Source organism: Triturus cristatus, chromosome 4_2, assembly GCF_964204655.1.
Source record: "Triturus cristatus chromosome 4_2, aTriCri1.1, whole genome shotgun sequence".
Taxonomy (NCBI): Eukaryota; Metazoa; Chordata; class Amphibia; order Caudata; family Salamandridae; genus Triturus; species Triturus cristatus.
This window is the reverse complement of record NC_140586.1, coordinates 893,168,887-893,240,975: the sequence shown is the minus strand read 5'-3', so window position 1 is coordinate 893,240,975 and position 72,089 is coordinate 893,168,887.

The following is a 72,089-nucleotide window of genomic DNA, read 5'->3' as shown; positions in this document are numbered from 1 at the left end:
AGACTGGTGACGTTTTGTACCTTGGCTCAGCTGGACTCTAATGTGGCACAATATGCCCTTCAAATGCTTGGAGGTTGTGGGGAGCTTATTGGGGCCCTTTCCTCCTTTTGGGGTTCTTTTTGTGGTATATGTTAGGGCGACAGGCACACTGCGAGTTGGGGGGGCTGTTGGCGCTCAAGCAGGGGTGCAGGGAGGGGGGAGTTGTGGTTAAGGGACTGTGGGGGAGGGGGGGTGTTGGGGATTGTTTGTTTGTTTCGCAAGGCAATGTGAAGTTCTCTGCTGACTTGTCCGGGTTGTGCTCTCCGGGATGTGGGTATCATGCACGGGAGTGGGGTGGGGGGTAGGGGATTGAGAATCCTTTTGTGGAATGTGAATGGATTGGGGGACAGGATCAAGCGCGGGGTGGTGTTGCAGTTTTTGAAACGGATCTCGCCCGACATTGTTTTCCTGCAAGAGACACATTTGATTGGGAACTCCTTCCATGCCCTGAATAGGCGGGGCTATCGTCTTGCCGCTCACTCTGGTTTCACTTCTGGCTCAAGGGGAGTGGGCATTTTGGTTAGGGCCTCTCTCCCATTGGAGGTGGACGAGGTGCTTCACGATGATAGGGGGCGCTATGTGGCACTGGTGGGGAGATGGGAGGGTAGGACTGTTTCGCTCGTTGCTGTTTATGTGCCTCCGGGATTGCAGACGGCTACATTTGCTGATTTGGGGCGTCTGGTCCTGGGGCTCCCTGGGGGGGTTCTGGTGTTGGGGGGTGATTTTAACGCTGGAGGACCGTTGCCCCCCCAGGGATCTCCCTAGGGCTCAGGCCTGGTTGGGTGGCTTTCTGGACACTTTGGGACTTGTAGATTGCTGGAGATTGATGCACCCGGGACAGGCGCAATACACCTTTCACTCGGGGGCCCATGGGAGTCTCTCGAGACTTGATTACATGCTTGTGCCGGCGATCCAAGCTGGGATGATTGGGGAGGTGCGTCATTTGGCCCGAGGTATTTCTGACCATTCCCCTATATGGTTGCAACTGAAGGTTGTCCCTGGGGCAGAGGGGAGAGTAGCGCCCATTAACCCCTGGTATTTACGTAACCCTAAGATCCGCGCGGAACTGGTCAAGTCCATCGATCACTACTTCAATGATAATGTGGGGTCGGTGTCGTCGGCTGTCTCCCTATGGGAGGGTTATAAAGTGGTGATCAGGGGGCAGGCCTTGTCACTTATCTCCCATGCTAAGAGGTGCGGAAGAGCAGAGGTGGTTCGCCTGGAAACTGAAATAGCTGAAATGGAGGAGGACTTGGAGCGGGGTGTTACTGATGAGAAATTGCACGTTCTCAGCCTCAAACAATCAGATTATAGAGCGCTAGTCACGGATGCCGCTAAAGGGATGAGTAGAGAGCAGCAAGGACGACTGTATGATGTGGGGGATAAGGCCGGAAAGTTGATTGCTTGGTTGGATAAGAAGGAGAGAGCGAGCAGGGTGGTGCCCGTCGTGGAGAGAAGTGATGGAGTGTGTGTGACTGACACTGTGGAGATTGTTGACTGCTTCGCGGATTATTTCCGCGGGGTATACTCTCCGGTTTCTATGCGTTCGGAGGAGGATTCTCATCGGTTGCTTAGAGACATTGCATTGCCAACCCTATCGGAGGCTGATGCAATATTGATGGAGGCGAAGTTGTCATCAGATGAGATCGCTTTGGCCATTCGCTCGATCGCTTCCGGTAAGGCTGTGGGTCCTAATGGTCTTCCCATTGAATTATATAAGTTGCGTCCCGATAAGATAGCGCCGTATCTTCGGGACATGTTTTTCGCTGCGCGTGCGGCGGGCTTCCTCCTCCCTGACCAACGTCTCGCCACCATAGTTGTGATACACAAAGAGGGGAAGCCGCGAGATCGCTGTGCCTCCTATAGGCCCATTTCGCTGTTGAACGCAGAACCCAAAATTCTGGCTAAGGTATTGGCTAATCGGCTGGCTCGGGTCGTGGGCGACTTGATTCATCAGGATCAGTCCGGTTTTATACCCCATCGGAATACCGCCCTGAATTTGAGGCGGATGCACGGCGTGCTTGCTAGAGCGGAGTTTCTGCATGAGCCGGCCATCTTGGCATCTTTAGATGCTACTATGGCGTTCGACACTTTGGAGTGGCCGTATATTTGGGCCGTGTTGGCGAAATTCGGGTTCGGCCCTGAGTTTATTGGTTGGGTAAAATTATTTTACGCTGACCCATTGGCACAGGTTGTGGTGAATGGTAGGGTGTCGGCTCCCCTCGCACTGGGGAGAGGTACGCGGCAGGGTTGTCCGTTATCACCCCTTCTCTTTGCACTTTCTTTAGAGCCTCTCGCCGCCTGGTTGCGTTGGGAGCCGTCGCTGCGGGGTATTAGATGGACGCCGGAGTTTGAGGACTGTGTCTCCCTTTACGCGGATGACATCCTTCTGTATCTTACCTATCCACCACAGTCGCTAATTGTATTGGTAGACGTATTGAATTCCTTTGGTCGCAACTCTGGCCTGGTTATCAACTGGGCCAAGTCATGTGTTTACGTCCCCTCGGGCGAGGCCCCCCTCCTGCCGCGGGATTGCCCTATCCAGATTGCTACACTGGGGTTCAAATATTTGGGAATCTTTATATCTCTGGATCCCGCGGTCCGCTATGAGCGAAACCTTCTCCCTCCCCTCCAGCACTTGAAGGCCAACGTCGCGAGGTGGCGACGACTTCCGCTCTCGCCGCTCGGACGGGCGGCATTGTTTAAAATTATGTCGCTGCCTCGCTTCTTGTACGCTTTGCAAAATACTCTAGATGTCGTGCCAGCCCGTTATTTCCGTGAGGTGGAGGGTCTTCAGCGCCAACTGTTTTGGGATGGGCGGCCGCGGATTGCTCTCGCCAAGTTGACGCTCCCTTGGTACGGTGGGGGGGTCGCCCTCCCCGACATTAAAAGATACTATTGGGCGTCTCAATTGGCGGCGGTGAACCACGGGATATACGGTCCTGCCTTGAATCCGGCCTTCGAGATGGATAAATTCCTGCTCCCGGGTGGGGATTATGATAGGGCGCTGTATTCGGCGACCCCGGATGCACGGTTGACAGGACCCACGCAGGTTGCGGTACGTGTGTGGCATGCGGCGAATGCTGCGATGGGGTGGAGGGATCGCTTGACTCGGGCGACGCCGTTGTATGCCTCCCGGTGGCTGGGTTGTTTGTGGAAAACGAAAGGCTTTGAGAAATGGGATATGATTGGTATATGTAAGGTGGGTGATCTTTGGGAGAAGGGGTCTTTCAAAACGTTTGAAACGCTTAAAACGGAATACAAATTAAATGATAGAGAGTACTTCCGGTATGCACAGGTCTACCACGCGCTGTGGTCGGTCTTTCCGGACGTTGCCGCTATCCCCGAATACTCCCCGCTGGAGGATAGAGTGTTGGATGGCTATGTGCCCGACAGCACTATTTCTCTGATCTACAAAAAACTTATTAATTATCGCGCGGACTTGCTGATCCGTCTGCGGGAGGCATGGACGGGCGACGGCTTGGAACTGGACGATGAGGACTGGGTATCGGCGGTGGCCTCCCCGAAAGTGGTGGCGATCCCGGCCCGCTTACGATTTGTACAGCTGAAGATCCTCCATAGAGTGTATGCCACGGGGCCCGGTTTGCTACGTATGGGTTACTCGAGGGATGGAATGTGTAAGCGTGGTTGTGGCCTGTCAGGTACCTTTCTTCATATCCTATGGGAATGTTCGGAGGTTGTGCGATTTTGGAACGGTATCCACGCCGTAATGGAGGAGGTCACGCATGTTGCTCTGTTGCCAGAGGCTAGGAGGTGTTTGTTGAATGTCTGGGAACCGAATGACTATAATGTGGCACAGACACAGTGGGTGACTTTGGGGTACATGGTGGCGAAGCGTAACATTGCACAGCTGTGGGGCTCCCCGAGGCCGCCCACGATCGCGGTATGGAAGGAGAATATGGACTGGTGTATGTTTAGGGAAAAGACGGTGTATGTGGCGAGAGGCAAGCCTGGGAAATGGACTAAGGTATAGGGTCCATGGAATTCATATCGTGGCCATATCTGCGCCCCGCCTCTGCCGTTAGAGGTTGATATTGCTTTGTTCCCCTAGCCACACGTTCTGCGGGATTGTGTGAGGTGTGTTCCATGCTTTGTCTTCCCATTGCCCCCCACTGCCACTTCCTGTCAAGAATTGCTTCGGATATTGTACGTTGTCCCCCGTCCTGGGAAGCGCACGCTGCTATTTCGGACTCTCATTGCCTTGAGTGTGTGTTGTATTTAATAGAAAATGAAACTGTTTTTTCCGATTGCTCTTGGCCTATGGCCACGGCCTGTTGCATGTGCTCACGAACTGCCGGGAGCTTCGCCTCTGGTTCATTTGACTGTGTGGCGTTGCATTGCGGGCCCACGGGCTCTGTAGCGGCCGGCCTTGGTGGTTGTAGGCCCTTGTATGTATTTTTACTGTGTAATAAAGGTTTCTTTAAAAAAAAAAAAAAAAAAAACTGAGGGCCTCAAACTCTGAAAGTAGACTAAACCTCATCATTAAAACTCAGGGCCTCAGACACTGAAAGTAGACTAAATCTTGTCATTAAAACTGAGGGCCTCAGATACTGAAAGTAGACTAAACATTGTCATTAAACTGAGCGCCTAAGACACTGAAAGTAGACTAAACCTCTTCATTAAAACTGAGGGCCTCAGACACTGAAAGTAGACTAAATCTTGTCATTAAAACTGAGGGCCTTAGTCACTGAAAGTAGACTCAACCTCGTCATTAAAGCTGAGGGCCTCCGACGCTGAAAGTAGACTAAACCTCGTCATTAAAACTGAGGGCCTCAGACACTGAAAGTAGACTAAACATTGTCATTAAAACTGAGGGCCTCAGACAATGAAAGAAGACTAAACCTCGTCATTAAAACTGAGGGCCTTAGACACTGAAAGTAGACTCAACCTCGTCATTAAAGCTGAGGGCCTCCGACGCTGAAAGTAGACTAAAAGTTGTCATTAAAACTGAGAGCCTCAGATACTGTAAACAGCAGACTAAACATAGTCATTAAACTGAGCGCCTAAGACACTGAAAGTAGACTAAACCTCACCATTAAAACTGAGGGCCTAAGACAGTGAAAGTAGACTAAAACTTGTCTTTAAAACTGAGGGCCTCAGACACTGAAAGTAGACTATACCTCGTCATTAAAACTGAGTGCCTCAGACAATGAAAGTAGACTAAACCTCGTCATTAAAACTGAGGGCCTTAGACACTGAAAGTAGACTAAACATCGTCATTAAAGCTGAGTGCCTCCGACGCTGAAAGTAGACTAAATCTCGTCATTACAACTGAGGGCTTCAGATACTGAAAGTAGACTAAAACTCATCACTAAACTGAGCGCCTAAGACAGTGAAAGTGGACTAAAACTTGTCATTAAAACTGAGGGCCTCAGACACTGAAAGTAGACTAAACCTCGTCATTAAAACTGAGGGCCTCAGACAATGAAAGTAGACTAAACCTCGTCATTAAAACTGAGGGCCTAAGACACTGAAAGTAGACTAAACATTGTCATTAAAATGAGCGCCTAAGACACTGAAAGTAGACTAAACCTCTTCATTAAAACTGAGGACCTAAGGCACTGAAAGCAGACTAAACCTTATCATTAAAACTGATGGCCTTAGACACTGAAAGTAGACTAAACCTCGTCATTAAAACTAAGGGGTTTAGATACTGAAAGTAGACTAAGCCTGGTCAGTAAAACTGAGGGCGTCATACACTGAAAGTAGACTAAACCTCGTCATTAAAACTGAACGCCTAAGACACTGAAAGAAGACTAAACCTCGTCATTAAAACTAAGGGCCTCAGACACTGAAAGTAGACTAACATTGTCATTAAAACTGAGGGCCTTTGGCACTGAAAGTAGACTAAACCTCTTCATTTAAACTGAGGGCCTCAGACACTGAAAGTAGACTAAACCTCTTCATTTAAACTGAGAGCCTAAGACACTGAAAGTAGACTAAACCTCGTCATTAAAACTGAAGGCCTCAGACACTGAAAGTAGACTAAACCTCGTCATTAAAACTGAGGGCCTCAGACACTGAAAGTAGACAAAACCTCGTCATTAAAACTGAGGGCCTCAGACCCTGAAAGTAGACTAAACATCGTCATTAAAACTGAGGGCCTCAGATACTGAAAGTAGACTAAACCTCATCATTGAACTGAGCGCCTAAGACACTGAAAGTAGGCTAAACCTCATCATTAAACTGAGCACCTAAGACACAAAGTAGACTAAACCTCTTCATTAAAACTGAGAGCCTCAGACACTGAAAATAGACTAAACCTCATAATTAAACTGAGCACCTAAGACACTGAAAGTAAGCTAAGCCTGGACATTAAAACTGAGGGCCTCATACACTGAAAGTAGACTAAACCTTGTCATTAAAACTAAGGGCCTCAAACACTGAAAGCAGACTAACATCGTCATTAAAACTGAGGGCCTCAGTCACTGAAAGTAGACTAAACCTCGTCATTAAAACCTAGGTTCTCAGACACTGAAAGTAGACTAAACCTCTTCATTAAAACTGAGGGCCTAAGACACTGAAAGTAGACTAAACCTCATCATTAAAATTGAAGGCCTCATACGCTGAAAGTAGACTAAACCTCATCATTAAAATGAGGGCCTCAGACACTGAAATTAGACAAAACCTCGTCATTAAAACTGAGGGCCTCAGACCCTGAAAGTAGACTGAACATCATCATTAAAACTGAGGGCCTCAGATACTGAAAGTAGACTAAACCTCATCATTGAACTGAGCGCCTAAGACACTGAAAGTAGACTAAACCTTTAACTAAGCTGAGTGCCTAAGACACTGAAAGTAGGCTAAACCTCATCATTAAACTGAGCACCTAAGACACAAAGTAGACTAAACCTCTTCATTAAAACTGAGAGCCTCAGACACTGAAAATAGACTAAACCTCTTAATTAAACTGAGCACCTACGACACTGAAAGTAGGCTAAACCTCGTCATTAAAACTAAGGGCCTCAGACACTGAAAGTAGACTAAACCTAGTCATTAAACTGAGCATCTCAGACACTGAAAGTAGACTAAATCTTGTCATTAAAACTGAGGGCCTAAGACACTGAAAGCAGACTAAAAATGTCATTAAAACTGAGGACCTAAGACACTGAAAGCAGACTAAACCTCGTCATTAAAACTCAGGGCCTCAGATACTGAAAGTAGACTAAACATTGTAATTAAACTGAGCGCATAAGACACTGAAAGTAGACTAAACCTCTTCATTAAAACTGAGGGCCTCAGACACTGAAAGTAGACTAAATCTTGTCATTAAAACTGAGGGCGTTAGTCACGGAACGTACACTCAACCTCGTCATTAAAGCTGAGGGCCTCCGACGCTGAAAGTAGACTAAACCTCGTCATTAAAACTAGGCCTGGGCGGTAAATTCCGTTCCGCTCGCGGAATTTGGGTAATTTCGCGTTCCGCGGAGAACGCAATATTGCCCAATATTATGCTTTCCGCGACTTCGCGAAATTTTTTGCTTGTTCACGTTCTCAAAATGCGTGTTCGCAAGATATTTCTCCCCGAGCACGCAAACAGCGATTGTGAACAGGAAAAAAGCATCGCGAACAAGCAATTCCGCATGTTCGCGGAATTTCTGCGTGTTTTCGGAGATTTTTTACCGTTTCGCGGAGATTTGTGTAACGCGATTACGCGAATTCCGCCCACCCCTAATTAAAACTGAGGGCTTCAGATACTGAAAGTAGGCTAAACCTCATCACTAAACTGAACGCCTAAGACAGTGAAAGTAGACTAAACCTTGTCATTAAAACTGAGGGCCTCAGACACTGAAAGTAGACTAAACCTCGTCATTAAACTGAGTGCCTCAGACAATGAAGGTAGACTAAACCTCGTCATTAAAACTGAGGGCCTAAGACACTGAAAGTAGACTAAACCTAGTCATTAAAACTGAGGGCATTAGACACTGAAAGTAGACTAAACCTTGTCATTAAAACTGAGTGCCTAAGACACTGAAAGTAGACTAAACCTCTTCATTAAAACTGAGGACCTAAGACACTGAAAGCAGACTAAACCTTATCATTAAAACTGATGGCCTCAGACACTGAAAGTAGACTACACCTCGTCATTAAAACTAAGAGGTTTAGATACTGAAAGTAGACTATGCCTGGTCATTAAAACTGAGGGCCTCATACACTAAAAGTAGACTAAACCTCGTCATTAAAACTGAACGCCTAAGACACTGAAAGTAGACTAAACCTCGTCATTAAAACTAAGGGCCTCAGACACTGAAAGTAGACTAACATTGTCATTAAAACTGAGGGCCTCAGGCACTGAAAGTAGACTAAACCTCGTCATTAAAACTGAGGGCCTCAGACACTGAAAGTAGACTAAACCTCGTCATTAAAACTGAGGGCCTCAGACCCTGAAAGTAGACTAAACATCGCCATTAAAACCGAGGGCCTCAGATACTGAAAGTAGACTAAACCTCATCATTGAACTGAGCGCCGAAGACACTGAAAGTAGACTAAACCTTTAACTAAGCTGAGCGCCTAAGACACTGAAAGTAGGCTAAACCTCATCATTAAACTGAGCACCTAAGACACAAAGTACACTAAACCTCTTCATTAAAACTGAGAGCCTCAGACACTGAAAATAGACTAAACTTCGTAATTAAACTGAGCACCTAAGACACTGAAAGTAGGCTAAACCTCGTCATTAAAACTAAGGGCCTCAGACACTGAAAGTAGACTGAAACCCCTCGTCATTATACTGAGCGCCTAGGACACTGAAATTAGACTAAACCTCGTCATTAAACTGAGCACCTAAGACACTGAAAGCAGACTAAACCTAGTCATTAAACTGAGCATCTCAGACACTGAAAGTAGACTAAACCTCGTCATTAAAACTGAGGGCCTAAGACACTGAAAGCAGTCTAAACCTCGTCATTAAAACTGAGAGACTTAGACACTGAAAGCAGACTAAACCTCATCATTAAACTGAGCACCGGAGACACTCATAGTAGACTAAACCTTGTCGTTAAACTGAGCGCCTAAGACACTGAAAGTAGACTAAACCTCGTCATTAAAACTGAGGGCCACAGAAATTGAAAGTAAACTAAACCGCGTCATTAAAACGGAGGGCCTCAGACACTGAAAGTAGACTAAACCTCGTCATTAAACCGAACACCAGAGACACAAAGTAGGCTAAACCTCTACATTAAAACTGAGAGCCTCAGACACAGAAAATAGACTAAACTTCGTAATTAAACTGAGCACCTAAGACACTGAAAGTAGGCTAAACCTCGTCATTAAAACTGAGGGCCTCAGACACTGAAAGTAGACTGCAACCCCTTGTCATTATACTGAGCGCCTAGGACACTGAAAGTAGACTAAACCTCGTCATTAAACTGAGCACCTAAGACACTGAAAGTAGACTAAACCTAGTCATTAAACTGAGCATCTCAGACACTGAAAGTAGACCAAACCACGTCATTAAAACTGAGGGCCTAAGACACTGAAAGCAGACTAAACCTCATCATTAAACTGAGCACAGGAGACACTGATAGTGGACTAAACATTGTCGTTAAACTGAGCGCCTAAGACACTGAAAGTAGACTAAACCTCGTCATTAAAACTGAGGGCCACAGAAATTGAAAGTAAACTAAACCGCGTCATTAAAACGGAGGGCCTCAGACACTGAAAGTAGACTAAACCTCGTCATTAAACCAAACACCAGAGACACTGAAAGTAGACTAAACCTTGTCATTAAAACTGAGGGCCTTAGACACTGAAAGTAGACTAAACATCGTCATTAAACTGAGCGCCTCAGATACTGAAAGTAGACTAAACATCGTCATTAAACTGAGCGCCTAAGACAATGAAAGTAGACTAAACCTCTTCATTAAAACTGAGGACCTAAGACACTGAAAGCAGACTAAACCTTATCATTAAAACTGATGGCCTCAGACACTGAAAGTAGACTAAACCTCATCATTAAAACTAAGGGGTTTAGATACTGAAAGTAGACTAAGCCTGGTCATTAAAACTGAGGGCCTCATACACTGAAAGTAGACTAAACCTCGTCATTAAAACTGAACGCCTGAGACACTGAAAGTAGACTAAACCTCGTCATTAAAACTAAGGGCCTCAGACTCTGAAAGTAGATTAAACCTCGTCATTAAAACTGAGTGCCTCAGACACTGAAAGTAGACTAAACCTCTTCATTAAAACTGAGGGCCTAAGACACTGAAAGTAGACAAATCGTCGTCATTAGAACTGAGGGCCTCAGACCCTGAAAGTAGACTAAACCTCGTCATTAAAACTGAGGGCCTCAGATACTGAAAGTAGACAAAACCTCGTCATTAAAACTGAGGGCCTAAGACACTGAAAGTAGACTAAACCTTTAACTAAGCTGAGCGCCTAAGACACTGAAAGTAGGCTAAACCTCATCATTAAATTGAGCACCTAAGACACAAAGTAGACTAAACCTCTTTATTAAAACTGAGAGCCTCAGACACTGAAAATAGACTAAACTTCATAATTAAACTGAGCACCTAAGACACTGAAAGTAGGCTAAACCTCGTCATTAAAACTGAGGGCCTCAGACACTGAAAGTAGACTAAAACCCCTCGTCATTATACTGAGCGCCTAGGACACTGAAATAAGACTAAACCTCGTCATTAAACTGAGCACCTAAGACACCGAAAGCAGACTAAACCTAGTCATTAAACTGAGCATATCAGACACTGAAAGTAGACTAAACCTCGTCATTAAAACTGAGGGCCTAAGACACTGAAAGCAGTCTAAACCTCGTCATTAAAACTGAGAGATTTAGACACTGAAAGTAAACTAAACCGCGTCATTAAAACGGAGGGCCTCAGACACTGAAAGTAGACTAAACCTCGTCATTAAACCGAACACCAGAGACACTGAAAGTAGACTAAACCTTGTCATTAAAACTGAGGACCTTAGATACTGAAAGTAGACTAAACATCGTCATTAAACTGAGTTCCTCAGATACTGAAAGTAGACTAAACATTGTCATTAAACTGAGCGCCTAAGACACTGAAAGTAGACTAAACCTCTTCATTAAAACTGAGGACCTAAGACACTGAAAGCAGACTAAACCTCTTCATTAAATCTGAGGGCCTCAGACACTGAAAGTAAACTAAACCTAGTCATTGAACTGACCGTCTCAGACACTGAAAGTAGACTAAACCTAGTCATTAAAACTGTGGGCTTAAGACACTGAATGGAGACTAAACCTCTTCATCAAAACTGAGGGCCTCAAACACTGAAAGCAGACTAAACCTCATCATTAAAACTGTGGGGCCCAGACACTGAAAGTAGTTTAAACCTCATGTTTAAAACTTACGGCCTCAGACATTGCAGACATTGCAAGCAGACTAAACGTCGTGATTAAAACTGCGGGCCCCAGACACTAAAAGTAGACTGAACCTCATCATTAAAACTGAGTGCCCAGATGCTAAAAGTAGGCTGAAACTTGTCATTAAAACTGAGTTCCCCAGACAGTAAAAGTAGACTGAAACTCATCATTAAAAATGAGCGATTCAAACATTGAAAGCCGACTAAATCTCGTCAATAAAACTGAGGGCCCCAGACACTGAAAGTAGACTTAACCCTGTCATAATACTGAGGGTCCCAGACACTGGCAGCTGACGAGAATCACCATCATTAAAGCCAAGGGCTGCAGACACTGCAACAGAACACAACCTTGTCATTAACACTGGATGCCCCAGACACTGGCAGCAGAACAGAAACTTTGCTCCATTTGCATTGAGCGCCTCAGACACACCATGTTTCGCTAAAACAGAGAGCCTCAGACACTGGCAGCAGAACCCCGTCATTGTGAGTGAAGTGCAAGACACTGCCAGTAGACCAGAACCCTCAAGTATGTATCTGGAATCCTGCTCCACGTTTCATTAAAATGGAGAGCCTTGGATACTTGCAGCAAACCATAACATGTGTCATTCAAACTGTGAGCCCTGGACACTGGCAGCAGGTCACACCATGTGTCAATAAACTGGGGAGCCCTGGACACTGGTGGCATGTCACACCGCGTGTCAATAAAACTGGGAGCCCTGGACACTGGTGGCAGGTCACACCGCGTGTCAAGAAAACTGGGAGCCATGGACACTGGTGGCAGGTCACACCGCGTGTCAATAAAAATGGGAGCCCTGGACACTTGTGTTAGGTCACATCGTGTGTCAATAAAACTGGGAGCCCTGGACACTGGTGGCAGGTCACATCGCGTGTCAATTAAACTGGGAGCCCTGGACACTGGTGGCAGGTCACATCACGTGTCAATAAACCTGGGAGCCCTGGACACTGGTGGCAGGTCACATCGCGTGTCAATAAAACTGGGAGCCCTGGACACTGGTGGCAGGTCACATCACGTGTCAATAAAATTGGGAGCCCCAAACACTGGCAGCAGGGTACACCATGTGTTAATAAAACTGAGAGCCCCACAAAATGGCAGCAGGTCACACCGCGTGTCAATAAAACATAGAGCCCCGGTGCACTGGCAGCAGGTCACACCACGTGTCAATAAAACTGGGAGCCCCAGACACTGGCAGCAGGTTACACCATGTGTCAATAAAACTGAGCTCCTTGGACACTGGCAGCAGGTTACACCATGTGACAATAAAACTGGGAGCCCCAGACACTGGCAGAAGGTTACACCACGTGTCAATAAAACTGAGATCCTTGGACACCGGCAGCAGGTTACACCACATGTCAATAAAACGCAACGTGGTACATGTGTGACGCAAACCCAAAATTCAATTTATGAAGGCATGCAAGGCAACTTTGCGTGGACCTGAATGGCTTGATAAATCAAGAGTAACGTTGCATTACTCTGCCCTGGGCAGGCGTTCCATGGGCATTGCGTGGCTGCTTCCACGCAACTCCCATGCATTTCGATGCACACCCAGAATTACCATTACTGGTATTCCAGGGAATGTGCCAAAATGCTACACCTTCCCAGGAGATTGGATAATCCTACCTTCAATGGTGGGTGTCTGCATTGGCCTAGGCAGCCCATTGTGCTCCAGCAGCGGAAAGAGCAGGAATGCACCGTAGGATAAATACGGGACATTCCGGCTCTTTCCCTGTAACGCAGCACAGTACAGCAAAGTGATGTGCTGCACTGCGCTGCATTATATTTTAATTTATAAGCAACTGAGTCTTATATAATCAGTGAATGTTGGCCTGTTTGGCTAGAACACAGTACCGCATCCAAACTCCTCAACCTCCAAAGTCTTAGATGTATTCAGTAACCTAGAATATGACTCTCAGACTCCCAAAGAAATCATGGAAACAGATCTACCCCTTTCGTTTGTCATTTTTGCATGCCCATAGTGTTCCAAAGAAAAGATACAATATTGCATATTCAAACATTTATTGAAAAGCTCTTCTCTTTGTAAAAAAAACATGAACTGCAATTGTAAGAAAGAGGAGACATATTGTAATGAGCATTATGAGAATAGTGAAAAATATAAGCAATGCAATCATGGTAATTGTACATAACATTGCCAATGTTACTCCTATCTCTTGCCAGCCTCTATGCCAGAGGTCTTCAATCTGTGGGGCGCGAACCCCAGGGGACCCCGGAGTCCTGGGAAAGTGGTCATGGATTTCTAGGCCTAACTTCTGCCTGGAATACAAAACGTGCTCTTCCTTTTGGACAAAGTCAACTGCGATCGTTAAAATGCTTCAGCTGAAGTTAATTGAGTGTCATGTGCTGTAAAACGAAGAGGCCCGGCAGACTGGTAAACAATCCTTCAAATAAGCCTTCATGCAATTAAACTGTATTACGTCAGTAATGAGCACTATCACACAGGTTAGCACCAGCCCATTACCGCCTAAGCCTAACTGATGTCTCCTAAATATTTGGGAACCAACAGACATGAATCACACAGCCCAAGCTTGGGCAACCCTTGGTATGACAATAGCAAAGTGGAATGTTGCCAAACACTGAGGGGTGGCTGTTGCCCCAATCCTTGAAGACTGGTGTAAAGATATGGATATGGCTATGGCGGCTGAAAAAGCCATGTATGTTCACAGAGCGTGCCCTAAAAAAGGGAAGAGACAGTGGGGTAAATGGAATACATTTAGGGGAGGTATTTGCGCCCCTCCGACAGTAGATCCGTCTCAGAAGATGATGAGTAATAAGAAAATCGTTTATCCATTACAACCTTTCAACGTATGCCAGATGTGCAATATACTTATGTTTTCAGTGGAATATGATGGAAACTACTGTTACATGAATGTGTCATGCTGTAAATGTCACTACTGCAAGCCCCATCTTCAATAAAAATGTTTTTCTTTTTTTTAATACGCCTTCATGCCAGGGTGCCTGCTTGCCTGAACGAAATGCAAATGTGCGCTAGGAGTTAATCTGAAAATGTAAAGGATGCTTGGGAGTGGTTCTGGTTTTAATTGCTTGAATTACTTCAAGCATTGTGATGGCAAAGATGTGTTTTTTGTGTGGTGGTTAGCAACTGGCTGTGAAGTGTGTGCTTTTAATGATAACTGTATTTACACAGCACTTAGTAACCCTGAGGAGGTGTTGAAGGGACAGTTATGAACACAAAAAATGCATTACGTATGGTCTGATATTACACAGATCTACATTTTGAAAGCTCCATTTTATCCTAAAACTCTTTGCGCATTTTGTAGCAGTCTATCTTATAATGTGTGTAATGCAAGTATAAAATAATGACTTACCCATTCACAGTGCTTTCTGTGACAGGCTGTAACATCATAGCCCTAAAAATACACAAGTCACTATTTTCCACTGCACAAAAAAAATTAATTCTGTGGCTCTCTGGTTACACACAGACCTATGCAGTGCATTAAATAATTGAGGTTTTATAATATAATATATATTGCATTTCGCACTGAATAACAACTTTTTAAATTTATTTTTCATTTAAGCTACCCATTATTTTATATGTAGCTACTTGATGGTGAAATACCTAAAAAAAACTAACAAAATATTTTGGGTCTGATTTATGAGAGGCTTGCGCCGTGGAGCGTCATTGTTTTTTACGCTTCGGCGGCGCAAGCATCTCAATCATACCTATGAGGCAACGCCTGAGTGGCTCTGCGCGGCCTCATAGATATGGAGTAAGACAAAACAGCGCAAGTCGCTGCGTTGCCTTACTCTATGTCAAGTAGGCGTTTCATAGGCGTTGTGGTGGGTGTTCCCACACAACGCCCATGGTTTTTGACACTGCCCTAGCTTTACAAAACCATGTACACCTGGTGCAGTGCCAAAACCTTACTCCTTCCCACAGCAGATGTAACGAGGAGAAATATTTTCATTTCCCCTCGTTTTTTCCTCTTTCCATGTGTGCTGCACGCATGGAAAGAGGAAAATCCCTCTCAGGGTTGTTTTTGTGCAGGAAGGTGCCCCATCCTCCACCAAAACCATCCTGCCTATGTAGGTGCCAGGCAGCAATTTTTGTGCCAACATAGGGGGGAAAGTACAGTAATGCACTCTATTTTATAAATAGGGTGAATTCCTGCCCTTTCACATTGGCGTAGGGCAGCGCAGCAAGAAGACTCGCTGCGCTGCCCGACGCCAATGCCTCATAAATGAGGCCCTTTGTTTTTAGCCACACCTTTGACCACGCCCCCAACCACTGACCTTTGGTTTGCTACATACTGTTTAATTTATTTCCCCACAGTATAAATGATTTGCTGTGGGAATTGGGGGCGTTTATGATTGTCGATAGTCGGCAATGATGAGGAGGCCCAAGTTCTGGACATTTTTGTCAGAAGGGGGTCCTTACGCCTAAAAGTTTTTGACAGGGGGTCTTGGCATCAAAAAGTTTGAAGACCTCTGCTCTATGCTAAAGAGAGCATATCGGGAGTACTCATCTGCCCGGTCTGTTGGAATCACCTATCCCCATACCTTGATAGAGTATGTCAGGAACCGAGGCTAAGTTCATCCACTGATGCACCTCCAATACAGCTATCTTCCTTCTCAGGATGAAGGCCGGGGACAGGCGGTCTGCATCTCAACGTTCTGTGATGACTCCAGCGGAAGCGCACCTCTCACCGACTTCAGCATGGATGCGGTTTAAATATTAAATATTAAAAGAGCAAGCTAAACATGTTGTGTCAAAGCTGAAGGACAGGGTGTTAATTAGTCTGAAGCAGAGCACAAACATAAAACAATGCCTCATGTTCTGAACTGTGTGACCCTGGACCTAACTGTGCAGTCTACAGGGCAACAATGCCTAGCAGGAAGAAACACGTGCAAGGGCCATTCACACAATAGAAAAACATGTACAAAGCACCATTAGAGAATGAAGCTAAATTAACACAAGAACTCAAATGGAAGCTGAATGTAAATGGCACAACACCATAGCTTAATAAATATGGCACATTGCTGCCCTCTCCATTTGACTCAAAACAGAAAGTTGTCTTGCTGTGCTGTGTCAAATGATAGTAAACCTGGCCCTTCATGTCTATGAAACTGAGAGCACCACAGCTCTCCCTTCTGTGTAACTGAGGGCTAAGATATTGACAGCACCTCAGAAATCCGCTGCCACTAAAACTGATGGCCAAGACACTGTGGGGACAACTTACGCTTTAGCAGAGATGCAGCATATTTTGCAGGTGAAGGGATCATTTTTGTTGACACCACCGCCCAGAGCGAGGCTAGTGTAGATAAAGAACTGATATCAAGTAAGAGTGAAACTATCAAGAACTCTAATGTCACTCAAGCCTGGTGCATTTCAATGAAAGGCCCAGGCTGCAAAGTCTTTTCATCATCTGCTACAGCTTTACAAACATGGTAGTTTATGGGGGTCATAGGTGAGTGGTTGCCCTTAAGTCAGGATCTTTACATTAGTTCAGTTTGAATGAGTACATTTTCTTGGAAAGCACTGGATGCAAATTGATTCCACTCCAGTTACTTCCAATTATTTTTTCAGACATGGAAACTGAAGCACAGGGGAATCAATTGATTTGAACAAAAAAATAAACGGTGATAAGTAGAGCAGCCAGGAGGAAACCAAGGTCTCTTTATTCAAATGTGTGCAGGCTTGTGGTAAACCACAGCTCCCATGGAGTCATTTTTGCCAGCCCACAGCCTTCAGAATTGAATGGAAAACCTTTGGGGGGGTCACAGAATGATGGCTAAGAATAGAAAATCCGAATCGAGGTCTTTAAAACACATGGCAATCCCAGAGTGGTGAATATTCAAAACATCTCATTATTTCACCAGCAGATAATTCTGTAACACAGGGTTTGAATGGACACCCTGGAGATCTCCTGATGTTGAATAGCAAGAATCCATAACAGCTGCTGAGCATCTACAGTGTGCTAATGATGCCCCTTCTGCAACAAGCAATGATGGTGAGCATCTCAGACTCCACAAATGTAAGCTACAGTCTGCCAGGATACAGGATACTAGACCTGCACTTTTAGCGCTTGTAATACGCAGAAGGACATTTTTAATCATTCATAAGAGGGTAAATCTAGATGCTTTAGTGACTTAAGTCGCACTTGACAACGAATTGCCTTCTGAGACTGGGACTGTAACATTCTCTAAATTTGTAAAGAGATTAAGGGGCATATCATCAAGGCCATGCGATAATTATCACTCAGCGCTCTTAGCGCAAAGATAATTATCGCCGGCCAACTTTATCACAGAGATAGCGTGCTATCAGCAACGCTTATCTCCAAAGCGATAAAATTCAGAGCGCAAGCTGCCAGTTGTGCGATTATCGCTGGAAATACAGCGATAATCGCACAAGGTTTGGAGAAAGCTTGCTGATAGGGCAAGGCATACTAAGCCTTGATATTCACCTTACATAGGATATCCATGGCTAAGTCAGTTTTGAAGCAGGCGTAAGGAAAGTAGCGGTAACAGAGGTTATCGCTGCTTTGCTTGTCGGTCTGCAGGTTAGCGTGCCCACTGATAATTAGAGAAATGTCGCTTAGCGACATTTCTACAGTTATGTCAGGGCAGGAACGCCCACTTTGCATCTCATTAGAGATGCAAAGATGGGCGTTGGGGGAACGGGCGATAATGCAAGGATTCACGCGATAGCATGACCTTGCTGATTAGGCGATAAAATAATCACCGCTTTCCGTCCGAAAACGGATGCTAAAGCGGCGATAATTTTATCTCCGGGGCTTGATGATATGCCCCTAAGGGAGAGCTCTTGCGCTCCTAGGTAGAAACGTATTACCAGGTATCAAACACCATTTACCAATGCAAGATAATTCTATTTTTTAAAACTTAGCATTGGTCTCAAATCTCATTCTTCTTTAAATTTTCCCTGGAGTGAATGTTGATGCCTGTCATCCTAGATTTGACCTCTCTGTGACTAGACCTCTGGAATCAACCCTTACCCTAAGGTCGGCAGCCACAGAACAGGCACAAGCAGGTTCATTCTAAAGATACTCCTTTCTGCCCACTCAAGAAACCCCTCTTCACCCTCTCAAGAAGGCCTCTCTGTACCCTGTCAAGATGCCCTGCCCTGAAGTACCCTCTCAAATTGCCCCTCTCTTACCCCTGAAGAAGCCCCTTAGTACCCACTCAAGAAGCCACTCTATACCCTCTAAAGAAGGCCTCTCTATACCACTTGCGTAACAAAACTTGAGGAGGACCCCCCTGCAAGGCATGTGGAGGGCCCCCTCCGGACTCATTAAGGAGCTCTACGGGCAGAGTACAGTGATGAGGGGGCCCATGCAACTTGGGGGGGCCCCCCGCACCGTGGGGCTGTGGGGGCCTGTGTTACACCTCAGCTCTGTACCGGGTCAAGATGCCATGCATCTATGTACCCTCTCAAGGTATCCATCTGTCCCCCCTCAAGAAGCCCCTCAGTACCCACTTAAGAAGCCATTCTGTACCTGCTCAAGAAGTTTGTCAGTACCATCTTGTCAGAACCCCTTTCAGAGGGCCATGGGCATGCAGTGGCTACTGTGCCCAGCCAGGGACGTTGACGTCTTTTACTCCTGATCTCCCGGGGCCCGACCTACTATGGATCCCACTAAACAGGGCCAAGTATCCCTTCTGCACTTGACTCTCAGTGGTAGCTCTGGATACGCAGTCAAGGCTCCCTCAGGGGATGTAGATACAGGTCAGTGAACCCGACTCATTACCAGCCAAAATGCAAGCAGTATTAACAATAAATCAATGTCCAGCCCAATGCTTGCTTTTATAAGAGCAAGAAGTATTTTATTATTAATTCTACACATGTGACATTCAAATGCGATGACGCAGTCCCCCTTGAGGCCGGAGCTCTAGTAGTTGTCAAGAGAATCACTGTCTGACCCTGTTTCGTGTAATGTGTTCAGTGTTATTCCCCATTCACTGATGGCTGAATCAGGGAATGCAAACTATAAGGTGTACTCAAGAGGTCTCCCTTTTCATCTTTTAGGAATGTTGTCATAAGTGTCCGTGGTGCCGTAGCACTGTTAGCAGCAGGTCCCCTGGAGCCTCAAAGGCCCGGTGCCAGCCTAACCCTCTCTGACAGTGTGGCGGTGTTCAGTGGTGCGGCGAGTACCCTCTCCTTGGGGACTTTGTCAGGTGCATGTCACGTCGCGTGGTCTCGACCCGCTGACAACAGCAGTTCTCCTTCAATCCAGGGTGACGGTCTGAACTCTCGGCCAAAGTGGTCCTGGTGGCTCCTCCTGGCATATGGGGTTGCCGCGGTACTCACGATCAGGACGCAGGTGATCGCCCTCACTGCGGCAGCCCTTCCTGGCTCATGGGTGTTGCTAATATTGCAGTCAAAAGTCCTACACACCTGGCCCAGACTTAGTTCACCAATGACCCCAGCTGGCATACAGGTGGGGCCACCGTGGCAGTGCGGTGTGGTGCTTCCCACCTAGCACTTCAAATACAACTTCAAACTACATGGCCATCTCCTGGCATACGAGGATAGCAGAGCCGATACTGTACACGGGCAATGGCCTGAATGGTGCACAACCTCACACTTTGCTCAGGGAGTCCTAGTGAAGGACTCCCCACTGGACCTCTCTTCCTCCAATGCCCTCTCCTCCCTCACAGGGCACATTGGTCTTGGTGAGCAGGCAGGCAGGCGGTGGTGCTCCAGCTTCAGGGCAGGTGATCTTGGTGTCGTGGGTGATGTCCTCTCAACCCAGCGGGGAGACTAGCAGGTGTCTGACCCCTGTCCTGGTCACAGGCAGAAGTCTGCAGAGCTTCCCCTTCTCACACAGCACATCTGGCTGCTTGGCAGATGACAACTTTTTGGGGACTCATTCTCCCCTTCTTATAGTCATGTTCCAGATACCAAATTCGATTTCAGGTCTGGGTCTTTGAAGTTTAATGTTGGGGTTCTGCTTCTTTTGAAGTGTGCAGTTCTCCTTTTTATCTTCTATCATGAAAGCGGTCTGTCAAAGCAGGAATAACTCTGAAGCTGATTGTCCACAAGATAATTCATGGAAGTGACCAGAGTTTCACCTGGATTTCACCTGCAGTGATATATGCATCAAAGGGTTAATACCAGACCCCCAGCCCGTCTCTTTATGGTCCTCTTATCAGGCCCATCTCCCTTCCTGTGCTGGGTCCAGGTTCCTCCCTTGTGAACTGTCACTGAAACAAAGAGCAGTCTTTTGAGTTGCACAGGGAGTCTCTTTCCTCCAGTGTGTCTCCACTCTGCTCACAGGAATGCAGCACTAAACTAATCTGTCTGGGGGCATTTCTCTCCTCATGGCTTTTACCAGGCAGGCCTTGGCTCCCCAAAATGGAACCCAGGGTCCTCCATACAATGCACCATTGTAGGCACACTCACTCAGTATACATTCATAGTACACTTTTCTGTTCAGCACTGATAACTGTGTACATCGTACCCTCACATTTTTTTTAAAGAGTTATATATAGCGCTAACTAGACCAATGAATCGTGTATCAGAGCAATTTACATGAGCACCAATTTCAATACCGATGGACACATTCATTTTTTTTTTTTTTTGTTAGGCACGGGGAGATTAAGTGATTTGCCCAGAATCACAGGATGTTGAGCACTGTTGCCGAGACTCAAACACGGTTCCTCAGCTTCAAGGTCGACTGTCTAGCCATAAGGCTACATCCTCTCATATATACATCCTCTCACATAGACACATGCAGCGCACACACTCAGTCTGCGCACACTGTTCAGCACTGAAGCTTTTCAGTGAGTCTTCTGAAAATTCCTTCGGAGACAACCAATCCCGTGGAGGCTCCCAGCCCGTGGGAGTTTCTGATTGTTGGCTCTTTATGATGACCATCTGCGCTCCCATAATTTGGGATTCTTCGCAAATACTGAATAGGAACACTCTTCTTTTACTCCTTATCCTAAACAGTGGTCATATATTGAAAAGACCCTTCTTTATCCTTTTTGTTCCTTTGCTTTTAGGGTTCATATCCGGGCTAGCTATTAAGTCTCTATATCATATTGACAAGTTATCCAACCGCCTCAAGCAGCTGTGCGCATTTTCTTGACTCTTTTAATGTGCTTGATTGACTGTAATTTTTATGGTCCCGGGATTTTTATGTGGCTTTCCTGATGAAGGCGCTATGTTCGCTGAAATGCACTTAGATACATTGAAGACCCATCATTGAATGAATTAAAAAGCCTCCATATTGTACCATTTAATTCTGTGTATTTATTTCATTGTCATTGTACAGTTGAGTATAGACTTTGCAAGTTTGTATGTCATTAATCCACTGTTTATCTAGTCTTCCATATATTAATCGTTCTTAAAGTACATACAGCTGTGCCGGCTGTATGAGATATTGTAAAAACAAATTTCAGTTTTTAAATCTGTGGTCTTCTTTTTGTGTTGTCATTGTCGACATCATGTTTATTCATAACGAACAACATAACTTTGTGTAGTTTTTTTTATTTAATTGTATAAATAAAATGAATTTGTAATGTAAATCATGGTACACTGAGTCTATTCCTATCATGCCAGATTTATGGTCTTATATATTTACTAGATCAACTGTTGCCTAGGGAATTATTTCTCGAACAATTACTTTTCTATCTTTAACCGGGGTGTATTATTTCAAAACACACCACTGCCAGCACACACACTGCTGCACAACTCTTCCCCCTTCATGTTTTGTCCTTCACACAAGCATAGATGCACCCAGCGCACGTTGTCCCTGCACACACTGCACAGCAATACATATCTCATGTAATGTATTCCTCTCAGGCATACATACACCCAGTACATTTACTAACCTGCTCAGTACTACACCAACCCTGAACCGTGCTCTTCCCAGGCACACATACAACTAACGCAGTCACTACTGCGCTATGCAGCACTCAGCATTTCCTGGTGTAGGCCAAGGGTAAGTTAAAACACACAGCAGCAGAACTTTTAAGATGGTGAGTGAGCCTGTAGTGACATGGGGTAAAAAGGCCCTGTTCGCTACTGATCCCTGCACGGTACGCTGCCACCACCACACGTGTGCTGCTTAACTCCTAGTGCGGGCGGTAGTCTTCCAACACTATGGAGGTAGTGCGTTGGGCCCCCCACCCAGTCCAACAGCACTGCAATCCATGAGACATGCCTAACTCATGGTGCACACGCATAATCTGTGTTCCTCTATAACAAAGAAATCTGAATTAGGGATCCAGACAACAGTACAGTTGGGCACTCAGGGCAGGGGTACACATCTCTTATCATGCAGAGGACGATCCTGTGCAAGCACCTCTCAAGAAGCCCCTCTGTACCCTGTCATGATGCCATCAGCAATAAATTGCTGAAAGAGACAGTTGTGCCCAGTTGCACTTTCACCCACCTCAGTGTCCAGAAAATGCTGAGCTGACTAATTTATCCCAACTGGATGTTCACTTCAAAGCAGTGCTCCTAAGTGCTACAAAGCTCTACCTACGCCCATGGTCTTTGTGACGAGAGGTGCTACACATAGTAGGTAACAATTGGAGAGGACACCTCGCCGCAGCTGATAAGACTGAAATCACTCCGCAAGAGAGCATTTTTTGAGCATTTGAAAAACAATCATCTGCTTGACCCTAAGCAATGTGGGATTACTCTTGCTAGAGATACAGGAACATTTTTGAGCCCATCTACTGAGAACTCTACTCAAGGCTGTCAGAGAGGACTGTCGAATGGTTAAGCCGAAGAAAGTAGGAAGAAGAAACTGCTCTGATCTGCAGGTTCACTGAAAGATCGCCATATATAAGCAGGGGCACTGGAATTATGTGGCAGGGAAGGGTCAAATTATGCAGCAGATTTGAGTAAATTGTGCGGCAAAAAAGGCAAATGATGCTGCACATTATATGATTGTAATTCTTCAGTATATTTTCATTTTTTACACTTCTTAACACTGCCTAGGCATTGGCTGCACCTCATTAACAGAAATGTGACCTTTCAAGCTTTGCAAAGAGCCTTCAACTGCGCTGCAACACGTGTCGCTGCACTTTTAGTAACCTTTGAACCGCTTAAGCTAGAAACAACATTTTTTAGGGGGTAAAATCTACAGATCATGCTGGATGGATTATGTGGTAAATGTGGCACATCTCTAAGAATCCGAAAAAACACTGCAGCCGCACAATCGCATAAATCCAGTGGCCCTGTCTATAAGCACGACAATGATAATAATAATACACATTTGTAAAGCGCGAACAATCACCTGTAAGGGTCTCTAGGCACTGGGGTCGTCGGGAAGATTAAGCAAGCTATTGCCCAGAATTACATGGTGCTGGGCTAATCTGCCACCGGCACTGGGGATTGAACCGTGATCCCCAGATTCTAGAGTCAGTCGCCCTAGCCACGGCGCCACACCTCTTCCCAGGTGGACATAACCATTTCAGAGGATGAAAGAGAGGGAGGTAATGAGCTATTGAGATGTTATTGTTGCATTTGGAAGCAGGATTACCCATCAACAAAATCCCCGTCTGCTGAATTTGCTCTCCCAGTTAGACTGGGAGACTGTGTCTGCTGTCTCTACCCCGGCAACACAGCTCAAGTTGGAGACCGCTTCACTGCGCATGTCGGCCATCCTGAGATGGCCGGCCAAACCCACATTCGCACTGATGCCAGTGCAAAACACATCCTGCAGTGCCTGCCTGTCACAAATCTCCCCTTCCCCCCCCCCCCCCCACTGATGGCCCACCCCAAAAATTCGACTGCTAGAAAAACAAAATGGTAATAAATCTGGTTTTTGGTTTTATATAATTTTATTTTTCATGTTTTAAGGCTGCTGGCAGGGGGGCCACGCTCCTCCGCCATAGTGGAGAAGCCGCCTCTGAGATGCATGTTCAGGCTGCAGCCGTTAAGAACAGTGCTTCTCAAAGAAAAACATCTTCAGCTGCTCCTCACTCGGAAAACATTTCCCTTCTCGCTAAGAATAATTGTAGTAATTTTACACTCCTCCACTTTACCACTTCACAGCCCTCTCTGGGGCGCACCACTTATTGGAGATAATTTTCAGGAAAGAAGTTAACTAGGCCAGCAGTATCTGCTAATCCTGAATCAACACAGAGTCTGATCAAAGTTTAATGATTGACTGTGTCGAATGCTGCAGACAAATCCATAGGATCGGGGAGCAGTGTCACCCTCGTCCGCAACTATACACAACTCACCCAGTGTGAGAGTCAGGGCGGGCTCTGGCCCTCTTTCCCACCCAAAGCCGCATGGGCCATTGTTAGACCACTGTGTCTGTGACTTTACTCATAGCAGGTGACAAGGTGATTGGTCTGCGTGTATCCACACTGGAAGTATCTAAATTGCTCTTTTTTGAGAGAGGCATGGCGCCATCTTTCCTCCAATCACTTGGAAGAACCCAGGGGCGTATTTATGAGATACTGACGCAGCGCTATGCAACAAGTCCCCTTGCTGCACCGCGCCGTGCCAGAGGGAAAGGGTAGGGAAGCACCATATTTAAGCACCAGAGTGCATTCCTGTCCTTTCTCCCTGCGCTGGCACGGTTTCAGCAGCCTAGCACCAACACAGGCACCCTTACACTATAGTGCAAGGGTGCCAGCGTTGTAGGCTCGATTGTTTTTGTGAAGAAAAGGGCACATTCCTGCACAAAAACAATCCATAGAGGGGTTTTCCTCTTTCTATTTGTGCTGTTCACATAGAAGCAGGAGAAAATGGGGGGAAGGGAAAATATTTCTCCTTGTTACGCCACATTTGGGGAGGCGTATCCTTTCTGCGCGTTCCCAGGGTTGCCAGGCATGGGAAATCTGTGAATGCATCAAAAACCGTGGGATTTGAGTGGGAACACCCACCGCTGTTCAAGGTAAGGCAACGCAACGATCTGTGCTGCGTTGCCTTACTCCAGATTTATGACGCTCTTCAAAGCCCCGCAAAGTGACTTTGCGTGGCTTCATAAATCTGCCTTATAGGCTTGCATCACGCATGTCACTTTGCAAACGTGACACAAGACTCTCATAAATAACGCCCCCAGTGACTAAAGACAGACGGACAATCTTTGTTACAAAAGGGACCGTGGCCGACACACATCTGTGATGCAGAGTTCTAGGGATTAGAACATCTGGGGAGCTGGACCTGGCCTTCAGCATCCTGGCTCTGACCTCATCTTCCTCAACCAGCTGAAAAGACACAGAGGGGCTGAAAAAGAGGTGAGGTTAGGGCCAGTGATCAACAAAGTGCTGACTGCTCGATTTTAACATAGGTCCATCTCATGTCACCCATTAAAGGCTGGGCTGTCTGGGCTGTCGTTACAAATCTCCGGCCTGTCTCACGGCTAGGTTTGTGTAAACGACTTCAGAGAAGGAAAGAGTTCCCTAGCTGAGTTGTGAGAGCCTAGAATGAAAAGAGTCACATAGTTTGCTTTTGCTGGGAAGAGTTCTTTCTAAAAGTCTTTAAATGCTGTTTATAGTTAGTAGCGTCATACTCCTGGGTGGCCCCCGTTACCTTTCCGCTGGTCTGGCCAGGAGTCTAGCTTGTCTTGAAGAAGTTATGGACCACTGAAGGATAAGACTTGTGCGATGGCTCCTAACAATCTTTACAGGTCATTTTTAAATCCAGAATACTTAGAGGCTCCCTACTAAAAAAGTGCCAGACATCGAGTGGCGTCTGTAGACACAGCTAGCACCCCTTCTAGTCTGGTTGGGTCTCTTTCTAGAGGGAGTGTATTCCCCTCTCGTTATGTTTAGCTGAAGAGGTCCGATGGGATGATTGATTAAAATCAGGAGACATTGAAAACTGGATTAGATAATGATCGGTGAGTGGAAAGATGGAAAAAGGGTTAATCTTGACCAGGCCTCCTGGAGCCCAGAGCCGGCCAAGGGACCGTCCCTTTAAACGGGTGGCAGGAAAGGTATACTTTGGCAGCCAACTGAGGCGATTACTGCAAGATTCAGATGGGGCTTCAGTCAGTGATGTCATCAATAGGTCGATTAAACTGCTATCAACCTGATCAATCCATAGACGTCATTCCAATACCGTTCCTCTTGCATTTGAGGACAAAAGAACATATGAAAGACAATGAATGCTCAGCGACAGAGGACCTCTGCACGGCCAGGCCTCAATATTTCCCTCAGTCTCAGAGTCAAATTACGGTTCAGCCACAACCCTCTCTGTAAACAATGGACGTCCCCCCCCACCCCTCCCTGACCTGTCCTGTTGACTGTCAGACTTGTATAGCCTACTGGAAGAGCTGGGTGTCAGGTCACAGGTAGGCCTGGGCTAAAATTTTGTTCCGTTCGCGGAAATTGCGATAATTTGACATTTTCGCGTTCCGCGGAAAGCGCGAAAATGTCAAAATTTCCGCATTCCGCAGCTTGGCGATAATTTGTTTCTTGCTCGCGCTGTAAAATAATACATTCTCGCGCGCGCACGATCGCCTTACCTGAATCCCTGCGTTCGCTGACAAGTTTTCTTGATCCGGTCACGTTCTCCATGAGATGTTGTATTGTTTTTAGCCATTTGCGCTGTCTCGCGACAGTTCGCGCCCGCAGTGACATCATGCGTCGCGCGATCACGTCTTTCTTCTCACGATCATGCACCGCGAGACAACTGAAAACAAGATGGCCGCGCCCGCGAGCAACCACATGGGTAAGTTGGCGAGCCGCAACCATGCAGAAATTCTTGCGAACATGCGGGAAAAAAACTTCCGCATGTTCGCGATATTTCCGCGTGTTTGCGATAATTTTTGACATTTTCGCGATAATTTGCGAAAGTGGATTTCGCAAATTCCGCCCACCCCTAGTCACAGGACATGGTTAGGCATAAGAGAAGGCGGACTTGGAAGAGGTGACACACAGGACAACGGAAATGACTCCGTTTAACATGGAAGGGGACATCTGCAAGAGTCACTTACAGCCACGAGAGGACTTGCACCCCCTAAAGGGCTTCCAGTCCAGTAGTGGCACTCAGAGTCTTTAGGCCTCACTCACATTGAACTGCCTTACCTGGCAACACGGTTGTTGTGACTCTTAGCTACTTCTTGCATTAGTTTGCACCCGGTCAATCCTTTGTGTTTGCTGTTTTGCCTCTGTTCGGTTCACTTGCTCCTACTGCTCCTTATGATTCACTTGGTTACCCCTTTGCTGAATTTGTATTTCCCATCCACTCTCCTTCCTTTCAGTGCTTAATTTGAGCCAGTGGTTCCTGTGCTTGGCACTGGCACATAATTGTCTACGTGCTTGTGACAGTCTACCACAAGGTGGCGCTGTCTGGCTAATATTAGAGATGAGCACAACAACAGGTTATTATTAATTCAATATACATAAAAATGACTATTACCTGCTGCACAAGACATTCTTATAACTCTGGAGTCTGAATTGTCACACTTGTATAAGTGTGATGGTTAGTAGTTGTGTTGTTACAATCACTGGCAGCGCTGGTAGGGACAATGCTTCGTGGTAGCTGCAGTGGCCTCCAGGCGAGACTACTAGCACTTATGTTTTTTACAAATCAAGCACTGCTTCCTTCCCAGTGTCACAGTGGTCCTCATCTTCATCTTCGACTCCTGTGCTAGTTTCGTGGGTCACCAGGGACTAGTTATAGCCTGTCACCTGCTTAGCCCAGGGAAGCCCTAGTCTGTTGTATGTGTGTCTCGTTCTTACCTTCTGTTTTTAGACCTACTGGCAGTATTTGTTCTCTAACCCATAGGTGTCCCTTCCTGTACATAAACAAACCTTTAAAAAGATGCAATTCTGCCACTGTCGTGTGTGCTGCATAAAGCACCACACACGACAGTAACAGAGTTGCATATTAGGATTGGTTATGTGTAGGGAGGGACACCTCCACGCAGACACTTGCACTATGGTGTTAAACTTAGCACCATCGCAAGGGGAAACGCAGGGCTGCACCACTTACTTGTAAATATGGTGCAGCCTCGCCATCCTGAAGTGGCGGAGAGAGACGGTAAGCCAAGGAGGCTAACGACACTCTCTGCCACTTCATTACCCCTTAGTTTTGCATCACACCCTCTTTTTTTTTTACACCCACGGCTGGATCGGCAATCCGGGCACGGGGCATTTCCTCTGGAGGCTGGAATGGGGGTCTGGCTTTGGTACTGGGGGCGGTTTTGCAGCAGTGCTGTAATATCGGACCTCAATAATAAAACCAGCAGGCGAGCATAACTCCCTCAGCCCACACTTTCGTTTTCAGCCTCCAGAGGCCAGCCAGGCTTCACAGGTGCACTCACCTGCTTTGGGGGTCACTATTTTGTCTGTCCCCGCGTTATGCACCCTACCAATCTCTGGGGCTCTCAGTTTTATTGATGGGGACGTACTGGCTATGTCTGGGGTCCAGTGGTGTGATGACACAAGGTGTGATTTGCTGCCAGAGTCCTGGGCTGCTGCCAGTGTCTGGGACTTCATTTTTAACAAGGTTCTGTGTTTTTGCTAGTACCCTCGGTCCTCAGTTTACTGGCAGGGGTTCAAGTCTGCTGCCAACCTGGGACCTTTTCATTTCAATGATTTTGTGGATCAAGCCCGCCAGTGTTTTGGGATATGTTTTTTAATGATGGAAGCGCTCTAGTCTGCTGTCAATATCTGGGTCTTTTAGTCATTTTTAATATCAGAGGTTCTGGCCTGCATCTGGGGCCCATTATTTCAATGACACAAGGTGTGTTTTAGTGGCTGTAGCTGGGCCCCCATTTATAATGCAGAGACCCTCGTCTGCTGCCAGTATCTGGTGCCATCAGGTTTAATGACGAGGTTCCAACCTACTGCCAGTGCCTGGTGGTCTAACACAATCCCTACTGCACTGCAATGCAAGCACATTGTCAGGGAACAAAGGATGCTTCAAAGAGCCAGTGACTTGAGGTGAGAAAAAAGTACTGTCCTAGGCTGAGCTACGTCATGGTACACTGAGCTACGTCTTTCAAAGAATGAACTGGAAGCCTGTTGCCAGTCCTTGAAATCACCCCATTGAAATACCACTAATGGAATGAAGTGGACCTGCTATAAAGGACTTGGAGGAAAAGAATGACTCAAATCAGCCAGTACAAATATAAAAAATTTAAAAATAGCAAAAAGCACAAGAAAATATTGTACTCTTGTGTTGATTACTATTTGCAGCATACCACCATCAGCCACTGCCCTTCCCTCTGCTCCCTCAAGGGGCAGTATGGGTCAAGCTGACCAGTCCCTGAATTGCACGTTACCAACCATAACATGCCTACGTGTCCAAGCAACATTGTGGTGTGAGACTAAAGCAGCTGTGGCGTTGACGGGGGGTTCAAGAGCAGCGTTGAGGCAGTACGATCCAAGCAAGGTTTATAGACACCGCTTAGGACATGGTAACATGGAGGAGAATGACCTGAGTAAGATTCATACATACTTACCATCAGAAGGGTTCACACTGGGGTTAGAGGAGTACAACCCGAGCTAGGCTAATAAATACTTACCAGTGAAGAGTTAACACTAGGGTTGTAGAAGTACGACCCACACAAGGCTCACGGAAGCTTATAATGGTACAAGTTAACAGAACAGGTGGAGGAGTATGACCTGAGCAAGATTCATAGATATTTACCATCAGAAGGGTTTACACTAGGGGTTGCGGACTATCATTCGAGCAAGGTTCATAGACACTTATTATGGGAACGGTTAACACTATGGCTGGAAGAGTTAGTCCACCGAACTATGGGGCAGATTTACAAGAAAGTAAAGCATCTGTAGAAATGAGTCACTTTCCCTGTGCCACCCTGAGAAACCCTTGCGCCACCATGGATTTGCAATACGGCACACTGTGGTGCAAGGATTGACAGATGTGTCAGAAATTCTGACACATCTGTTGGGGCTAAAGTCACACATTGCTGGAGTCATGTCGCAAACACAACACAACTCCAGCAGAGCATTTTTAGTCCTATACATTTTTGTACTGTGTCACTCCTTACGCCTGCTTGAAGAAGGCGTAAGGTTTTGATGCAGTGGCGTCCTAGAAGTGATGCAGTGAAATATTGCAGATTTCACTGCGTCACTTTTACGAGGTTTTTCTGCGTGGGAACGCCCACCCTGCACTCATTACACCTAGGCTGGCCGGTTTTAGGTTTAAACCTATAATAACTAATAAAACCCCACCGAAAGGGAAATAGCCCTCACCAGTGTAAACATATCAACACTGAAAAAAACACCTGCACAACGACAAACTAAATGCCATTCAAAGAAAGGAAAGGGAGAGTGAAAGAGTCAATTTTTTTCTTCCTGAAGGGGCCAATGCAATGTAACTCTGTTATACAAGCTAGGAGCAAGAAAGGCTGCGCTGACATTATTCTGCTTGAGTTTTGTTGTTTAGGGATGCCACTAAAATATTGTCTCTTCTTCCTTTTGCTTTTTACAGTTTTGTGGTCTTTGGCCTAAAGATGTAGGGTTTAGAAGCATATTTTAGGTCTTGTTTAATTATTTTATAAACTGCAGAGAATCAGGAAATATCAAAATAATATTTTATATTTTGTCTGCGTTTGATTCTTTCACTGGGGCTGGTTTTATGTTCCATGTTAGAGTGTATGCCACTTCGTAAGCAAAGTACGTTAGAGTGCAATTCAGGAACTTTTATTTGACAATGTATGAGAAATGGCTTGCAATGATGCATAGAAATGTCCCTTCACCAACCATCGCATTTGAAGTCAATGAAACCTCACTGTGATACTCTGTACAAGTTCTAGATCCCTTCCATAAAGGGTAATTTTGTCTGTAGTTTGAAAAGTGCTTATTCATTTTTGACCGCTTCAATAACTCTGAGGTCATAAACGCCCAGTTCAACGCAAATGTTGCAGAACCTGCCCACAGAATCGCAATCTTCAAGTGCACCAGTATTGGTATGTAAATCTATGTAGGTGGCAAAAGTTAGCAAATTGCGTACTGGCTGTTTTGGCATTGCCCATCTCAAAGGTCAATGTTCAGATGGCCCTTTCACAGAAAAAAGTTTGCATCGGAAGAAAAGTGCGAGCGCACATGACCAAAGACTCACTGAAGAAGTATTGTATGGTGTACTACAATAAGTTTGATTTGCAAAAATGTATTTGGACCTCATATACACTGTACGTACACTGTCTTTATACCATGCAATATTAGTGTGGAAAGCTAGCAATAATACAAGGAAAACGTTTTATAAACACTGAAAAAACACTGTTCCTGTTGTTTTAAATGGCACGAAAATGTGTAACCACTGATAACCACAGTTTTTTTACAGTATTGAAATCATTTGCAAACACTGAAAAAACCCTACCAGAATTTACCAGAAATAAAAACTGAAAACAGGAAAGCCTAATTATACCTGACACAGGTATAATGTGATGCAGGGCTTTACAACGTGACGCTTCTCCCTAGATGCGTCATGTTGTAAATTGGCTGCATTTTTTACGCCGCCACTGCGTCACAAAGTGATGCAATGGTGGCGCAAATATGTTGCAACAGCGGCGCAAAAGTGGCGCAAGGAGCTTGTAAATCTGCCCCAAGGTTTATAGGTGCTTACAATAAGAAGGGTTAATATTTGAAGTGGAGATGTCATACCCAAAAAATAGACACTTATCAGGGAAGTGTTAACATTAGGAGTGGGGGAGTATGACCCAAGCACAATTCGTAGACACTTTCCAATGGAAAGGGTAACATTAGGGTAGAGGAGTATGATTCGAGTAAGGCTCATAGCCACTTATCAGGGTAGGGTTAACATTAGTTGTCAAGGAGTATGACCTGAGTGAGCTTCATAGATGCTTATCAGGGGAAGGAGGAGTGGAGGAGTCGGACCTGAGGTTGGTTCATTGACACTTATAAGGGAACGGTTAATACTAGGGGTGGAGGAGTGTGACCCGAGCAAGGTTCATAGACACTTATCTCAGGAAGGGTTCATACTAGGGGTGGAGGAGTATGACCCGAGCAACATTAATAGATGCTTATCACAGAAAAGTTTAATACTAACAGTGTAGGAGTATGATTTGAGCAAGGTTCATAGACGCTTATCACAGGAAGAGTTTACACTGGGTGTGGACAAAGATTTAGAATTCACCCTTGAAGTCAATTGAAGGAAACTTTTTACTTCTTTAATGCAGGAGAAATTTCCCAACTCTTCGCCCAAAAACTCACTAGCTTTATTTTTTTTTAACATACACTTAGTTGCAAGATGCGCCTTAAGGAGCGAAACACCAGTGGGTAGGGAATGCTGCCGAACACCTGTGTGCTGAAGTAAATAAATAGGTGAGCAGTGACAAGGGGGAGCAACTTTGAATGGAAGTGGGAAGGTGTTTCTGTCGTAACAAAGGCTTTCCTTTTATGGGCGGTTTTATGATTTCTAACCTTTGCCAGGTTCTTACTTTGCAAAGCCCGATAATGTAAGTCACATTCACCAATTCACACCCCATAGATGATATAAAATACGTGGGTTGGAAAACAACTGCCTCCTTACAAAGGCTCCCCATCCTTGGTGGAAGCATCACTTCTGGTCACACCCTGTAGAGAGATCTCAAAATAGAAACACGCATTGGCAATGGAAATAGGTCTGACTTATGAATGCACTGTCAAGCCAGACCTAAAAATCTATGTAGGGTAATGACTGCCCTCTCTCATCTGTGCTGCTGACAAAGATAAGCAGCATAAATTATCTAGCTAGCCAAGACACTTTAACAGTGTGACAAGGTAATATGTGTGCCCTGAAAGTTCAACCTCAGGCAGCTAGATAAGTTGAACAAACAATCACAGCTGCATGGAGGGCAAGCACTTGTTTGTGGAAGCACACAACCTCTGCCTAATCAAAACATGTACTCCTGGATCCTAAAATGTGGGAGGAGCCAAAGCCCCTCTCCCAGTGGTTTTCACATCATTGTCCGGCGACAGCTGCTCTGTCAATCCAGACCATAAAAATCACTCGAATGTAACCGACTGCTGCATGTCTTGCATTTAACAACAGAGTGGCAGCTGTTTCAAAATGGTGGAATGTTTTTTTCCATCTAATATTGGCACCAGTGTGTCATGCCTACACTGCATGGACATTTCGCCTTGCATTGCACATCCAATGGAGGCACTGCTTTGGCCTAACCTGGCTATGGGAACCTACAGCCACATCCTACTCTAAATCAAGATTTTTGTTATTTCACCACAATAGCTTTTCTCTAGTTATACTAGGAGTGCATTCTGGCCAGTGCAGTTATTACCAGAGGTGGGCGGCTAACTCCGCTCTGCCAGCAGAGTTTGCAGAGTTTTTCCCACTCCGCCCTCCACTGGGAGCATGGAGTTTGGCAACAAACACTCCTATTCTTTTGCATGGTGGAGTTTGCCTCCACCCAACTTACCTTCACCCAGCCTCTCTGCCGCTCTAGCTGCTGCTCTGTCTGAACACCGGGCACGGTGCTGCTACCCCTCCTGCGGCTATGGCTTTGATCTGCGAGTTTCTTCTGCAATGAAACACCTTCACTGCAGGGCCTGCGAGGACTGCGCAAGCACGCACCTTGAGAGTGGAGAGCTTATCCCGGTCTCCACTCTCCATGTGCACGCAGCCCTCACGAGTCCTACAGTGAAGGGGTTAAATTACAGAAGAAACACAGTGGATCACTGCCACGGTGGCAGGAGGGGTGGCAGCACTGTGCCCAGTGCAGAGCAGCACCTAGACCAGCCGAGAGGCTGGTTGAAGGACAGGAGGTAAGCCGGTGATTCGGGAGGAGGCCGCTTGAATATTTTCCGAGGGATATCGATATTTGTACAATTTCTTCAAAGATGTGCAGAGTAGTCGAGCCGCGGGGTGGTATGCATGTGGGTGGCAGCGTGCAGCCTTTGGTCCTTTTGAGAACACTGATGGGGCTCGTCCCATAATTCTGAGTTCGGCTCCCTGGCTGCGCGGGGCGCTATGCGTCTCGCCGGGAGGGGGGTCCGATGCGGGCACACTGACAGGGGGGGTGGGGGTAGAGTGGGGGCGGGGTGGGGTGTTAGGGACGACAATGCTGCGGAACTACTTTCTCCTGTACTGTCCTAAGTTGCCTTGTTCTCTTGCACAAGATTACTGTATGTAACGCTGATTTCATGCTGCAATAGTTGGGGTAAAAACCAATAAAAATTGTTTTTAAAAAAAAAAGGAGGTAAGCTGGTGATAGTTGGAGGCAATCTGGGGTTCAGGGGAAAGGGTGACAAACTGACAAAAGCACTGTGCGCCTCCAGCCAGGTCTGCGACCTGCCAGAGGGGGAAGCAGATCTCCATGAAATTCCACAGAGTTTTTAGGCTACTCCGTGGAAGTGCGCGTAGTGCAACCCTTACAACTCCATCTACCCCTAGTTACTACTGGGTGAGATGAGTCTGTCTCCCTAACACGTAGTGGCTATGCTTTCCGTTTTATCAAACATAAAAACTTAACTTTTCCCCCCTCACTGAGGATGTGCAAGGATAGACCATCTACCCAGAAGACATCCTGTACAGTCACCAAGCCAAAACCAGCAAGTCTGACTCAGCAACAAGTTTTATACTGGATTAAAATTTGGTGGACTGCACCTATACCTAATCCATACCTTGTCCGTGTTACATTCCTGGGATTAGGAAGGCTAGGAAACTCTCATAGTGGGGGAGGACTGTGAAGTGGTGTAGCATCGGCCTAAAGATGGCAAACTGTAGTACAGCCCTGAATCTGAAGACAGTATTTGCACTGTGTCGGGTCTTATTTCGCTATGTGGTCAAGGTACTTTTAATGCAGAAATAGGCACTCAACTGGACAGACGCCTATTGTTTTATTGGCTGTTGCTTCCACACTACCTCCCTCTGAAGCCTGTGGATGCTCCCCTCATTACCCTGAGAGTCTAGGGTGCAATAGGTGTTCGTACCACAGTTTTCAGAGCCCTAGCAGGATGGAATCCAGGTTCCCAGTGGTAAATCACCTCCACAACCATGATTAGGGGCCAATGCCCACAGTTTGCTCTGTGGGCAGACAGAAGCCTGACAGATTGTTTCAGAGCTAGAGAGGTCTTGAATTTAGCAACTTCCAAAATAAATTACTTCAGGCCCCTCAGGTTTTGTGAGCCTCCTGAGATGTTTAGTAAAGGCCTGTGTTTGGTAGATTGGCGTTGTGTGGGTAGCTTTGTGAACTAGATTGCAGATTTTGAATTGTATTCATGCTGTGATGGGGATTCCCTCTGTGGAGGGAGTTGGCTCACGGCTCACTCGGCTTCTGGGTGCATCACAGCTTTGAGAGCAGCAATGGAATTGTTGGAAGTCCTGCCAGGAAGCTGGTGCCAAAGTCTAATCTTGAAATTACCAGTATGTGAGTGGCTGCTGTAAAGTGATCGGGTGAAGACAATTGTCAAATCTTTTTGAGGATCTCCAACTGAAATCTGGCCACCCTGTGGGTGTTATTTATGAATGGGGTAAAGGGAGATTCTGCACCAGTGGGAATCCCTTTGACTTCAAAGAGAGTTGGCGAGAACACCTCAACACTCCAGATACCCAACACCCAAATCTTTTATGAATAGGTTGAGGCAAGTCCCTGTAGAGCAGAGGTCTTCAAACTTTTTTACTCTGCGGTCGGGCTCCCCTCCAAAGCTTTATGGCAAGGAATGGGGAGGGGAGGCAAATGGCTGCGCGCAGGGAGTGGGGTTTATGAAATGATTTAAGGAATACTTTTCTATAGCTTATGAACCACACTTAATATGATACTTATAACACAGCAAATCCATCAAACAAAAACAGATATTATCCCAAACAAACTGCTCCCCATAATTGGGGTGTTGTGAGCCTTTCACACTCTTTGCCCCCAATCCAACTATACCTGCTGCACTAATGATAACTGCAGTCCTGAGTAGCAGGCTATCTCCCCTGCATCTTTTACCTCAACCCCACCATGATGGATCATCACCTCGGACTGTAGTGAGGACAGGGGGTTAACTGCGGACATTGCTAAAGTTAGCATAAGTTAGTATATGCTTGGCCGACATTTGCTGCCTTTTGCGCGCGTTACTACATGGCTCTGTTCTCGTAAACACTCTGCTTTTACTTTTTCACATGAGAACTGTCTGCCTTTCACACATCTAACTGTACACTGTGCTCCTCGTCTGCACAGCGTGTTCAAGGTCGTAAAACAATGTATGCTGTTGATTCCCTTTGGTCCGTCCCACACCCGTAGACATAACATGGAACACAGCGGCACTGCTGAATCTCGGGTGCCTTTAACATGGCATTACATGCATGAAGAGGCTCTTGGAGAAAATCATTCCAACAAAGAAGAGCTGTCTCTGTCCGGGGATGTAAATCCTTGCATCTGAACTTGGCGGTATGGGGTCCCCCTGACAAAGCCTAGAGGTCTTCTATAATTATAATAAACTAGCTTCTAGCAAGGGGAGGGTGCTAAGGCGCTGAACTCCTGTTTCCACTGTCATTATAATATGATTTCCCCTTTTGTGCTCTATGGAATTGTAACAATTCTGATTATATTGTTCTTATGCATTTTGCTGCTAGTATTGACTTGTGTGCTGCATTATAGAACACGTTAGTTAAAATAAACATTTTAAACTAAACAGTGTCTCTGTTTACTCACGTTGTGGACAAGTATGAGTGTTTGAACGAAAGAGTGTTCCTCTTCCCACGATTTCTGAGAGGGTCGGAGTGACATGTTCTAGGATGTCTAATCATTGGTAGCTTTGTTGTAGTACAGAGAACGAATGAGACACTATAGCTAGTCGGATTGGGATTCTCGGCACCAAGGTGTGTTTTTTGCAACACCACTACACACCGAGGTCCTGGTTTCCTGCGCATAGTTCTGTGTATGTGCAGAATCCCTGCAACAGGACGATATGATGTCACCCGACCAGAATGGGGGTGTGGCAGAAATGTCTCAGATTCCTGTGAGCCCAAACAGATATCAATGCCTAACTGAAGATGACAATAATGAAGAGAGAGATCGGGAAACAAGCCTGGCAGTGGGAAAGGCCAGGGAGGCCGCGACAGAGGCAGTCGGTGTAGGTCGCTCTTAAAGCGTCAGATCAATCAGGGGTTGTCTCGCATCTCCCCACTGCTTCTGTTCCACAGGCTCTTTGGAACAATTAATAAAATCGCTTGCAGAAGAGGTTTAAAGCGAATCAGGAGATCCAGGTTTTGGTGAAGGATTAGCTGAAAAACTGGAGTCCCTATCCCAAAGAACGCAGGCTTTAGAATCACCCGTGGTGGAATTGCAAGAAGTTGCAACGAGCGATAGAAAAGAACTGATCACTCTAAAGTCTAAACTTAAAACAAGCCAAGATAAATTGGAAGTTTTAGAGAACAATGCAAGATGCAATAATATCAGAATTCTAAATGTGTCCGAAGGAAGTGAAGGGGGGACATAAAAACATTTATAGGGTATCCTGCTAAAATCCAGTGGGGTTTGGGAAGGACCAGTTGAAACCCTGATGCAGGACATCCAGAGGATACATTGTGACCCATTTAGGAAGGATTCGGGCAAAACAAAGTCACGCAGAATTATATAGTGAATTTCCATACGTATTCCATTAAGGACAAACTTCTGAACACAGTAGAAGCGTTGTCTGGAGAGGGTTTCTCTTTTAATATCAGATCAGATGTCTCGCAAGCAACTCGTGAGTAGGCAGTGGGAGCTAGGGAAAAGAATGGATGGCTTTAGGAGAATGGGTGGAACTTCCCAGTTGAAGTTCCCGGCCACTCTGCGAGTGATGATAAACAATAAAATGTATAATTTTAGAGACCACGAGGAAGCTGATGCGCTGCTGGAAAAGCTTAAGATGAATTAAGATATCACAAAGATTTTGCAAAACAAGGTTGCAAAGGTAGACGATCTCTGGCCCCTCTGGAACAGAATCAAGGCCTTTGATGTTCATACAGAATTAAGTTGCTTCTATGGCTAATCGCTAATTTTACAAACATAGGTCTTCTGTAACCTTTTTCTCCTTTCTCTTTTCTCTCCCTCTCCTTTTTCTATCACACAAGAGGTGTTTTAATCATGTCATGAGCCTATAGACACAATAGATCTGGTTGTGGATCATAAAATACCTCTCACCATCATCACACTCAATGCTACCAAAGCCTTTGATAGGGTGAATTTGCAATTCCTATATTCTATGCACTCTAGAATCTCGTCCCATAATGCTTTGCAAGGCCTTTGGTTGGGATTGTATTTTTGCCCATAACTGTGCTTGGGGTGGTCCTAGGAGGATGGGACCACCACCAAATCGTTCAGCATGATGTGCTCTTTGTGTTCAAGGCATCTGCTTGGTTCTCTCCCTAGGTTAGGGTGGACCCCAAAATCATCACCTCTCTCATTGCTTGTTATATTTTCATTTTCACTTTTGTGAGATTTATATGCATTTTAGCATGCAAAGATAGAGTTACTTGTTGTTTTACCAAAGGTATGTGAGGTTTCTGTTTTATTTATTGGGATGAGACAGAGTGGTTTTCCACCAACTCTGCCCACCCTTAGTGCTCAAACCAGCATACTTAAGACATAAGCATTTAGTTTTCCTTCATAGAGCTTTTTGGTCCCTGAGAAGGCAATGGAAATTGAAGAGGATCCACGGTAAGGAAGGCAGGGTCATTGACGTTGATGGCACCCATGTGTTTGTCATAAATCTCTTGCATATCCTTGAACTAATTATTTTTGGGTCTTTACTTGAGACCGGAGCTAAGCTTGATTCTGGTAATAAGCTGGAATTGTATTTATTAGTATAAGGGAGGAGGTTGATGTGCAAACATTGGATTTACCCATCATTTCCATCAAAGGCAGAATGGCTTGACGCGGTTCTCTATGTGTATGAGATGGAGACAAACTGATCTGCATCAAAAAAGGTGACTAAGCTATGATACCCCTTGAAACGTTGGCTGGAAATTAATGATGTCAGTGATTGAGAACCAGTCTAGGATGGCACTATAAATTCTACTGGAATCCGATGATTGCAGCCACATTGGGTAATGACGTGGTAGCCAATATTTCCCCGCTGCTTTGACCAGAATGCTTTCATCCTCGCTTCTTTCAAACAGTGCAGGATTTTCACAAATTAGAAGGAAGTTTGGAGGTCTCAGTTGGAACAAAGAAGGCATAGGAGGACAAAAAAAAGTGTTGGTGGATTGTGTGCAATCAGTCCACAGAAGTAATATGTGTGTACTTCAGGCCATAAAAGAATTAGTGTGGTCATACCACACACAACACCCCTTGTGGCTATGAGCATGAGCCCATTTGAGCTCATGAGGGGTAGGAAAGCTTCCACAGAGCTGTGTCCATTTTGGATGGCCAAAACGTTGCATGAGGTTTGCAATACGAAGCAAGTGTAGGAGCTAGCAGACAAAAAATTGAATGATGTTGATAAGAAAAGATGTGAATCTAAAAATGGTACTGAAATAATTAGATTGAAAATTGGGGATTGGGTTAGAGTTAAAAATCCCATATTGGTAAGATAAAGTTTGTCTAAATTTAAGGAGCCACAACGAATATGTGAGATACAAAAGATTGCAGTAAAGTTGTCTAATGGGAGTTGGTGGAGTGCTTCTTGTGTGGCACATTTCAAAAGTGTAAATAGGTAAAATAGGTCTGAGTGTAAGCGTCAGAATGATTTTAACTCCAAAATGATAATGGTAGAATTCTAGCAAACAGAAAAAGCACATGAGTTTGTGTTAGACCTAGCAAACTTCATGATTTTATTACATCAGTTGTTCTTCAAGAGTATATAGATTTGAAAAAAAGGGGGGAGAAATATAGCTCATGGTGTTATGTTTAAAGTGTATATTGCATTTAATTATATTTAAAGTTTAAATTACATTTCTTTAGTTTTATGTTTAAAGTTTAAATTACATTTCTTAATTTCTTTTTAAGACTTTTGTGGGTTTTGTATTTACAGGTAAATACTTAGCAGTTTCCGTCTAGGCAATGTGCACAAGAATACTTTGGTTAAAAAGAGGGGATGTGTGGTGATGTCACTGGTATTGGTCTTCATGGTGGAATGTGATGTCATTTAGAATGGTCTGAGGCATTAGTATTCTGCCTGACGTGTGTTGACAGTGGCTCTCTGTGCTCTCCCAATAAATGCTTAAATCATACAGCTGGAGTCAGGGCTGGCTTTAGCGCTGGTGGTGCCCTGTGCGAAAATGTCTGCTGGCGCCCCCCCAATGACCTCCTCTGCCACGGATTCCCTCCTAGCACCCTTTAACAGTGCTGCTCAAGTCTCCATAACCACTGTCTCTCAGATTCATTTAGTTTTATAGCACCACCCATACCAGTGTAAAGTGTCAGAGCACTTTACACCACACACATTGCACAGAGACAATGATAAGTGTGTAAATCAATGTATAGGAAATGTTGTATCAGACAGGACTACAAGGTGTAATGTAGGAGTGACATATCATCGATATTGGTAGGCAATATAGTTTGAGTCCTTAATCTGGGAAAGCACAAATCTAGAATTTTAAACGTAACATCATTGTTAGGGGTTCTCTTTATTAATAGGAATTGTGTTCTACCCAAATGAACCCTTTTCACAAGATTAGCATAATGAAAGACTGAGCAAAAAAACATATAGCTCTAAAATATACCTTGCAGTTTGCAATGCATGCAGCTCTTTGATGACAGTTAATAGCTCAATGATTTATATTAGGACTTTGACTAATAAACGACAAGTAACAAAGGGATCTCTCTTACAGAAGCAGTAACCCACTTTACATTACATGCACTTTGATATCTGCATGCTACACGTTCTTAGCAGCAGGCATTTTACCCACTGCGCTACCTTTGGATGAGTCAAAACTTCCACTAGACAAACTCCAGGAAGACGATTAGTTTTCTTGAATTTTTTTTAATTGATGTCTGAAAGTTGCTGGAGGCCAGGAATGCAGCAGCAGGTGCTTTTAAAATGAGAATATACATTTTCGCCCCAAGTCTACGCCCGGAGCGGTCGCACCGATCACTCCGCCCTAGAGCCGGCCCTGCCTGGAGTCTTGGGGGCATTCCTGCAAGAAAACGACATCTTGCCAGTTTCTGGTGTGCCAGAACAGAGATCTGGGTGATTTTGGGGATGCCTCGGTCTGTTCTTGCAGGCATTTGCATTTACCCCTCATGATCAGTCATTTGTATTTTCCTGTGTGACATGAGGCCTCATCTGGGCTGAATATCCGCCTGACATTTGTTTTGGTGAGTGGCAGAATGTCATTTGCCTGCCATCTTGTCAAGGATTTAATGTGGCATTTCCATCTCTGCCAGGAATCCTTTGCGCTCTCCGTTGTGAATTAGTAGGTTTAGGGTTTCGAATCCCAAACAAGTGTTTTTTTGCCATTGAAAGATGTTCGTTGTTGGCCCTCCAGGCCACGTGCTGTCCAGCCACCCTGCCAGCTGTGCAGAACGCCCTCTGGAACCCGGACCGGAGTCGAGCATTCTGACCAACTACACACAGCAAAGTAAGGGGCATATTAACACAGGCCAGTGATAATTATCGCCGGCTATCGCTGAAAATTATCAGCCATGATAACGCTATATTAACAATACATAGCTCTATGGCGATAATATTTCAGCGATAGCGGTGTTTACCATGGAACATCGCTGGTTTTCCAGCAATGTTCCATGGAAAACAGCGATAACATTAGTATTAGTATGCCTTAGTCTGGAATTTAACAGATGTCAAATTCCAGCGTTAAGGCCGAGGTAGCGCGATTTTTTTAATCGCTGCACCTCCTTCTTAATATCGCGAAGCTGCCTTCGTGATATTTTCATGTGTTATTTTCACAGCCACGCCTTCTTTGCATCTCATTAGCGATGCGAGGCGAGGCTGTGAAAAAACGGGCTCTACATCAAAGAAACACATGCTAGCGTGTCCTTGATGATATTGCGATATAATTATCGCCACTTATCGCCCGAAAACGGATGCTAAAGCGGCAATAATTATATCGCCAGCCCTTGCTAATATGCCCCTAAATGAGAAATAAAATCTGAATTTCAATCACAGAAATAATTTGTTTTAAAATTCTTGCAATCACTACATGACGGCAACAGCTCTAAGCTGCCAAACATAGGAGTAGCAGACATTATGTAAATGCTGCAACGCAATGCAATCGAAGCACAAAAATATGCATGGGCTTTCAGCACACCAGGCAAAAGGGTTTATGCAGAGCGCCACGGCAACCGGTCGCCTTTTGCTGTTATTTGTTCCACCCACTAGGTGGCTCCCTAGCCCTGCTGCTTCACTTCGCTTCACTTCGCTTCACCCCGTCAAGCAACCACTACAAGTCTGCCCTCAGCTGGTGCTCGACTTTACCCGCTCTCGCTCTATAGATCTTTTGTTGGTGAGGCGCATGAGTTCAGTGACCCTAAAGAGTGGATTTTGGGATTGGGAATTTACATAGGGATTTGGGAGCATATTATCAAGGACGGCGTTAAAAATGATCGCCAGTTCTGGTGTGAACATGGGCTTCTATTGGAATTCTCCAGGGCATATTATCAAGCCCATTATCGCCGCTTTAGCGGCAGTTTTCTGCCGCTAAACCGGCGATAATTTTAACGCCGTCCTTGATAATATGTCTCTTGGGGCTTTGAGAGTTTGTCAGTTTTACGTTAGCAACACCCAGAGCCAGCTGATGAGGGCGGGGTCATGACAGACTCTTAATTATCCACATGTTACATTTATATATATTAATATCTTAATATCATGTACACAGTGGTTATCCTAAAACTCTGTCATGGCTTCGGCCATCCTGGACCCTTGATGGACACCCTCGCGTTCGGTCCTCGCCTAAGGCTGCAGCTTAAAGGGCTTAAAGTCCTCATCAAGCCATCCATCTATCCCAGCATGAAGAAAAGTCTTCAAGGGACTTTAGCTTTGAGTGTGAAACAAGAAGAACCGAATAGTAATAACAACAGCAAAAGTAACAAACATGAATAATAATAATATTAATCCTCAGTACAATCATACTTAACCTATCACATCAGAAGGATGAAAAGCTGAGCTGTGCCTCTCGGATGATTGTTGTGGAAAGTAGGTGCGACAGAAAACATATCCAAAGTAAACAAGTGTTGCACTTTGCAAAAGTACCCTTTTTGCTCGAGGTGCAGTTGGACAACGTTTCGGCCTATTAAAGATTTTTATCACAAACATTTCCCACACAAACATTTTAATAGGATTTTTGCTTTTTTTCCCCTCAAAAATAATTTTATGTAAAATGGCGGAATTTGGTGACTCTGTGTTACTACTGTCATGCCGAGTTCTGGCCAAATTCTGCCAATCACCACATGGTAGATTATTTTCCTGCAAGGGTCCAGAAATGCGACTGCGAGGGTGATTTGGCTTTCCCAAGCATAAATTTGGAACCCGGGCGATTGCGGCTAAAGGGCTACTTCTCAGATTTGCTGCCAACTGAGTAGATTTTCTACTTGAGCAACACCAAAATCAACTCGAATGGCCACGCACTCTTGCGCACTGCATGGTGCAGTTCGTGCTGATTTATCATCGCTGCTAGCGCTTCTGGCGCGAAATTACAGCATTAGCAGTGCAACGTGCATTTTTTCTGACATTTAGCGGAACTCATCAGAATCACAGGGTGTTTATTTGTAACTCCGCAGAACTCCGTGGAGTAAAACTCCGTCAGTTCCGACCACCCCTAGTGCTGAGCTGCTTTACAAAAAATGGTCAACTTCATGTGGTTTATGATGCAGTTGCTGAAGTAGGAATATTCGAAGGTGATAACCCCCTTCTTTCCTAGTGAAGGCTACCGAAGCTCGGTGGATACAAGGGTGGGTTCCAGAAGTATTCTACCTCGCATCGTGACTGACCCCGCACCCCTCCACTGAGACAGGTCGGATCCCACATGTTTCTTGTGATCTTCACAAGTGCACAAATGACAGTGAACCCAGCACTGCAAAGCGGCCACAAGTCGCCACCTCTAATACAGAGACTTCGCTCAGCAAAGATCTGACACCCACTTGGCACAAAGCCATCAATCAGTCAATAAACAGCCTTTGTAAAGTGCAACACTGTCACCCCTGCGGATATCTGGATACTGTGTCTCTGTTGAAGAGCCAGGTCATGTGTCTCTGTCTGAATTCTGCCAGCGAGGGGGCTGTACCAAGATGGAGGGAAAGGTCATTCCAGTTACTGGCAGCGATGTAGGAGAAGGAGCGGCCACTGCTGCAGCTGCAATAGATACAGAGTGTGAGAGGGTGAGTGAGGAGGAGCACAGGTGTCTAGAGGGTTGGTGGAAGTTCAGTCGATGGTTGATGTAGGACGGTCCTAGGCCACAGAGAGCTTTGTAGGCAAGTGTGAGGATCCTGAACTGCCATCTCTTCTGGATGGGGAGCCAGTGGAGGTCTCTCAGGCCGGGGGGTGCAGGGGTTCATTTGGGGAGGCTCAGGATGAGTGTGGCTGAGGCGTTCTGTATCATCTGATGTCTTCTGGGGAACTGGGTGGCAATGCCGGGTTAGAGGGCGTTGCCATAGTCGAGGCAGCTGGTAACGAGGTCCTGAGTGACTCTCTTTCTGGAGTTGCTTTGGTTCCATCTGATGATTCTGCGGAGCATGCAGTGGTTGTGGAAGGAACAACTAACTGTGAAATGACCTGTCATTTCATAGTTAGTTGGCTGTCGAGGATGATACTGAGGTTGCGTGCATGGTCAGTTGGCAAGGGTGTACGTCTGAGTTCTGCTGGCAACCAGCTGTGGTCCCATGTGGAGGTGTTCTTCCCAAAGATCTGTACTTTCGTTTCGTCGGAGTTGAGCTGGAGCTGGGGTGGCGTGGTGAGCAAAAGAATGATGGATTAAACCCAGACCTTTGTGACTGGGGGTGAATGTTTGCATTGTTCAGTAATCCGTCCATCATTTGTTCCTTTTGCTTTTGTCGTCCTAAGTAGGAAGGGTATGCCCAGATGTGGGCCCATGCTCACTGTGCCACTGGATTCAAGCTATCCTGGCTGAAGAGGGGTGAAACCCCCAAACCGGTCCCAGGATACTTGTTTCCAGTCCAGGGAGGACCTGACATGGCAGTTGGGGCTGGACTGTTCCCATGAGGAACAGGGTCAAGACTGACTTGAATATGGCTGAATCCAGACTGGGGGGGCGTGGTGAACAAAAGAATGATGAATTAATCCCAGATCTTTGTGACTGGGGGTGAATGTTTGCATTGTTCAGCATTCCGTCCATCATTTGTCCCTTTGGAGTTGAGTTGGAGGCCGTTGTCTCTCATCCATGTAGCTATGCTGGTCATAGCATTGCAAAAGTGGGTTTTGGCGTTGGAGGGATCCTCAGTGAGCGAGAGAATCAGTTGAGTGTTGTCTGCCTTCCAACCAGATTGTTTCATAATTAACAAAAATTGCATTGGCCACATTGGAGAAGGCCTAGCCATAAAACCATACAAACATTGAAATAAATAGAGAAGAAAGTGTTGATACTAGAACTAGGTGTCAGAACTGAAGGACATGTGCAAGAGTGTGCACGAGCACCAAAGTGGCTGCGGCTGGCAGCAAGCCAGCTCACTGTGTCCTAGGGTGCCCGCATAAATCCAGGTCATTATGAACACCGTCTCCAGTTCTGAACTTTTCACCTGTAAACCATTGTATTCAGGTGTGCTTGTCTAAACAGTTAGAAGTGTGCGAAAGTTGAGGGGCGTGGCTTGGACGCCGGCTGAGATGGCCGCTTAGATCCGGAGCTCCGTCGCGCCCGGGCGAATCTACATGCTTACGGAGGTTTTTTCTACTCCGCTACCGACTTCCATGGCAGTATTCGGAGTCGGAATGTGAGGCGCATCTGGTGAGGTCTGGGAACACGTTTATTTTTTGCAGAATGCTTCATTTTCGGCGTATTTTCTAATCGCCTCAGCGCGTCCGCCATTTTGTTTCTCTCGCGACGCTCTCAAGATGCCAGCGCGCTTGAGGGAAACATTTCTGCTGCTGCTCCTTGCTCTCTTCCTGAGTCCTCTTCATCTGCGCTGATGTTTCTGAGAAGTTAATAATCTGTTTTTTGGACACTGCAATAGATTTGACTTTGTGGACTCTTTTGCTGTGGCGCTTATGTAAATCTCCTGAGGCACCACAGAGCTTACTTTACCTGTCAAGCGAACCTCCAACGGAGCCATGCTTGCTATTGGGCAATGTTGTTGTGACACCACCTTGGAATGAGTTACTACTGATAAATATGATAGGGGAACATGTCATTAGACACCATATGATGCCTTTCCTGGTATCAGCTCCTTTGGAGACCCTTGTTTTTTACTGAAGCACTGGGAGTCCTTATGGATTTGGTTGGAGATCAGTAAGAGCCTCATAGTATTACAACTATTTTGTATGTCATCGAGGCGCAGTGCAGTTAGACCGGTGTGGAGGGTACCAGCTGTATCACCTGTCGATTAAGACGGCCATCTGGTCCCTGTGCTCCATTCTGCCCAGGTGCACAGGTGTTTTTGTCCAGTTTCACACTTTCTACACGCTCAGGTCTCTATGGGCAAGCTACGTAACCCAAAGTTCGTCTTTGTACCATCGAAGACCTCTTCTACGCCCTCATCCTCTTCTTCTTCCCCAACAGCAGAACAATCTTCATCCTCAGACCAAATGGCGACAGCGGCTTCCAATCGCTCATCTCCGCCACAATCAGCCTCAAATAAGCCATCTCCTTCTGCTACATCGTCTAAGCGCTTGAAACAAGATTCTCCTCCTCCTGATAAGCCGCCGTCTCCTATCTCTATGGAGCTGCTGCTGGAGGAAATTCGCGCTCTACGTCCATTTGTGGAGGAGACCAATCCAAAGATGCAGCTTTTTGAGGCGAAATGGGCGACTATGGACAGCCGGGTATCCTCCATGGAACAGCAGGTTACGGATATTCACACTAACTCTCAACGTATTTCCTCACTGGAAAAGTCTGTCCTCGCACTTCAACAACATACCGAGGACTTGGAAAATAGAAATCGTAGGAATAACCTACGTATTTATGGTCTGCCGGAATCTTTGGAAGGAGATGACCCTGTTGCGTTTTTCTCCTCTTTTCTTTTGAAACTTTTGGATATCCCTACTACTACTTCTCTAAGTATCCAAAGAGCCCACAGACTTGGCCCTCGTTCCTCATCTTCAACTAAGCCACGAGGTGTCATCATTCTATTTTTGAAGTTCACTGACCTCCTTCTGGTCCTTTCTGCAGCTCGTTCCAAGCGCCAGGTCTCTTGGATGGACCAGAGGGTGTTCTTCTCTCAGGATGTCTCTAATATCACTGCCGCAAGAAGGAAGGAATTTTTGAATCTTCGGCCTCCTCTTCGTTCTCTTGGTGCTAGATATGGTTTATTCCATCCCTGTCTCTTCAAGGTGACCCATCAAAATCAGACCTGGACCTTTCATGATCCTGCCGAACTCAAAAATTTTATTCATATCCAAACTAATGCTGGCATGGATACCTCCAATTCTGCTAATGGTTGATTATTTTCTTTTTTCTTTCCCCCTTTTCTTGCAGGTCTTCTGGTTAATGTTCTTGTATTGGCATCCGTTTGTCCCTCTTGTCGTTGTTCTTCATTAGTTGCTGAAATGTATTCTTTCTTCCATGTATCTTTTGCTTTTACATTGACGCTTTTAGTATAATTGTTTTCATTATCTTCTTTCTTATCTAGACTGGCTGTTGTACTTCCCTCCATCCCATGTGGTTCGTTTTGCTCGTTTCCCGCCCTGGTGCGGCTGGCTCTCCTGGTTTTGGGTGGTCATTCATGTCGAATCCTTCCATAACCCCATCATCTTCCTTTTCTCCCCTTCAGGTATGTTTCGTTCAGTCGTCCTTTTTGGATATGTACTGTCTTTTCTCGTATTTCTTGTTTCCTGCCCTTCCTCTTCCTCCCTTTCTCTTTTGCTTCCCTTATTGTCTATTTCTACTTTTTCTCTACTTGTACTATTACTGTATCTTTTTTCCTATTCCCTTTTAAACGTATCTTTTGCTTTGCTTTTTTTTGTCCTTTCCTCTCGCGCATTTATTGGCACTTTTTTCTTAATTCTTGTTGTTATGGCTTGTTTTCTGTGTTCATGATTTTACTGTTTTTGCCTTCAAAGTTATTTCATGGAATGTAAAAGGTTTTATTAACCCGATTAAGAGACAGAGAATCCTTTCCCACCTAGCTTCTTATAACCCAGATTTAGTCCTTTTACAGGAAACCCATCTTACTGAGGCGGAATCGCTTAAGTTGAAGAGAGGCTGGGTGGGTACGGTTTTGTTCTCTCCCTCTTCTAATAAAAAAAATGGTGTTGCTATTTTATGTCACAAAAAACTAAAATGTAAGGTTGTTTCCCAAGAGACTGACACTGAAGGTCGATGGGTATTAGTTAAATTATTAATCAATTCTGTATCTTTAACTGTTCTTAATGTTTATGGCCCTACTCACCCTGACTGTAATTTTTGGCCTTTAATTACCTCGAAATGTTTTCAGCATAGAGATACCATGTTTATTTTAGGAGGTGATTGTAATCAGATTGTTGATCCGTTTCTTGATCGCAAATCTTCTGTCCGTTTTACTCCTCACAAATCACACAAGCAATTTCTCGACACCATTTCACAGTCACGTCTCATTGACTCATGGAGACTTTCACACCCTGCTACTCTTGATTATTCCTTTTTCTCGCCCCCTCATGCCTCTCTCTCTCGCCTTGATTATATCTTTCTTTCTCAACCCCTTTCTCAAAACCTCTTATCCTCTTCTATCGAACCCATAGTTATTTCTGACCATGCCCCTATTGTCACGACCCTCGATCTTCTTCCTGCACCTCCTAAGTCCTCTCGCTGGCGATTTAATAATTCTCTTCTTACGGACCCTCTTTTCTCTTCTTCTTTTCTCTCCTTTGCTAAGGAATTCTTCTTACTTAACTCTGACCCCTCCTTGGCTCCTCATGTTATTTGGGACTCTTTTAAAGCAACCGCACGTGGTTTTGTTATTGATTTCGTTTCTAAAAAAAAGAAGCACTTTCTTAATAAACGGAAAGGCTTGTTGGCTCATATTAAATCTTTAGAGCATAAGTTTTATACTTCCTCTAACAATTCTGTTTTGCCAGATCTTATACGTGCTAAACTTGATTTTAATAAAACCACTACTGATAATGCCTCTTCAGTTTTGCTTCGGAGTATTGCTCGTTACTATGGGGGTCGCAATAAGTCGGGTAAGCTTTTAGCTAACTATCTTAAAACTCGTAAGGAGTGCACCTCTATAGACTCCATTTATTCTTCAGATGGCCTACTTCTTCATAAAGAACAGGACATTCTTACCCAATTCCAACTGTTCTATCAGTCTCTCTATACCCCTGAATCTCCTCCTTCCGCTTCACTTCTTCAATCCTATCTTGAAAGGCTCCCTGCCCCCTCCACCCCTCACCTTAATTTTCCCGATCTTGAGCATGACCTTTCTATTACTGAACTTGATAGTGCCTTAAGGACTCTCACTAAGGGTAAAGCACCGGGTCCTGACGGCTTCTCTGTGGAATTTTACATGCATTTCTCTGACCTTTTGCTCCCTAAACTCCTATCTCTTTTTCAATCTTTCTTTCTTTCCGGTTCTGCGGCTGGCACTTTTCATGAACCTACGATTTGCCTTATCCCCAAGGAAGGTCGTGACCCTCAATTCTGTAAAAATTACCGTCCGATATCTTTAGTCAACGTGGACTATAAATTATTTGCCAAACTCCTTGCTCTACGATTGGACCCTCTTATGCCCCACCTTATTGGTAAGGAGCAATGCGGTTTCGTTAAGGGTAGACTCACTTCGGACAATTCTCGTCTTTTCCTCAATGTTTTAAATAAAGTCACATCTCTTCCCATCCCTCTTGCTGCTATCTCTGTTGATGCTGAGAAAGCATTTGATAGAGTGGATTGGTCCTTTCTATTTGCTGCTTTGCGTTGGCATGGTTTTGGTTCTAAATTTATCTCCCTTATCTCTTTACTTTATTCGGCCCCCAAAGCATCAGTTCTAGTAAACGGTCATGTATCCTCATATTTTCCTCTCCAGCGTGGTGTCCGTCAGGGTTGTCCTTTATCTCCACTTCTTTTTGTTCTCGCCCTTGAACCATTTCTGACGTCTATTCGAAACAATGCATCTATTTCCGGTTTTCTGTATGGCAAAACGCATTTGAAACTTTCTGCGTATGCCGATGACATTCTTTTATTTATTTCTGCCCCTGAGCAATCTGTTCCGGCTCTGTTAATTGAGTTTGATTCCTTCTCGCAGGTCTCTGGATATAAGATTAACTCTGACAAAACTGAGATTCTTCCTCTTACAAAATTCTGTTTCCCCCATCAGTTCTCCTCCACTGGCTTTGCATGGAATTCCTCTAAAATTAAATATCTCGGTATATGGTTCTCTAACTCTATCTCCTCATCCATTCAATTGAATATGTCTATAGCTCTTTCCCGTATTGATAAATTATTATCCTCTTGGAATCCTCTTTATCTTTCGTGGTGGGGTCGGCTTGATTCGATCAAGATGATGATATCCCCTATCCTCATATACATTCTTTCCATGCTTCCCGTACACATTCCGGATATTCACTTTAAACGCATTGACTCCTGTCTTTCTAAATTTCTATGGAAGAATAAAAAGTCCAGGGTAGCTTTATCCATTCTTCGAAAACCGAAATCGAATGGTGGAGTCAATTTCCCAGATTTTCGTCTCTATCATAAGGCTTTCTCTTTACGCCAGGCCTCTAGATGGCTTATCTCACAACCTTCTCCTTTTGATCCTCTTTGGCTTGTTATTGAACGCTCGCTACTCTCCCCGTTTTCTCTCCTTGAAACCACACATTTCTCTGCCAAGAGTTCGTCTACTTCTCTTCCTTTATTCAGGTATACCTCCTCTCTTCTAAATTCTTTGGTCCGTTCTACCCCTATTACTCTTGAATCCTTTTTAGAATCCCCTATATGGTATAATTCGCTCATCCTCCTAAACAATAGACCTATTTATTGGTCTTCTTGGAGAACAAAGGGTCTCATATGGGTTAAACAGCTCTTTGATGGGTTTCTTCCATGCTCATTTCCTAGGTTCCGTCTCTTATTTCACTGCCCTCAATCTTTCTTACATAAGTTCACTGTTCTTATGACTCTTATTCTTGACGTTTATTATTCCCTACCTTCGTCGTCATCTACCATTTCCCAACCTCCTCTCCTTCAAATTTTGCTCACCCTTCCCAAAGCCTCTCTTATTTATAATTTTTCTCGTCCCCTTCTCCGAACCGCTCTAAATCTAAATTGGAATGTGCTTGGGAGTTAGATCTAGGATGTGACTGGTCGGTTGCTCTTTGGGATAAGATTTGGTCCAGATCTTTAAAAACTTCCCGCTCTGCCTCCCTGACTCAATCTTTGTTTTTTCTATACCACAGGTTATATCTTTCCCCAGTTTCTATTTCTCGTTTTTCCCTTACTCATGACACTAATTGTTGGACATGTGGATCCTCTGATACTGATCTCCTTCATCTTTTCTTTCTCTGCCCTCCTGTTGTTAAGCTATGGTGTGAGGTCTGGTCTTATGTTTCTCGCCTATTCTCCATCTCTATTCCCTACTCTATTCCTCTTCTTTTCTTAGGCAGCCTTTCTGATTCTTTAGATATCCCTTCAGACTGTTCTGGTCTATTAGACCTTATGCTTGCTCTGGCATTTCAACACATAGCTTTTAACTGGAAATCTCTCAATAGCCTATCCATAAACTGCTGGTGGAACTCTCTTTGTCACCACCATAGGCTTGATGTGCGTTTTGCTGCCTCCTCCACTCCCTCCCTTAATAGAGATTTGTTTTGGTTACCCCTCACAACATACCTTGATCGCATGGCTTCAATGCGCACTTCACATTTATCCTCTGAGAATTTCAAACCTCCATGAGTGATTTTTTGCTCTGTCCTCCTTATCATATCTCTTATATTGCTTATCTCTTCCCACACTCATCTGATAATCTATTTCTGATTTTCTTATCTGTTTGTTCTATTTGCCATATTTGCTTCCTACCTCTCTTATAATGTCTCCTTTTCTTCTTTTCCTATGTTCTCTTTCTTCCCCTTTCTTTTTCTTTTTCTTCTTTCATTCCCTCCCGTCTTCCCTATAAAATCTTTAAAAAAAAATGCTTTATGGTCTATCTATCAAATGATCTTTGGTCTATCTACTAGATAGTATTGGCCTATTGTACCTTTAACTCAGCATTGTTTAATCTCATTTGTATTGGCTGATGTCTCTTTGTTTTGCTTTTTCATAATTTTCTCAATAAAGCATTTCAAACTAAAAAAGAAGTGTGCGAAAGTTGCATAATTTGTCTTTGCATATTTACGCAAAATTATGATAAAACTAAAAAATTACACAATCTGTCATGTTATATTTTAGTGCGAAATACATCTACTTATCAATTGTTGTTGCTAAAAAGTATGTAAACAAAAGCACTGTAACAACAGGCGCTCACGTTTTGTCGTTCCTGTTTATTCGCAAAACATTTTTACAATGACTTGCGCATTTGGTGTAAGGTTTTACTGCGAATAGAACATAACTACGCCATGTGGCAAAATGGTAACACAAAATTGCGTGAATTATTCCAGTTTAATTTAAATTTCACCCAGGCCGATAATTAGTTCAATGGAAGCAGCACAGGACTACAAGATCCAGAATGCATTATGACTCTGCTGTAAGCACTCTGCTCTAAAGCCATGGGCTTGTAACCAGCCCCACTGTAGGCCAGGTGTTCGGCAGGAAATGCTCTGACTTTCACTCTGAGAACTGGGCAGTGAAGAGTTGCAAAGGAGAGTGAGATGTGACTGTGAAGAGAGAAGGGGTGGAGAGAGACAAAGGTAGAGAAGAGATGCTGGTGGAGGGAATAGAAACAGCAGCTACAATATCAAACAAATGACAGCACTCTATTTCAGAGTTGCTGTGGAGTTTTTTTAAATAAGGACTTGACATTTTGTGATGATTTTGTGTTTGACTTCATGCACTCAAGGTCCCCTGCAATGTCACTGCCCCTGCCAAAAAACTCTGGGACATATTATCACTTCGATTATAAGATTATCAGCGGACCCCATGTTACAAAACCCAGTAGTATAGTATAGTTCTACTGTGGCCTTTCATGGGAATCAAGACTAAAGCTACCGCAAACCATTGTGTGGTTAACTGCATTGTGCTCTTGGTGTCACCTAGTTACCCCAAAAATAATGAGTGCGCCTATGTCGCTCAAGTAATTAAAGCACATTTACATGTTATGCTAGTGCAAACCTAAATTTGGGGCATATTATCAAGGACATGCTATAATTATCGCAAATCGCGCTTAGCACGATTCACATTATCGCAGTCTATCGCTGGAGTACATTGCCGTGTTAGCGGCGTATTAGCAACGCTTTGCACAATGGCGATGTACACTTCAGCGATAGATGGCGATAATCGACATTTGCGTGAGAAAAGCAGCGATAATGTTAGTGCGCTATTGAAAACCTTGCTGATAGGGGAGTGTGGACTTAACATGTCAATCCACCTCCCATTGTGAATATAGCTTAGTCAAGTTTGAAGCAGGTGTTTAATTCCGGCAATAACCGCGGTTAGCGTGGCTTTTTTTATCGCTTGACCCGCATTGATAATAGGGCGATGTTGTGTTGGCGACGAAATCCATGAGGATTAGGTAAGGAACGCCTACTTTGCATGTCATTAGCGATCAATATCGCTGATATGCAAAGTAGAAAGAAAAAGGCAGCTAACTCAAGGAAACTCGCGCTAAAGCTTGTTAGCGAGTCCTTGTAAATAGTGAGTTAAAAAAATCGCCACTTTTTTGGCGCTATGTGCCGAAAAAGCAGCGATATGTCTCTTGATAATATGCCCCTTTGTGACTTGAGACATCATGGCATTCAGCACATGTTTCACTTAGATCTATCAGATGATAAAAGCATGCCAATAGGTTTGATGTTGTGAGCGGGGCAAACGCCTGGTCTGGCATTACTGTGCACCCCCTTATTATAATGTGAACAGTGAAACTAGATTTCCCAGCATGCAAAGTATGTGGAAATATATGTTGTGAATTTTTCTTGGTGTAGGTTGCCCACCAGTTTTATTTATGGCCTCTCGTACGGCTCCTCTAAACATCATACCCTGAAATACCACTTTTGCTGTACTGCTAACTCAGTAGATGAGATTAGGGTGTCTTAGGGTGCACCGTAAAAGACCACTTCACCTATCAACAACACAACTAACCACCACACTACCGTTCAAAAACAACACGCTCAATGTAAAACCACAACTCAAACAAGTGACAATGTCACTTGCCAGGAAGAAACTTAAAATCCAGGGTAAGGAACACCCGTATGCCGACTAGGATTTCTAATTGCAACTCCCGCCCTGAACCCACCACACCCTATCCAAAGCACCGTACAACACAGCAGCTTCAACACCACTGCCTTCTATGAAAACACCACAGACACACACACTTCTATCAAACCTCAAAGTTCACTAACCCAACAGCTACCCTCCACCCCAAGCAGCAACGAGACTAAACTTCCATTTCATCCTCCCACACTACACCACACAACCTCCTCAAAGCACTATGATATGAAGTGTAAAGAAACACAGCGACTAAAATGCTTACACTGAACGCTAGATGCATGATCAAAAATTGCTTCAATATTGTTGATCTAGTCTCAGAAATCACACCAGATTTCAACTTCATTACAGAAACACGGCACAACAAAGATTTTGCACCCACATGTCACAAAGTAATCTCACAAGCTTTTTGCATAAACAACAAAAATTGTGTTGGAAAAATTGGAGGAGGCCTAGCCGTTATACATTAAAAAATGTCTAATAATACACATAAAAAACCATACCTTGGACGACTTCAAATCCTAGATGATAAGATGTCACCCCACTCCAACTAACACTTAATAATTCCTCTTAATATATAGTCAAGTCAAGTCAAGTCAGAGAATTTATAAAGCGCACTACATACCCAGAGGGTCTCAAGGCGCTAAGGAGGGGGGGGGGGAGGATTACTTGTCAAAAAATCCACGTTTTAAGTTGCTTTCTGAAAGCCAGGTGGTTCTGGGTAAGGCGAAGGTGAGTGGGGAGTGAGTTCCATGTTTTAGCAGCCAGGTAAGAGAAGGATCTGCCTCCCATGGTGGTCTTGTTGATGCGAGGCACGGTGGCGAGGGCTTGGCTGGAGGAACGTAGTTGGCGGGAGGGGGTGTAGAAGGACAGTCTTGAGTTGAGGCATTCTGGTCCGATGTCGTAGAGTGATTTGTGTGCGTGGGTTAGCAGTCGGAAAGTGATTCTCTTATTGACGGGTAGCCAGTGGAGGTCTTTCAGGTGACCAGAGATGTGTTCGTTGCGTGGGATGTCTAATATGATTCTGGCTGAGGCGTTTTGTATTCGTTGGAGTTTCTTTTGGAGTTTAGCGGTAGTGCCTGCGTAGAGGGTGTTTCCGTAGTCCAGTCGGCTCGTGACTAGAGCATGGGTGACTGTTTTCCTGGTTTCGGTGGGGATCCATCGAAATGTTTTTTTGAGCATGCGAAGAATGTTGAAGCAAGATGAAGATACGGCGCTGACTTGTCTGTTCATTGAAAGTGAAGAATCCAGGATAACGCCTAGGTTCCGTGCGTGGTCTGTCGGGATGGGTGCTTTTCCAAGGGCTACCGGCCACCAAGAGTCGTCCCATGCAGAGGGGGATGTACCTAGGATGAGGACTTCTGTTTTATCCGAGTTCAGTTTCAGACGGCTCTGTTTCATCCATTCAGCAACTTCTTTCATTCCTTCGTGTAGGTTAGTTTTGGCGGTGCTGGGATCCTTGGTGAGAGAAAGGATCAGTTGAGTGTCATCCGCGTAAGAGATGATGTTGAGGTTGTGTTGGCGGGCGATGGTCGCGAGGGGGCTCATGTATACGTTGAAGAGGGTGGGGCTGAGAGAGGATCCTTGTGGTACGCCACAGATGACTTCGGTGGCCTCGGACTTGAATGGTGGAAGACGGACTCTCTGGGTTCTTCCGGTGAGGAACGAGGTGATCCATCCAAGTGCTTTTCCATGTATTCCGATGTTGGTGAGGCGTTGTAAAAGGGTGCTGTGGCAGACTGTGTCGAAGGCAGCAGAGAGGTCGAGGAGGATGAGGGCGACTGTATCTCCATTGTCCAGTAGGGTTCGAATGTCGTCTGTTGCTGCGATAAGGGCGGTCTCAGTGCTGTGTTTTGCTCGGAAGCCAGATTGTGAGGAGTCGAGGGATTTGTTGGCTTCGAGGAAAGCGGTGAGCTGGTTGTTGACAGCTTTCTCGATTACTTTGGCCGGGAATGGAAGGAGCGAGATGGGGCGGTAATTTTTGAGTTCGGTGGGGTCCGCTGTGGGTTTTTTCAGAAGGGCGGTGAGTTCAGCGTGTTTCCAGGTTTCCGGAAAGGTGGCGGAGTTGAAGGAGCAGTTGATGACGTCTCGGAGGTGCGGTGCTATGACGGAGTCTGCTTTGTTGAAGATGTGGTGAGGGCATGGGTCTGTGGGGGATCCTGAGTGGATGGAGTTCATTAGGCGGATGGTGTCCTCAGTGGAGATTGGGTTCCAGTTGTTAAGGGTGTTCGCGGGGGGAGAGTGTTCAGCATGTGGTTGGGTGGGTTGGGCCCCGGGTTGGTTGTCGAAGCTGTTGTGGATGTCTGCAATCTTGTTGTGGAAGAATGAGGCTAGGGAGTCGCAGAGGGCTTGAGAGGGGGTGATGTCGTTGGAGTTGGCCGAGGGATTGGAAAACTCCTTGACGATGTTGAAAAGTTCCTTGCTGTTGTGGGCGTTGTTGTCGAGTCGGTCCTTGAATGCTGTTTTCTTGGCCTTTCGGATTAGTTGGTGGTGAGTGCGGGTGGCGTTTTTGAAGGCGTCCTTGGTGTTGGTGGTTGGGTCTTTTTTCCACGCTTTTTCAAGGGTGCGGCAGAGTTTCTTGGACTTCTTAAGATCATCGTTGAACCATGAGGCCTTCTTGTTGCCAGGTTTGCTTTGATGTTTTTTCAGTGGTGCTAAGGTGTCTGCGGTGTTGGATAGCCATAGGGTGAAGTTGGCGGCGGCTAGGTTTGGGTCCGAGGAGTGGGCTGGGGTGTTTAGAAGGAGCGATGAGGAGATCTGGTCGGAGGTGATTTTGTTCCAGTTTCTTTGCAGAGTCGGTTGGAGGTGGTTGGTGGGTTTGGGCTTGTTGTAGGTGAAGTGAACGCAGCTGTGGTCAGTCCAGAGGAGATCCGTAGTGTGGCTGAAGGAGACATGATTGCTGGATGTGAAGATGGGGTCGAGTGTGTGACCTGCGATGTGGGTAGGGGAAGTGACCAGTTGTTTAAGTCCGAGGTTGGCGAGGTTGTCCAGGAGGGTGGTGGTGTTGTGGTCGTTGATCTTTTCAAGGTGAAAGTTGAGGTCTCCCAGAAGGATGTATTCTTTGGAGGGGAGTGCGAGTGGAGTGATGAAGTCCGTGATGTCTTCACTGAATTTTGCGCGGGGTCCTGGTGGTCTGTAGAGGAGGGTGCCTCTGAGTGTGGTCTTGGGGTCGATGTGGATCTGGAAGTGAAGGTGTTCGGAGTTGGCGAGGTTGGCGTCAGAGCTGGTTGAGATGCGGATTGATTTCTTATGGACTATCGCGATTCCTCCTCCTGAGTGGCTGGTACGGTCTTTGCGAGTGATCTTATAGTCTTCAGGGATGGCAATGGTGATGTCTGGGGCGGAGGAAGCGTTCATCCATGTTTCCGTTAGGAAGGCGACGTCCGGGGAGGTGGTGTCTAGTAGATTCCATAGGTCAATGGCGTGTCTGTGGAGAAGATCGGGTGTTGAGAAGGATGCATTGTAGGTGGTTGGGGTCGGGAATCTGTGGTGTGGTAGTAGCGGAGATGTTGTCGGTGCCGATGAATTTGCAGGAGTAGCAGGAGAAAGGTCCATGGGTCTGTCCAGGAGCGGCTTGGACGCAGTTGGGGGCGCGACCGGGGTTAAGGGCTAGGAGGGTGGTGGCATCGTAGGTAATGCGGGAGGGCTGGGCAGCGCGCGGGGCAGGGGGTCTGGCGCTGGGCGCGGTCCGGGCGCGGACGGGCGTAGACGGGCTTACCTTTGGCGCACCTTCGGCGCGGGTTGGGCGCGGACGCTGCGCGTGGACGCTGCGCGCGGGAACTGTTGTCATATATGGGTAGTGGAGGGGGAGGGGCGAGGGCGTCTCAGCTGGGAGGCGGGGCGGGCTAGAGATGAGCACAACAACAACAACAACACAGGCAAAATGGAGGCGGAGGGGGGAGCCCAGCGGAAATGCGCAAATGCTGTAAAAGCGGCGCTTTTAAATTACAGAAATGCAAAAAGTTTAGCGCGGCAACCAGGCACACAGCAGGCAGCAATAATGAGGCAAATTAGCAGATAGGCAGCCAAGCAACGATACCGAGTGATGCAGGAGACACAGGGGAGCGACCACTCAGCCCAAGGGACAGGAGCGAGTCACGGCGCTTTCCGGTGTTGGAGCGCTGTTCTGGTCAGTGGGAGGGCGTCTCAGCTGGGAGGCGGGGCGGGCTAGAGATGAGCACAACAACAACAACAACACAGGCAAAATGGAGGCGGAGGGGGGAGCCCAGCGGAAATGCGCAAATGCTGTAAAAGCGGCGCTTTTAAATTACAGAAATGCAAAAAGTTTAGCGCGGCAACCAGGCACACAGCAGGCAGCAATAATGAGGCAAATTAGCAGATAGGCAGCCAAGCAACGATACCGAGTGATGCAGGAGACACAGGGGAGCGACCACTCAGCCCAAGGGACAGGAGCGAGTCACGGCGCTTTCCGGTGTTGGAGCGCTGTTCTGGTCAGTGGGAGGGCGTCTCAGCTGGGAGGCGGGGCGGGCTAGAGATGAGCACAACAACAACAACAACACAGGCAAAATGGAGGCGGAGGGGGGAGCCCAGCGGAAATGCGCAAATGCTGTAAAAGCGGCGCTTTTAAATTACAGAAATGCAAAAAGTTTAGCGCGGCAACCAGGCACACAGCAGGCAGCAATAATGAGGCAAATTAGCAGATAGGCAGCCAAGCAACGATACCGAGTGATGCAGGAGACACAGGGGAGCGACCACTCAGCCCAAGGGACAGGAGCGAGTCACGGCGCTTTCCGGTGTTGGAGCGCTGTTCTGGTCAGTGGGAGGGCGTCTCAGCTGGGAGGCGGGGCGGGCTAGAGATGAGCACAACAACAACAACAACACAGGCAAAATGGAGGCGGAGGGGGGAGCCCAGCGGAAATGCGCAAATGCTGTAAAAGCGGCGCTTTTAAATTACAGAAATGCAAAAAGTTTAGCGCGGCAACCAGGCACACAGCAGGCAGCAATAATGAGGCAAATTAGCAGATAGGCAGCCAAGCAACGATACCGAGTGATGCAGGAGACACAGGGGAGCGACCACTCAGCCCAAGGGACAGGAGCGAGTATAGACCACCACCCGCAATGCAAACTTTAAAGATGTCTGACTAGATACAGTGACCAAGAAGCATCTGAATCACCCAAATCTATACATTCTAGGGGACCATAACATATGGTTTGACAAGATGAATCTAACCACAACCACGGCTATCACAATCAACGTTGGTCTTCAACATTAAGCAAAATGTTTCTGGCCCAACTCACTCTGCTTAGCACACTCCCGGTGTAATTTTTGACTCCTTGGACCCGACCACAGTGACAGACAACTGCCCCATTAGCTGGAGCAACCACAACATCACCTTTAAGCTCAACACACCCATAATCAACAACAATTCAAAGTCATTACAAGCATTTGCAATGCAATAGGTCTCGCATTTGCAAGAGATTAAGCTATTAGCATTGTAAATGACAATGCCTTTTATTTGTTTTAAAAAACAAAACATAATAAAGATGCATTGTCAGTTACAATGCCAATAGCGCAAACTCGCAATGGGGCAATGTGTCTTCATACTGGCATGTATAAGTGAAGTGATAATGGAAAGTCGACCACCCTAACCTCATCGGAAGCATGAAGTGCAAAATAATTGAAATTGCAATACAATACAGTCAGAGCCGTCCCTACTCTTAAATTGCAAAGGTAAACTTGATCCATGCATTTTTCTTAAATGGGGTGGTTTAGGAAAAAACGTAATATTACATTATAGACCAGGTTATGTGAAGTCATGTACGTGCTATTCCAAAAGGCTGTACTGTATCCCCTATCCCCAGCAAATTTCCCCACACGCAACCTTGGAAAGAGTTATGGAAGTGTTGTCCCCAAAGTACTTTAAGGGACAGAGGGCCATATGTAGGAAGCCTAATACCGGTCGGTAACGGCCGATTTTCGGTAAATATCCCGTTACCGACCGGTATTTAGGCTTTTGGTATGTAGGGGGCATATTTCAGGATTCGGTCATTTACCGAATCGGTAAAATTACCGATTCGGTAATTTTACCGATTCGGTAAATACCGAATCCTGAAATGATATGTAGGGGGAGTGTGTCGTTGGTGTGGGGATTCGTTATTTACCACCAACTAAAAGTTGATGGTAAATGACGAATACCTGTAAAAAAGCATTTTTGTGCAATTTGAAGTGTGCAAAGGGCATGTATGTGCGCCACATGTGCACACATGGACGAATCAGGGGTGCAACATGATGTCAATGTGACACCCTGCCACCCATGATACTGCCTCCCCCATTACCGATTCGGTAATGGTAACTTGCTTCCCATTCATTCCTATGGGCCTCCAGGCCCATAGGAATGAATGGGAAGCCAGTTGCCATTACCGAATCGGTAAATACCGATTCTTAATTACCGATATTTACCGAATCGGTAATAATTTACCTACATTACATTTACCGATTCATAAATACCGAATCGGTAAAATTCGGTATTTTTGAATCGGTAAATGTAATTTACCTACATATGGCCCAGAGTGAGGTGCTTAAGCCTTCCTGGGCCGTAAGAGGCCATCTTGCAATGACAATACTTATAAAACTTCGCACGAGCTTGTATTTGAATTAACGATGACGGTTGCATTTCCCGCCTTCAAACCACATTAATAATTAGCTATTTTAACAACGTAAATGTATCACTTTTGTTATTAATTTTGGATTACAATTTAATTGAAAAAAATAAGTGCAATCAACAAGCACAGCTACGTGTCTAAAATTCCCTTAAAATAATACACGCTTTCATTAGACTGGCACCAACAAAAAAATACTCTCGTTTCTGGGTAACTATTTTAACTCGCCGAACGCAATCGAATTACTTAAAGATGTATGCCGCGTGCACACACACCGAGCGACCCGTCTCCTTGCTCAACCCCTCTATCCTTCCAGCTACTTCTTGGACTTCACCCATCCCAATTCCCAGCCCTAGGTGGAAGAAGTTGTGCGCGCCCGCAACGCTGTCCAACCCCCTTGTCTGAGAGCGCCTCCCTTTGGACTTTGCACGCTCGTGACCGTCACCCCCACTTGTCAGTCCGTCCCCGAGGACCGTCGGCGCATCCCCTCTTTCCCACTTTACCTCTCCCCATCCCTTCAGCAGAGAAAGAGCACTAGCAGAGAGAGTCGTTGGCAGGAGGAGGAGGCCGCCGCAGGGCAGGACACGAGAGCCTAAGGAGCGTTAGCCCCAGCCAGTCGGGACAAAGCTGCGCGTCGGAGCCCTGCACTCCGCTGCCCCCTGCAGCCGGTTAATGGCCCAGGCCCCCCGGGGCTGCCCCCGCCTGGTAGCTGCGTGGCAGCCGGGACCCCCAACACCCTGGGTCAGACTCCAGAAGACCCGCCACCCCCGCCCGGACTCCCAGCAGCAGCCACGATGAGGTGTGGAGCCGCCGGTCACCAAGGAGATGCCGCGCTGTGCCGCTATATTTAGGCTTCCATTGAAAAATAAAAACCTGACTGTATTCCTCGTTTTAACGCTGCGTGCAGGAGGACCTCTGGCCCCCTTGCTGGGAGCAGTGCACGGGTTAATCTAACTTTGTGTAACGAATCGCCTGTCACCCGCAGTCCCTGCATCAGGGTTTCTTTTTCATATTGACCACGTGTTCCTTGGCCAACATCTCCCCGACGTGGGGAATGGAAATTGAAAGTGCATGAGGCTGCTGAGGACGAAGGGGGACAGGAGATGTGCACGCCGCGTACACATCATTGCAAGCGCATCTTTACAAGCACGTACACCAACTCAAATCCGCCAAAGCCTGCGTGTGCCCATCTCCTGTCCCACAGGCAAGTCAGCAACAATAGATCTCGCTGGCGACAGCAGCACTTCGTGCTGAGTTCGCCAGGCGAGACCTAAAAAACCATAAACAAAAAATGCTCATAGAGACAATGGTAAAACGCTAGCCCTCGAGAAACTTAACTCCCATCTCGAAAGAAAAGCAATAAATATGAAACTTCAACACATATGTACCTTTCATATCCGGATCTCCGTTGCACTGGACAAACAGATACCAATAAAGACCACATCTAACATTAACCACAAAAGGAACACCACAGGGACTACTGCCAACATAAAAAGAATGAAAAACAACTTTACATACTACAATACAAGTGGACAAAATCATGAGATGAAAAAGGCAAAATCACATTACACCAGAATAACAGAGCCTATAAAAAAGCCATACCAAGCACAAAAATACAACACTATTCCGCACACATAACTAAGTCCCCGAAAAACACCTCACCGCAATCCTCACCTGCACTCTACCCCCAACTACGACAGACGCCAACACAGCGGCAAAAAACCTCAACCAATTTTACGCCACATGGGCCGACACCCTTGCCCCCCTTCAGAACACCATGAGACGACACAACCAGAAAGCCAACTGGTTCACCATAGATCTCCTCAAATCTAAACACTCCTGCCCACGACAGGAGAAGACATGGAGAAACAGTAAAATCCTGGAAGCACGCTCCACCTACAAAACGGCCATCACAGCACACCACCAACTCATCAAATGAACAAAGAAAAACTTCATCCAAAGGAGAATCCTCTCTAATGTCCACAACTTCAAGGAACTCTTCGCTATCCTACAGGAATTCACCAAACCCAAAAGCAAAACAAGCAACGTTCCTCCCTTCCAAGACCTCTGCGACAAACTCAGCTCCTTCTTCCACTACAAGATCAAGACGCTCTACCTCAACTTCGATGACCAATACCACAGCACCACCTTAACCCCCAGCCCCAATGCCACCACCCAACAGACCCTTCTCTCCTATACCCATCTCACCAGAGAAGACACCTTAAAGACAATGAAGAGCTTCCACTCTGGAGCACCTTCTGACCACTGCTCACCGCACATCTTCCACAAGGCCGCCACACTCATTGCACCCTACCTACGCCGAATGATCTACTGCTCCCTTGAGATCACCACTTTCCCCGACATCTGGAAGTGCACCAGAGTCAACTCTCTCCTAAAGAAGCCCTCTGCAGACCAGACGGACCTAAAGAACTTCAGGCCCATCTCACCTCTTCTCTTTGCAGCCAAAGCACTCGAAAAGGCCGTCAACACCCAGCTAGCTCACTTTATGGCAACCAATGACATCCTACACGCCTCCCAATCTGGATTCCGCAGCAACCACAGCACCGAGACCGCCCTCCTCGACCAAGGCCGCACAGCAGCCCTCATGCTCCTTGACCAATCAGCAGCTTTCGACGCCGTCTCCCACTGCACACTGGCCACCAGACTACACCACAACGGCATCCAAGGAAAAGCGTTAGAATGGATATGATCCTTCCTCTCAGGTGGAAAACAGAGAATAGACTTTCGTCCTTCCTCTCAGATCCGACAGTGGTCAGATGAGGAGTCCCACAAGGATCCTCCCTCAGCCCTACGATCTTGAAAGTCTACATGGCCTCCCTCGCAACCATCATCAGAAACCACTTGCACAGCATCGTCGCATAAGCCGATGACACCCAGCTCATCCTTTCCCTCACCAAGGAACCCGATACCAGAAGGCACAACTTCCAAGAAGGAATGGAGGCTGTCACGACCTGGATGAGCAACAGCTGCCTGAAGCTGAACCGGGAGAAAACATCCTCGGCTTCACCCCCTCCACTTGGGGCAACACCTGGTGGCCCCCCCACCCTCTGAAACCCACCCACTCCAATGGACCAGATACGTAATCTCGGCATCACACTCGACTCTTCACTCACCATGAATCGCCAGATCAACGCCATATCCTCCGCATGCTTCAACACCATCTGAGCACTGGGCAAGACGCTCAAATGGATTCCTCCCGAATCTAGGAAAACCGTCACCCATGCACCCATCACCAGCAGACTGGACTACGGTAACACCCTCTATGCCGCAATCAGCAAGAAACTCCTCTGCAAACTCCAGACCATCCAGAACGCCGCAGCCGGACTTAGCCTCGAAATCCCACAACGCGACCACATCACCCAACACCTTCGTAACCTTCACTGACTTCCCGTACAAAGAAGAATAACGTTCAAGCTGCTCACACACACCTACACGGCCCTCCACAACATGGGACCACAATACCTCAATGACCGAATCTCCTTCCGCGCCCCCAAGAGAAACCTCCGCTCAGCTGACCTCGCCCTAGCCACTGTCCCCAGCTATCACAGGACCAGAGCAGGCGGAAGATCCTTCGCCTACCTAGCAGCCAAGTCCGGGAATGAACTCCCACTTCACCTCCAATGGAGCCCGACACTGCACCAGTTCGAGAAGGACCTCAAGACCTGGCTCTCCGACTGACGTTAACGGAGCTGCCCTCCCCCCCAGCGCCTTGAGACCTTCATAGGTAAGTAGTGTGCTTCACAATCACTGATTGATTAATTGAATGCTGACTGCCCTTTTAAGAAACACAACATCATTCTAGCAGAATTTCATAATCCTGAGTGCCAAAACACAGATGCACCACAATTACAAGACGTCTAGGACAAAATTTCCATAGTAGTTTCATGTGAAAATTAGAAAGAGCGAAAATGAATTTAAGAAGAACATAGACAACACCACAACATACGTCCAACCAGTACAGAAAGAGATTAAAGCAATCTTACAACACAACATACTTTCAATCCCCTCACAAAAAAGATTTCCTCAACATTTTAATTGAAAGCAGGCCATCAGGATCACATTTAGACGTGGCACCTCCAAAGATTGTTAAAGACACCCTCTGAACAACCTGTGTGGGCAAAGTAGCTAGATGCTTACTCAACAAGTCCCTCGAACGAAGTTCATTCCCACTCAAACTGAAAACCTCCTCAAAAAGAAAAACCTTGAGCCATCCGACCCAGCAAACAACAGACGTATATCATAAGGGCCACTCTTGGGAAAAATATTTGAAAGAGCCGTGTTTATTCAACTCTCAAACTTTATAGAAGAAAATGACTTAATGTCGGACCAGCAGTCCAGCTTCAGACCAGGCAGAGGCACAGAGTCAGCATTCATATTAATTTGGGATGATCTAAACCTCACAGTGAACAAGACCGGAGCGGTTTCCCAATTGCTTCTGGATTCATCAGCTGCATTTGGCACTCTCCATCACCACATGCTACGACAAAGGTTCCATAATCTTGGAAAAAGTAAAAATGCTCTAAAATGGATTGCTTCTTGGGGCAAACAAAGTGTGGTTTACTTACCAGCTTTCGCATCAACTCTTCACACCCAACAGTGTGGTGTCTGTCAGGGGTCCATCATATCCCCTATATTATTCAACAATTTACCTAACTAATTTACCAAACCTGATTAAATCATTCAACCTTACTTGTTACAACTGTGCAGATAACAAGCAAATCATTCTAGAAACGGATGGCTCGGAAGACCTCTACTAGTGTAAACCTTGACCACTGCCTTTGTGCCATAAACACATGGTGATGAGTAACCACCTAAGCTCAGCACCGCAAAGACAGAAATCATGGCTTGCGGACCATGGCAAAAACGCCAAACTACGATCAAATAGCTCAAAGAACTCGAGGCCCCTCCAACAACATCAGTCGATGACAGAAACCATGGATTCAGACCTATCCTTGGTACCACACGTCAACAACGTCACAGAGCACCTTTTACACCATGAAATCACTGAATCGCATCTTCCCACACATTGGATACCTACAAAAACTATGAATTATAGCTTCAAGCCATCCTCACACCTGTAAACTCCAAGCTTGAGTATGGCAACAGCCTACACCATGGCCACCCACATTTATCACACACAAAATAAGACTCATCCAAATTGTTGCAGCAAGACTCCTCCTCCACCTTCACCAAGAGAAGGAATGACTCCAACTCTGCAATCACTCCGCTGGCTGCCGATAGCAAGTAGGAGAGTGTTCAAGGCACTGTGCGTTGTCTACAGAGCCTCCAAGGAAAAGGGCCCCTGCACCTACAAGTTACATTATAGCAAAAGAAAACAAAACTCTGTGCACCAGGCTTGTGCCACTTATCATCATACCGCCTTACCGTATGGAATCCATAGGATGCACATCTATATCAGTTAAAGCCACAAAGCTCTGGAACTTGCTACCAGTCAAGATTTGAAGCACTCAGGAGCATATACACTTCAGAAGACAGCTGAAAGCATGGCTAAATCCAAGATAACTACATTATCCCACAAGCCCGGAGTAGGATTCGGAGAGACAATCGCACCTTCAAGTACAAACTACAGTTTACAACCCACAGATGTGCATCAGTCCAACCAGCAAACTTCTTTTTATACACAGGTCAGCTAAGAAGGCTATGGCTAGCCTGAGTACTATATAGTAATGTTAATTCATATATATATATCCCTTCTGGACTAGAGCAAAAAATGTATCAAAAGGTATTTGTAGTGCGCGACTTGTCGCACCGGGGGAATCTTCCGGCGCTGTGCTGCAGGTTTCAGTCGAAGAGTCAGATCTGGAGTTCCTTCCTGAAGTGGTTCAGGGAGTGAGAGATGGGGAGGTGGAGAGGGAGGATATTCCAGACTCTGAGGGCGAGGTGAGAGACGAATCATCTCCCGGTGAGGCTGTGGCGAATACGTGGAGTCTGTGCGAGTGGAAGGTTAGCGGAGTGAAGGTTTCTGGCAGGTTGGTGGAAGGTCAGCGGGTGGTTCATATACTGTGGTCCTAGGTTGTGGAGGGCTTTGTAGGCGTGGGTCAAGAGCTTGAACTGGCATCTCTTCTGGACAGGGAGCCAGTAGAAGTCTTTCAGGTGCTGGATGATGTGTGTCCTCTTGCACAGTATGAGGATTTCTAGCTGCTGCGTTCTGGATTGTCTGGATTCTTTGCATGAGTTTGGAGGTTTTGCCCGGCATAGGTTCTGTTGGTGTAGTCGAGTCGGCTGGTGATGGGGGCATGCATCACAGTTTTTCTGGTGCTGATGGGGAGCCATCTGAAGATCTTGCGGAGCTGCAGACTGTGTGGAAGCAGGCTGAGGTGATGGTGTTTACCCGGCTATTCATGGAGCGTTTGCTATCCAGTACCATGTCACGTGCCATAATACGTATGTTCAATAATGCGTATGTACAATAATAAGTACCATAACACAGTAAACAACTGTGACTTAATTCACTTACAATCACGCAATAAACATCTTCAACATATTGTGTCCATCACGCAGTACTGTACCGGCCAACAACCCAGCATCACTAGCTGAACAGGCACGGAGTAACTAAAGAGAGCTGTCACACACTGCCAGTCACCAGACAACTCTAGTCTAGTCCACCACTGCAGGTCCCGACTACTACCACACTCTGAACAAATCAACAGAAGAGTGTTCCTTATTATAGACGAAGAACAAGCATGTAGACAAAACCATTAGGCTTGTAGAAATCTAGTTAGACCCACTAGGTTCCTAAGTAAACCCTCACTCACCAACCTAGTTGGTGACATGCTTCATCATTGGGCCCCACCAGGAGAGGCCGAGTGCCACCCTCGTGTGCTGCGACGCCAGAATTACTGCGGAGCTGGTAACAAGTGATTTGTGAAAGGTGAAGAGTGAATTTAAAAATGTCCAGACTGTGTCAAAAAGGTATTTTATTAGTTTTGCCAATCAGACGTGAATAAAAATACAGTGTGGGTTAAAGAACCAAATTAATTGTTTAGTTTTATCCCTGAATTGTGGTCAACATGTTTCTGCCTATGTGTGATTGTTAATCAGGCTTTCATCAGGACCGGTGTGTGGTGAACCTCGGCGGTCTGGGCACACTAAGGCCCACTCTGACCAGAAGTTATTAGTGTGAAAAAATGTTAAAAAACACTGAATGATAAGAGATCATCCTTAATTGGAGAGGAACCGAGTTTATTGGGGAGTGTAATCACTAATTACACCATGGGTCACGGAAGGGGGGTGGTGGCAAAATGGCACACCGCCTTCAGCGCCAGGCACCCGCTTGGTATCTGTGTGTACCCTCGTATTACGGGACCCCGTCGATGGTACCACACTCTGACCGCTTCTTTGCATCTCACAATGACCTTCAGATATGGGACGATCGCAACAACGTCCATCCCCGCAGATCACCCACCACTCCTCTCTCCACCCGCGCCTGCGCAGGAGCAAAAGCTGTAAACGGAATATCAGGTTGGACAAACCAGCGCAGTAACCAGGTAAGTAGACGATGAAAATAAGAGACACCATAAAGGGACTTGTAGAGCAGCTCCAAGCATCTGACTGAAAAGTGTACACTGTGCCCCTCTCTCAAGCCTCGTCATCCGCCACCCTGCTAAGCCCTGTGTTCCGTAACACGTTAACACCTCGGTAGTGATCACCCAAGACATGGAAACACTTCCTACACAGGATCACAAAACATAGACAACACCACATGACGTAGCTTCCTGCCCATGTAGGTAGTGCTTCAGTGCCTCACATAGGGGTAAATGCCACAATACAATACCTAAACCTACCCACCAATGTTGGGTGTTTGATTAGACAGCTCTGGCAGAAGTGTGGAGGGGGAAGTCAGTCACACACAAGGAAACAGAAGCCAGAGCCCTGGTCACGACGGAATTAAAAGTCCCAGCGGTCAAGTGATCTTGAGCACTTCCAGAAATCGATCTCTTCCCCCTTATAAGATATAAAGTACATCTTTCATCATTGACCCCGCTGCGTGTAATCAGCCGCTTCTCACTCTGCAGCCCCCGGCAGAGACGAGAGCCCCTCGGTGCGTTAATGCATCTGTCCAGCCGGGCGTGGAGGGCGCTGGGCCGCAAGCGGCGGGCGCTCCGGGGTCTTTATGCGGAATGGAAAAGGACCGGCTTCGGCCTGGCGGGGAGCAGTTCATTGATTGGCCTGGTAGTACCCGGGCCTCCTCCTCGGGACAGGAGAGCAGTTACAGGAACGGTCCGTCGCTCCAGACTGACCATCAAACTGATTGTGGCATCGTTTGAGCAGTGCCCGCTGGTGCCAGCCTGCTAATGGCGACCCGGGAGAGAGACATTGAATGGATAATGCAATGAAGGCCGCTTGGTCCAATGCAGGGGGCTTGAGACAGACCGCAGCCGACCACCAGGGGACCGAAGTGAACAGAAATAAGACACTCTGAACTGTATAAAGCAGGCAAGGATATCACATGCGGCATGACATCAAAGTGTGCGACCTTTCACCCACACTAGGACGGGTGGTTGCAAGACCTTATGATGTCTCACATTCTAACTGTACAGGGTAGTGGCAGAGTACTCTATCATGCATTATGACATCACAGTGTGCGACCTTCCAAGCACACAGGAAGGGTGGGAGCAACACCTTATGACGTCACACAATCACGCATTCCATCTGTACAGGGCAGGAGCAGAGTACTCTCTAATGCATCGTGACATCACAGGGTGCAACCGTCCAACCACATAGGCGGCTGGGAGCAACACCTCATGACATCACAGAAGCAGACGTTCTAACTGTAAAGGGTTGGGGCACAGTATTACATGCATTATGACATCATACAGTTCGACCTTCTAACCATAAAGAGAGGGCTGGAAGCAGGACTTTATGACGTCACACAAGCCAAGCAGACATTCTAACTGAATAGATTGGTAGTGGCAGAGTACTCTAACATGCATTATGAGGTCACAGTGTGCTGCCTTTCAAGCACACTGGCAGGGAGCGACACCGTATGACATCACAGAAGCAGACGTTCTAACTGTACAGGGCAGGGGCGCAGTATCATATGCATTCTGACATCATGCAGTTCGACCTTCTAACCATAAGAGACGGGTGGAAGCAGCACCTTATGACGTCACACAAGCAGATAGTCTAACCTTGTAGGGTAGTGGCTTAGTACTCTGCCGTGCATTATGCAATACAAAAGAAAGTGACCTGTCGTGAAATGTACATCTCGGATGTTAGCAGAAACATTCTGTCGTCCACGAGCGTGCTGTCGAACCCTAGCAATCCCGTTAGTCTGGAGGTTCAGGACTAAAAGTCTTACTTTGCTACTTTTCGGTATTCACAAAGGTGAGTTAGTGCTCGTAACTTTACTACGAATAAACTTACTAGTAGTAAAATTACTGGTAGTAAAGTTACTGCTAGCAAAATTACTAGTAATAAAGTTACTAGTAATAACTTACCTTTGTGAATACCAAAAAAGTAGTAAAGTTAGACTTTTGGTCTAAGTTAGATTCAGGCCAACTTTACCTTTGTGAATTGGCCCTCAGAGTGCACCTTGAAAGAAATCCCCACTTACACCCTTCCTATGGTCACCACTTACACCCTCCCTATGGTCACCACTTGCACCCTCCCTATGGTCACCACTTACACCCTTCCTATGGTCACCACTTACACCCTCCCTATGGTCACCACTTACACCCTCCCTATGGTCACCACTTGCACCCTCCCTATGGTCACCACTTACACCCTTCCTATGGCCACCACTTACACCCTTCCTATGGTCACCACTTACACCCTCCCTATGGTCACCACTTACACCCTTCCTATGGTCACCACTTACACCCTCCCTATGGTCACCACTTACACCCTCCCTATGGTCACCACTTACACCCTTCCTATGGTCACCACTTGCACCCTTCCTATGGTCACTACTTGCCACTCGCAGTCTGTTACCATCAGACGCCTTGTTACATCAGGACCGGACTCAAGGCATCTGTGCATTACCTCACGAATGTCTAGAGGGAGGACAAGCAAGGACGTGATGGGATGGTTATGTTATGTTATGTTAATATTACTTGCTATAGCGTATGTCTCACCCGGGGGATCTTGGCGCTGTCTCGGATCCTGACAAGAAGCTGCGTACTAGGAAAAATCAGGATAAGTAGGCTTTTAGTAATTTCCTACATTTAAAGTATGTGGGAGTCTCTCGCAGGGTTAGAGGGAATTTGTTCCATATCCTGGGGCGAGATACGAGAAGGTCTTTCCCCAGTGAGTATTTGACGGATTCGGGGGACACACTGTAGGGCTTGGTTGCTGGATCTGAGATTGCGGCTAGGGACGTAAGCCGTTAGCTTATTTTGGAGATAAAGCAGGCCTTTGCCTTCTAAGGTATTGTGCGTGAGGCACCAGATTTTGGAACGGGAACGCTTCGTCACTGGTAGCCAATGCAGTTCTTTCCGGAAAAGGAGCTGAGGGAGTTCCTGCAGGACGGTTCAATATAAGTCTGGCCGACGTTTTCTGGACCGCCTGGAGCTCGGAGAGCAGTGTATTACTGACTCCTGCCAAGAGAGCATTTCCATTGTCCAGTCTGCTTTTCAACATTGCCTGAACCAGTTTTCTACGGACAGTCTTGGGAGAAATGGGAAGATTCGCCCAGAAGGAGATTGTAGTAGCAGGCGCTCGTAGTTGCTGCAATCTGGTCTTTCATCAGTAATGCGTGATCTAATTTTATCCCCAGATTTCTTACAGTTTGTTTGGGCACGG